Here is a 67,662-nt window from a genome sequence, read left to right on the forward strand (position 1 = left end):
AACACAAGGTATAGACTTGCCTTAATATAGCTGAACTCCAAAATCACTGAGACACTTCTAAAAACATATTTTTACATGTACAGAGGATAACTAAGAACTGTTCTGGAAAATCCAAATGCCTCATGAAATGATAGACAGAAGATGCCATAACTGAAACAGTCCTGTACACCCAATTAGTGAAACTATTTGCTATGACAAGTTCATATTTAACACATTCAGATTAAACTGTGATGCATATTTCCTTGCATACAACTCAAAAAGGAAATCATGACCACCTAATTTTATTGTAATTCAAAAGCAGAATTTCTATAAGAGAACATTACCCCAACACCCTCTCAAAAAAAAAAGAAATAAATACTCTGCTGCATTTATAGTCTGTAAAAGCTCTGAAGAACAAGGAACATTACTCCCTGTGTGTTCTGTAAATACTCTGATATTCAAAAAGCAAGAAGAAAGCAGACACCTCACAATGAAGGGGGTGTCACCTGCACTTTTACATTTCTTTGGAAAGAAGTCTTTGTATCTGCTTTGTCCTGGAGGAAGTTGTTTGTTTTAACTTGTTGTACAGAAGTATTTAAATACACATCAGTGCAACTCTGTAGCAGGGATCATGTTTGATATTTAAAAATGGAAGCCTAAAAATAAACTGAGATGATATAACTTCAGGTTCTGGAACAAGTACATGATTAAATAACTTCTCATCTGAGAGTTTTCTTCCTGATAGGAAAGAATGAGACTGCATACATTCTTATTTCAGTTAATTCCTTAGATCCTGCTCACTTTTTCTTATATAAGATATAAATGGTGTAGCTACCCTACTTGCTAATTTCAGGTTTGCTCACTAATGCTCAGTGGAAAGATCTTCTGTGGAGAACACTTAATGCTTCTATATCTGCATGTGGCGGGACCTGAACCCCCATAGGAATCGAGATTCTCTTTGGAAAGCCAGAATATCCATTGCCTCAAGCCAGCTGGAAAATGCTCGAGGAAAAATGGAGAATACTACTATCAGCAGTAGAAATTTTATTATAAGAAAGGATATTTTGAAATTAACAAGTTGCAAGGTTTGATTTTTAGTGTTTGAAAATTAAGCAGGCTGCAGTTCTGCTCAGCTTTCTTTTTATTTAAAAGAAAGACTTCAGGTTGGAAGAATTCAGTAATTTTCTTCAATGTGCAGGCCTGAGAAGTCACACATGACTTCTCAGGAAAAAATTAAGAGGTGCTAGAGATGTTGTGAGAAAATGCCAAAACAAAAAAAAACCTTTAGCTTCTTTTGGAAATAATGTCCAGTAAACAAGTGTAGAGAAATCTCCAATACTGGTTGCAAAGGTAGGGATGCCATTTTGCAGCTATTAGGAGATGGAGTAGGCACACAGTTCTGTAAGACCATTTAATTATGTAGAGACATACTACTTTAATACTTGATACAGGGAAAAAAGTGAAGCTTTGAGGCTATACCATAAGGCTCATTAAACAGCACATTAGAGAAGATATGGTCAAAACACAGAAATAAAGTGCTTTCTGAACATTTGCTGCAAATGTGTATCAGATTTAAAACCAGCAATCCATTCCTGCTCCTTCATGGTGTATAGCTTTGCTGTGGACTGCTGAGTAGCTGTCATGCTATGCAGCCTGGCTGCTTTCCAGTCCTGGGTGAAGCAATCCCCGCAGTATTTGCATAAAAGAAATGATGGGTTCCTTTGATGTGAATGATCTTGAGTGAATAAAAGGTGGGTTTGGGTTTTTCTGGCCTTTATAAGCATTTTTTGTCAATGCCTCTTGCTCATAAGTAAAAACCTGTGCCAGGTGTCCTAGAAAGTCATGTCAAAGGATTCTCTCTGAAGCCCCATGTAGAAAATATCCATTCCTCACATCTTATGTTATAACTAGCCTTCACAGAAGAGACTGCCCTCAGCTTTTTCAATAGCTGGGGTTTTTTTATATTCAGGAATTGTCATCTGCAGGTATGCTGTGAAAAAGACAATTCCTTTGATAGAACACAAGTGGTTTTTATCTAAATGCATTTGTTGGTTTAACTTTACAGCTTTATATAGTTTCTGCAAATAATTTCAGATAATTACTTAAATGTTATTTCATATGAAAGTCATTACTACTAAAATCTACAGTATCCCACCAGCAAGAAAAACAAAAAAAAAAAGAAATGGGCAAAGTTGCAAGCACAGCTCTTCTATTGTTTCTGACTCAAGCAGGGTTGCAAATGCTGGAGACTGTTGGCATTTTGAACTGTCTGGAGACTCCTGCAGATTTCTAGAATTACATGTTATGGCTCTTGGTGTTCCACAGATACCACAGTTGATTTACTGAAGAAAAATTAAAAATGCATTTCTCAATAATATGCATATACTCCATGCCTTACCAAAACCAGGAAATCCATACACCCATGGCTGCATAGTCAAGCATGCAGAACCACACAGTCACAGTGAGTTTAGATCAGGTATTAATTTTACACCCTAAACAACATATCAGAGAAGGTATGATGCATGATAAGATGCAAGTGTTCTCTGGCCTACTCAAGTCCATCTCTACTCTGAAGTTTATTTGTTTGTAACAAAGGTCCAATAGCATTAGCAGGTTTTAGGAGGAGAGGAATACTATGTCTACCAGGAAAATCAAGTCTATGTAAAAACAGAATTCAAACCAATAATCTAGGAAATCATTAACCTGACTGGGAAGAATTCCCACCTGTCAGTATATGTCCCCCACTAATTTACTCCTGCCTGTAAGTGATGCTGGCAAACCCATACAGAAGTTTTCGAAAACAGAGGACCTTGAATTAATTACGCGTAGAAATGGTTTGGTAGTAAATCAGAAAAACGGTAAAGATTCTTATATCTGCACAAGGCCCTTGGCCTTCACCACTGAGGTGGGAGGTAACAACAGCCTCATCCCTCTTTCAAGCTGCCCGATGATTATACCAACCTGTATCCTGAACACCATTAGAATCACTTTGGGACTTCAAGACTTGCTCAATAACAAGTTTAGTGTGCTTTTGGCCTCCTCACTCCTGGTCTTCTTTTCCATAGCTTGTTTTCTGCCCTCCCACTTTTTTGTCCCACCTCTATCTGCATCCAAGCTGTGTCAAGATGTGCACCACACCATCTGCCCAAGTGGAAGGGATACCAACAGCTAAAGCTTGTTGAAAGCTTGTTCTGCTTCTGTGCAGAGACCAGGTTGCAAAGTAATGCAACCTTCAGGGAAGGTCTGGATTGCCATCATTATATTCAAGGTACTTTTCTAATTTCTTTTGCAGTGAGGCTGAAAAATAACCAGTGTAACTATGATGTTATTCTGGCAATGCCTAGAAAGCAAGCACAAACCCAAAGTATTAGAAAAATCCAGAAAAGGTGTTTCTCCCAGTTTTGGATCATGTGATTATTTTATAAGATGAGAAAAATACATTAGTTCCTAAGGCTTTCCCAGAAGTTTAGATCCAAACCCAGCAAAATATTTTGTCTAAGAAGCAAGGATTATATCAGTAAAATTAATCTCCTGGTAGATACAGTAATTTCTTAAGACACAAAAATAAAACATTTGAACACAGATCTAATATTTGATACCTTGCAGTGATTGGAAAAATACAGGATGCAAAGCAGATTGAATACTTTTTTTATAGTCTATAACTTTAAAAGTTACGAATACTAAAGCTTTATATAAGCTTGAAAATTCCCATCAAAGATAACAAACCCTTCTTCAGAGCAACCACCAAAACCTAGGAAACTTCAGTTTTCCAGCTCTGTGACCAACACAAATATCCATCTCTTCAACAGGATGTACAGAGAAAATAGCACTAGTTACTCAGACACTGTAACAATTTTGGACTCTTCTGTCTTTAACAAGCTCATTTTAGTACCGTTTAAATCAACTGAGTTACTTTTAACTGCTACAAAATTATGAATGGGATGCCCAAGCAGAGCTTGCCTTGACTAATCTTCTCAAACAATTTCAAATTTAACCAGGATACACTTTGGTTTAAACAAGACATACACACATTTCTGGGATAGCTTAATCATTCTCCATTATTTAACCTTTATGTTTTCAAATGCTGTAGTATAAAAAGTCTTCTTAAAATCCACTGGGGCTGTTAAGTTCCTGTAAAGTGTTCACAGTATCTTTGCTCTTCTTTACTCCAAATAGAAAAGGCAGAAAGTCATTAGGAAGTTTTTTGGGGGATTGTCTTTTTAGTTTTTTTCCACCATCTAAAATATATATTTACATAGCCTTATGCTAGTACCCTGAGTCAGTTTTCAACAATATTGTTGCTAATACTCAGCCACAAATGAATTTCCAGTGTAGAAAAAATTACTACATACAAGTGCATTTTTGAAGCAAGCAAATATGGAGGAAAAAATGGTTTTCCACACTTATTCCTTCACATTGTTTACCTACATTACTCTTCTGAAATGCTACTGGGGACACAGAAGTGTTCTGTTGTATGAAACTTACATTCAAGCATTCTCAAAGCTTCAACAATTTTCCCCTCCAAATCCATTTCTAAAGCTCTCCTATACCAAAACTTTAGCAAAAAAAAAAAAAAAAAAAACCACCCCATATTTGAGGCCACTGGAAATATAAATTTTACATTGGTGTCCACGGTGGTCATTCACTCTATTTTCCTCGCAACCCCTAAGACCTTTTTTTGAAACATATCCGCAAAGCATCTTGTGTAATAGAATCCATGGCTTCATAAAGTGCCATGACTGTGATGAAAAATATATTTAACCAATGATACTGTAACTAGTAGGAAAGAATCCAAAAATGGGAAAATAAGGGGGACTGGGGGTAGAAATCAGCCAGATACTTCCACAAGAGGGTGCATAAAGTCCTTCAACCAAGACTGCATTGTAAGTACCATTTCAGTGGTGAAGTCATCAAAAGGTTTTTCCTAATAAGCTCAGTTTTTAACGGCACCAAGCTATATCCTGGTCTTTAAATTATAAATTCAGTCCATTTTAATACTTTGTACAATGTATTCAATTAAATTGCTGGATAAAGAATGTGGTATTTAATTATGTACAGAGACAGCCTGGGTTTAACAAAACAAAGTGTAATCCAGAAACTGGGAATGGTAGGTGACCAGTAGCATTTACATTTTCAATAATCATGGTCAATTTTTCTTGCTGTAGAGCTCTAGGATAAACTCAAGAGATGATTACTGTAATTAAGGAATTTACAGATCTCTTTCTTCAGAGACAATCTATTTGGCAGAGATTTGCAGTCTCTTGAATGAATTCCCTCCAATCCTCTGATGTCACTATCTTGCACTCATTGAGTTCCCAACTAGCAAGCTCATGCAGCTGATGCTGGTGTCAGCCAAAGCCCTATCTCAGTCAAACGGTTCTTGCAAATAGAGATATTTTCTGGCATCTGACTTCTCGAGGTACATGAGGGCATTTCCAGTCCCAGGGGAGGAGGCATACTCCAGCAAAAACCAACCCACCAGATGCTCTAACATTACACAGCCAACTGCTCCAGTTACAGTCCCAACTACATCCAGAATCGTACTAAGTAGTATCTTTGAGAACAGAGGAGAAGAATCCAGACTTAGACAGATATAACTGAAATTATATAACTGACTATTGCTTGTCACCAAAGAGGTTCCATCACTCCAGTTAGAGTCTGTGATTTATATGACACAACCAGATATATCACAGACTTGCAAAAGTGGGTCATCCACTCATAGGAAAGATGGTTAGAGACAGCACACAAACTTGCTTTATAAAATACCTTCCTTACTGACAACTAAATCTAGGATTTCACTTGGGAATAGGAGCATCTAATCACATGCCATAGACTTTGAAGCAATCTAAAAATATAGCCGACTTTTCAATTCATAACTGTTCCAAACAAGTATTAAAAATACATGTTTTAGCTGTAATACAGTATTCAAGTCTAAAATAAAGTTATATCCTGATTAAACCAATGCTCACTAGAGAAGTCACAGAATCAACGGAAATTTACAAATCAGTGGTTTGGGGCACCCAATTTGAAATACTCAAGAAGCAGGATCTTGAGAAGATGGGTGTGGAGAAGATGCTGAGCCTCTCAGACTGTATGTACAGTCAGTAATTAGGTATCACCATACTTTGACTATTCGCAGTGAGAAAATATGGAGATAGTAGCTGCCTTCTACATTGCTATTTACTTTGCAAACCACAATATGCTGTGCACTACATTTGAGAAGACTGGTTCAAGAGGAAAGGGGACATTCTATTACATTAGAAGAATTTCTCTGATTTTATCACCGTTCATGAGGTTTATTGCCACAAGTTTAAAAAAAAAACACATAAACCCAAACACTAGTAGTCGAAAGGCAAATCAGATCTGGACACAAATAAGAATATTTAGAGGAGTTAGAGTCACCAACCGAAAAAGACTGCTGGAAAGGATAAAAGCTCCTGCTTCAATTTTAGCTCAATTTCTCATTAGAAGGGATTAGAATGAAATTTTCATAGAAGCCTCTAATTCCTATGGGGGCTACCATCCTCATCTCAAGCATCTGGTATGGTCATCAGAGAAATGGTAGTACATTAGACAGACCACAAGCACAATCCAATATGGCAATTACTACATGTTTTCTTCTGCTTGATAAAAAGTTAAACAGTCCATCTGATGCCGCTGTCAAAATGCAATCTTGGAACAAAGCACCAAGTAAACACTTCTTTATGGACAAAAAAAAGACTAAATATGCCCACTAGCAATTTAAATTCAATTCCAGAGATGCAAGATTACCTGCCTAGACCACAGGCTATCCCACCAATCCCTTTGAGTGTTCTTTTGAAAAGCTTCTATGTGAAATATTTCCTTAGATTGCAGAGAAAACGGGTATCATCACTGGGCTGTATAGTTGGGTTGGGAAAAGCCAGAGTTCACTGTTTTATTTTTTTAGATCAATGTGGGCATCTCAGTAGGATTTGGTTTCTCAGTGAGAAAGGGCAAAAGAACAGATTGTCTTCTACGCAGCTTTTCTGCTCCTTTTGGGGTATGTGGTACAGCAACCATCTCTCAGAATCAAAAAAGAGGACAAATAATATTTAAATCTTTAAGTTACTTGGGATACGTTACACTTAAACTCTTCATTAACCAAATACAGAAAAAGAGAAGGGAAGAAACTCTTATTTCTCACTGCTTTATCCAAAATCACTTTTAGTGATATCCTAATAAAGCAAAAATACTATTCACATGGCCTGCACAACTGTGTAGGGATTACATATTTTATTACCTCTTCTACCATTTTTATATAATTTAGCAAAAATACAAGAGAGGTCAAATTGTTCTTAGAATTTAAGCTTAAATTCATGCTCAGACCCTGAGAAATACAGCCCAGCATCCTGTATCAACCCTCAGCAAATTCTCTTTAATGCAGATACTGAAGTCTGCCAATCACTGCAGACACCAGATGCCAATGATGGATCTTCTCTATGACTTTGTCAGGTAAAAAGAATATCACACATTAACTGATGTTAACACATGATACTACATTATTAAAATAGTAATAACAAACCAATTTTACAGAAGAAAATTAAAGAGAAAGCCTCTACACATACTGATTGTATATCATTCCTGACTGTACTTAGAGATTGAAATGAAATCACACCGAAAAAAGAAAGAATGGGGTAAAATCCTAATCAGTTGTCTTGGACAAGAAAACATGAGAGCTTTTCTAGCTCCTTTTCCCCTAAGAACATGCTGAACCATGAAAAATGTAATGGCAGGAGGAAAATGTGAAGACACTATTTGCCAAGCAGATGAACTAACATTAATGGCTTAAGCAGTACAAGCCAGTACCTATTAATGTGAAAAAGTCTCTCTGGCTTTTACACATATGAAACAGGGACCATCGTGCAAGAAAACCCATTTGTAAAAATTCTTTAATATTTCAAATCAGTAAGAAGCAAAAGCAAAAACAACAAAAGTGAAATACAGTCTTTCATAGCATCTTCTCTAATCAGAGCTTAGAGATTGGGAAGAGCTCTAAAGTAATCACTTCAGTTTTATGCCTTCACTCCCCAGTCTAGCCATGAAAATTGCATTTGGCCATCCTTAGGAAATTATTTGAAATCTACAGTTAACAGGCAACTTTGAAATGTTGGTCTACAAGAATTACCTTATTAGGTATAATACCTACAGAATTAATAAAAGATGTTATTTTTCCCTCACTTGGTTAATGATTGTTTTTCCCTGATTTCTTTCTACCTATTCAGTGACTGATAATATTTCCCATGATTTCACCTGTGTGTCTTATCTTCTGTTACTTGATACAAAAAAAAATTCTTGTTCTCCTGGCTTTCACCTCTGATCCTTTCCAGATATGCGGAGTTCAGTGCTTAGTAGGAGACCTCAGCAGCAGGATGTCAGCATCCTACTAAAGCAGAACTAAAAGCAGAAACAGAAGCAGAAAGTCTTCCCCGACCCTGAACACACTCAAAAAGCACATTCTGTGCTGTTAATATCCTGCATTTTGGAAGCTGAAAATTCTGGTGGTAATGAAGGTACTTTAGAAAGAATTCAGTCACATTAACAGTTTTACTCTAAACAACATCAGCAGGTAAGCTTGAAGACAATCTTGGGCTATGAAAAACTGAGGAAGGCCTGAAGCATATTTAGGATAATATAAAGCTAAAAGCACACTGGATATTTGCTTAGTCTTCCCTACAACAGATTCATTTCTACATCTGACTGAAGTACTCTTGGAGGAAAAAGACAAAACAAAATGAAAAAAAGTGTCTGGACAAGTTAGAAAGACATTCCTACACTCCAGAAAGCATTCAGCTCTGAGAAGAACTGGGAAAAATTAAATATGGATAGCCTTTAGGAAAATACAGTGGAGCTGGAAGGAATATGATTAGCTCCATTTCTTGAAGAAAGGATTCAGCTTTCTAACATATGGGGAGAAATGGCTTGTGTCAGGGGAGGAAAAAGAGCAGAAATCAGAGCTTCAGTCAATAGTCTGGTTCTTGATCTAAGGCTACCTTTTATGAGCATATTCTGTGGTAATCACCTAAAACTTTAATGTAACATAGACTTTACAAACCTAAAATGTAATTTATGTTTTTTATCTAGGATGATCCACAGGAATGAAATTGATGGCTAACACCATTATTTTTGATATCCATGAAATACTTAAACTGAAAGAAGTGAAAAGGGAGATTTTGTACCCACTAAGCTGATGGAGCTCTCCCTGAGAAATGTGAAATTATGTAAATGTGGACTTTAAGAGCAACAGAGGAACTTTCATCTATGCACACACAATTATGAACAAGAGGTCACTCAGTGGTTAGCTAAGCTTCACAGAAAACAGCTTATTTAAGAACCATGCACGGGTATAATAAAAATTTGACATAAGTTATCAAAAGCTACAGTAGTGATATAAATTTGTGACTTGTAGAGCTATGAGTAATTTTAGCTGATTTTAACAGAAATAAGCTGCTGTATTGCCTGGATTCAGATGAGATAGGAAAAAGCAGTACAAGCTGGACAAACCATGTTAGCTCTAAAAAGACTATTTGTTTTTCAGGTCCAACACAGGCATAAACATAGCACACATTTAATTAAGGTATCTAACTTTCCCCATATTTAGTCAGTTATAACGAGAGCTTTAATTAATGTCTATATTTTTTCTTTGTTAATCACATTTTCCTGACGAGAAACACATACAGCTTTAGGCCCATGCATGTTGAAATTGTTTTTTATTAACCATATGCTCACAAAATAAGTTAGAGGACAATGAAATTCCACTAATTCTAGTTACAAAATCTGGGAATCTAGAACAAGCAAAAAGTAAAAAAAAAAAAAAAAAAAACAAACACAAAAAAAAAGTAGTTCCAAGTTCATGAAAAAAATTTATGTTCTCCACATACTTCTAGATTTCTGAAGCATAGTTTTGCATTTTATTAATATTTATTATGAAAATAAACCAAATAATCATTCACTGCCCATGTCCACCATTATGCACTCTAAAAGACCACTGGGTATTAATTTCCAGGGGAATTCCTCAAGAAATTTAAAATTTATGTTAACATCACATGCCAATTTCATCCACATGCATTTGAGATCACTGAGCCTAGTTCCCCTTCTGCAAAGAAACTTCTTTTGTGCTGCACTATATCACACTTTTGGCTCAGATGCTTTACCCCCAACAGGGGAGATGTCTAGAATGACCACTTTTTTTTTTTAAGGATTCACAGATTGTATTCTTATAATTGTAGATTTTGTATGCATTTAAGATGAAAACACAATATCTTTTTAAGTGTTCTGAAATCACTAGTTCTCATTACTTTTGAACACAGTCCAGTGTTGGTAGCATATTGACCTTTACAAGTGCCTTGAAATCACAGAATTTTACTGCATTTAAATTGCTACTAAAGATGCATTACATTTGCAAGAAATCCTAGACTTCATGCTGAATAGTAAAAATAACAAGGTCTCTAATAGAGAGATGGTGCCCTTAAGAGTGCACTGTACATCACAATACTGGAGCATAGTATGGGATTTATTCATCCAGGTAATTAAGCACGAGTGTGAGTGTTTGAGCCAAACGTACAATATATCAAAAAAAAATGACAATTCAATATTTTTCAAAATCCCCAAGCTGTAGCTTCACTAAAAAAGGTAAATTAATCTCTGCTAAACAGATTACTCTGGTAACTATCCAAAGAGGATAGTTATGCTTACGTTCTTAATCTAACCATCACATTTTAAAATATTTTTAGTAAACATATACTAGATAAATTTTCCAAATCACATCATACAGTGTCTTTCTAGACTTTGACAAAATATAGTTGGTTTTTTTTCCTCAAAGTCATGATCTTTTTGCCACAGCAATAACAATCAGACATGCAGTATTAGGACAATGGGAATACAAAAGCTAAGTTCACTTGCACCACTGGTCATCATGTCTTACAAGTCAGTCTGCAGCATGATATGTGTACTAGTAACACCTTTACCCAATGATAGTTAAATGTGATGGAGCATTGAGATAAATGCCCCAATTCATAAAGTAGATTAAGCATTTGAGATACCTAATGTTCCGTCAATATATACAACAAACTACCCCAATAAAATAAATTAACCAGAGTATTTCTCAGCCCAGTAACTGCATTCATTTGAAGAATTCCATTGCCACTTAAACATTTCCAAAAAGCTTCCCAAGAAGAGAAAGTTTAAACACTACAATAACAGATTTATTGCTCTTATCAAAGCCCCAGCAGGTAGACAGGATGCAGAAACAGGAATTAGATCAGAAGTCTTTAAGTCTTATTGCTACCATAGTAGCCTGTCAAAGAGTAGAGTGTCTTTCTTGCTTGGTTTTCTCTGAACAGTCTCCTGCCTTTCACCAGCACTTTGCAGCATCACACATATCCTATGAGCTCTGCCTCCCAACCTGAAGTAATCTGCAGTTAGCTGACAGACCACAATCAGTCCTATCCTTCTAGAATAGCTGGACTTTTACCAATACTGTGCCTTCCAGTATGTAAAATGAGTCAAGCTAGTTTCCTGCTAGGCAATACATTATCTCCAAACATATAAAGTGATTTAACACAGGAAATACCAGCATGCAGAGGCAGCTCCCCTGTGCTATCCACATGCACAACTGTCAGTTTGCTGCGGAAATGACACTTCAGTGCATTGAGCTGGTTACATTTGCTTCGATTTTGCCAAACTGCAATCACATCTTCAATTCAGTGGAACTTTAAACAATGCATATAAATCTGGATTTCCCCTTGGGATTGGATTGACATCTAAGCTTTAATTAACACTTTTACTAAGCCTAAACTAATTTTTGGTTAGGTGACATGCTTAAAAGTTACAAGACCAAATTCCTGTAAATTCACCCCAGCAGTCTGTCTTTAATTCCAGTAGCTGAAGGACTGACTCTCAGTGATCATACAAATGATCCAGAAAAGTTTGCCAATTGGTTTCATTGGCACCAATTTACCAATATCTAAGTTCAAACCATACTTCTGGTAATACACATTTACAGCGTTTTATCAGAGAATTGACCACAGGTTTTTTTATAATGTCATAAGGGACATTAAGAGGTCATTTCCAGGCCTTGCTTCAGGCATACTATAAACCATGCTTCAATCATTCTCAATAGGTACTTACTTATTTTCAGTGCTCTCCAAGAACAGACCAGGGTCTCCCAACAAGATATTTAAACATTTCAATTTTTTTTCTCAAGAGAATGTCACCAAAAACTACTGCTAATCCATCTTCCTGAAGTTCAAGTTCATTACTACTTCTCCTACTCACCATAGAGATAACAATGTTATACTACTGGTTCCACAGCAGTTCCACTGGTTTCTTGCAGACCGCTACGTCACCACCTCTGATACTGCCTTCATCAGGTTAAAGATCAAAGTCAATTCAGCCTGTCTCGTCCTCCTAGCATCAAAGATGCTTAGTGCTTTTCCTTCATTTCTCTGCAATCAGTTCAGACCCAATTACCTTTATGATGGGACAACTACCTGGATCAATGAGAGGAGAGCAGTAAATGTTGTCTTTGTGAAGTTCCACAAAGGCTTTTCATATTATTTCTCATGATATTCTCATAGGCAAACCCAAAGTCTGCAGGCTGGAAAAGTAGACAGTGAGGTGGATTGAGAACTGGCTGAATAGCAGGGCTCAGGGTTTTTATCAGAATCACAGCCTAGTTGAAGGCCTGTAACTAGTGATGTCTCCAAAGGGTTGACACTGGATCCAGTATTGCTTAGCTTATACACCAACTTGGATGGTGGGATAAGTGTGCCTCCTCTGTAAATCTGCTGAGGATACAAAGCTAAGAGGAGTTTCCAATACCCCAGAGTGCTGCACAGACTTTCAGAAGGATCTCATGCGCTGGAGGGATGGGCAGAGCAGAACCCTTTGAAACTCAGCAAAGGCAGGTTCAAGGTCCTACAACTGGGAAGGAAGAACCTGGTGCACCACTAAAGGATGGGAGCCAACCTGCTGGAAAGCAGCTCTGCTGAGAAGGACCTGGAGGACAACAAGCTGTGTTGTCCTCCAGGACAACAGTGTCCTTCTGGCCACAAAGGCTGGTGGGTATCCTGATGTCCATTAGGAAGAGCATTGCCAGCAGATTAAGAGAGGTGATCCTGTCCCTCTATTCAGCCCTGGTGAAGCCACATCTGGAGTGCTGTGTCCAGGTCTGGGCTCCTCAGTATAGAAATGTCTGGAGCTCCTGGGGCAAGACCCACAGAGAGCTACAAAAAGGGAAAAGGGACTGAAGTACCTCACTTATGGGGAAAGACTGAGGGAGCTTGCCCTGTTCAGCCTCACAAAAAGACAATTGAGAGGGAGCCTCATTAATTCCTATAAGTATCTGGAAAGAGGGTGCAAAAGGCAGAAAATGCCTTTTCAAGAGGCATTGGGCAGAAACCAATGCAAAGTAAGTTAACTGGAGTATAAGGAAGAACTTTGCTGTGAGGGTGACTGAACATTTAACAAATGCCCAGGGAGATTTTGGAGGCTCCTTCCCTGAAGGTATTGAAAAGCTATCTAGATGCAATCCTAAGCAACTTGCTCTAGGAAACCCTGCTTGAGTAGGGAGGTTGGACTGAACCATCTCCAGTGGTTCTTTCCAGTCTCCCTGTTCTGTGAAATCTTTCTCAAAGTAAGCTCAAAATGGGACATAGCATACCAGCTGAAAGCTCACAATGGCAAGAAATAAATGTCCTTCCTGTTACAGTTCTGTTTAAGTCTATCAATAAACCAACACAGCTAAGTCATGTTTCTCTTGTGACTTGCCATTGGATCTTACTCCACAAACCTCTGCTTACTCCATTGCCCCTCGCTATTTTAAAAGATAAGCAAGCACTGTCCTTTTCCTCAATTTTTTTAGTACCTTGTCCACTCCCCACAACTTCTAGAGGTACTTCTTGAACAACTGAATAAATCACTATGGTCAAGGACAGACTCATATGACATGAGAAAAATCCAAGGGTTATTTTCCTATCCATTCAGCAACATCACACCTTTTTGAGGGGTATTAACTGCACTAGATAGCAGCATGCAACTCTCCCATTGAGTAACAATGGATATGAAAGAGTTAAAAGTTCAGCCTTCTCAGCATCCATCCTTAGAGGCACAAGAGCAACTTTGTGTACTACATCCCAGAATTTTGCTCTCTTGAACTGAAGGCAGAACAATTCCTTTTAACCAGCAAAATGGAGGAAGAAATCCTTCAAGCTTTCAGACCAGATTGATCACTCAAGAGACACAACTAACTTGGGTAAATGTCCAAACTCGAGGTTGCTTTCTGAATTGATGCTTTTGAGGTTTGCTCATACCAATCATTAGTCACTACCATTTATTAGCTTGCAGATAAACTGAAATACATCCTGGGAAAGAGAGAAAAATATTCTCCCAGGACCTTGGTTATTGATTTTATTTATTAACTAAACTTTAGCTAAGGCAAAATGAATAACATTGTACATGTGTAGCAGAAACTTGGAGGAGAGACTGTGCGAAAGCAGGCCTCTCCCATTTGTATACCTCTGAAGAGGTCAGCTTCTATCCTAGGCCTCACAAATTCAGGACCATAAAGATGAGTGAGCATTAAACACCAGCAGACAGAAGTGAGGCACGGACCAGGTTGTTTGGAGGCATACCAAAGGACTCCACCAGCACAACCCTCAGAAATGACCCCTGTCACACTGATTCTTAGACCCTAAGCAAACAGGCATGCACGAAAAGACATTGAATTTCTCATGTCTGACAGATGGGAAATTTGGAGCTGACTAAACACATGCCCAACCCCATACCCTTAGCCCAGATAACACTTCATTGACCCCCGGCTGATGGAAATGCCAGAAGAGTATCATCTGAATGTGACCCCTTAATGTAGTCCATGTGTGAAAACCTTAAAAAACAGTTCTCTTTCCAGTGGAGGCCAGGAAACAAATGAAAAACGTTCACTGAAGTCAAGGGATTTACATTGGCATAAATCTGACACACAGAAAAATTAGGGATCCAAACTCCATCCTCCAAACTGAGGCCAAAAGGATCCCAGAGAAAGATCTTCTACAGCAGTTTCCATATCCATAGCCACACTATTCTGCTCAAAAACATAAAAGAGCTAGTGTCATATTCGGTAACACTAAAGACTACAAAATATTACCCTGAAATAAGAAAGATCCCTTTGAAGAACTTCTTTTTTATGTAAACCCAAAGGCCTTTCCAAGTTAATTAAGTTTACTGGAAGGGCCTAGGGGTATAAAGTACTGAAATTGTATTGAAATTCAATAGGAAACTGGCCACTAAATCTTATTTTAAAAATCCTAGTGTCAACTAATTATTTGGAAAGAGTGGCTCTTCAGAAACATTTACTTCTCTAAATAGATATTCCGAATATGTGTGATCCTTGCCTAAACAAATTTGTATTTCCTTCAGCACAAACATATTTTTACACCAATATTTATAGATTGCACTACTGTGATTCATTAACAAATAAAGCCCATTTTCTGTGCACACAAATGACTTAACATTAAAATAAATTCTACCTTCCTTGTTGGTTATGGAAGGGCATATTATTATTGACATCTTTATTTTGCAAAAATGCTCTGAGAGATGTATTTGGCAAATAACATTGCTCTTTCAGATCTCACTGCTTCAGAAACATGACTTCTCTGAGGAAACACTAGATCTTGTAACAGAAATATCTTTAAATCTTTTAGATAGCCAGTCCACAGGGAAAGGTTTAAGAAAGGATCAAAGCTTGTCCTTTCAGCTTGAATTATTCCATTACAGCTGAATGTGACATAATTACAAAAGATGTTGGATGTGGAATCTCATCAGGATTATCTGACACTCATCTTTGTTGAAAAAGTCCCCCCAGCTGTTGCTCTGATAGCACAAATGTGACAGGAGTGCAGAACACAAAAGTAGTTGCAAGTGACTGCTGCTTTGGGGCTGGTTTAGGCGCCACACAGCACACTGTGACTTTTCAGCCACCTCAAACATTGAGGCTGTTTAGGACTGCCTTGCAGGTGAGAGGGAATACCAGGCATGCAATTGAATTTCTATATGAGAAAATTTGTTTGAGGCAGCCCATAGACCAATATGGTCTCTATGCTCTGTAGCTGTCAGACACAAGGAATTAATCTTCTTTCTTATGTAAGGTCAACATAATTTAGTGAGTAGCTGCTCATTCCTTCCCCCCCCCCTTTTAAAAAGCTTGCTATATTGTCTGAGCTTGTTTTCACTGAGATCAAAAGAGTGCTGGTTACAACATGTAAGATAAAGCACATCCTTTTTTAAATCTACACTTTTCTCTGCATTTGATGCATTCTAAACCAGTACATACAACCTCAAATAGGAAGAAGCATATTTCCTATAGTGGTACTATATTTGTATGTATGCATATTTTTTTTATTCTGTGGAAGAAGCTCAGTTGTAAACTATAACATCCAATCTTGAATAATTACCCATTCCAGAGGATTTGGTAGCTGTAAAAATACTTTTCTTTCCTTCCTTGTCATGGATTACATTTCCTTCATACATTATTAATGAAGTTAAACTACTAGTAACATGCCAAATGTGCTGCATAGGAGATTTGTGCCTAATCCAGCACAAAACAGGCCCAGTCACATAATGATAGAAAAAAAAGAACAAATGTCAACAGTTTCACACTGGGACTAGATTAAGCAGACCATACTTACTGATTCCTTACACAGGGATTATCTCACTTTTAGTGCTATGAGAAGACAAGCCACACTTCTCCTATATTATTAACACAGGACTGCACCTCAAAAAGAAACACCAGAGTCCCCAAACTGGCTTACAGACACACACAGAGAAATTGTCACTTATTAAACATCAGTCCAAACTCTTTTGAATAACAGATGTCAAACCAAGATATTAATAGCAATATATATCAAAAATGTCTTCCTCCTGCTTTAGATCTCAGTCCAACTTTCAATGGAATTTGTGCATAACCCTTAAGAGAATATTGCTTACAATTAGACTCCAACTGAATCCCAATTAAATTAAAATAGCTAGGGTCTGTGGTCTTTACCTTCTTATCATGGAAAACTTTCTTTGCTTAGGATCCAGATGCCAAGAGCTCATGTATTAGTCTGGTAAGAGAAGTGCTCACTGAAGGCAACAAAACTGTACTAAACTCTTAAGCATTTACAGGAACAGGCTTTGGCACAAAACTGTCTGACAACTAAGCAATAATAAAGTCCAAAAAAAAACCCTAGAATTTGTAGACCTTAATCCCCTATCTAAAAGGTATATTCAAACTCCTTAGGGCACAGGCAGATGTTTACTGAGATAACATAAGTATGATTTTGCAAGATGAAGAATATTGCTTTAAGATGCTTACTGCTGTATCAGAATCACTGAAGCCATGACACAGACTGTAGAGCCAGTGAAAAATTGCTTGGTCATTTCAATTTGTTAAAAATGTTCAAGGAGTAGCTGTCCCAGCAGACTGGGTGAGATCAGGTGTCATCTGTCTACACCACTCTTCACTTTATGCTGGATCAGGTATCGTCTGTGCTACTGCAGCTGGCATTGGGCTGGTAGCAAGAGCACAGCTTGTGCTGCGCCTGGCTCAACACAGCACAACTGAGCGCACACACTGATCCAGCCCTAATTAGTGTTAGCAGAGATCTGGCAGGAGGGATTGTTAAATCACAAACTGAATCTGCAGCTCCAAGTTGCTCTTTTACAGGTAAACAGGCATTAAAGAGTTCTGTGTTCCAACTTCAACCCAGCCCAGTCAGAGCTACGTAGTCTCCAGAAATTACCTTTGATAAAGTCAAAATATTACATATATGTTGTGTGTGTTTTACAATTCCAGGCACTTCAGAAACATAGACAGGAACCTACAAATGGCTCAGTGACAGCACAAGGGCAAGTTATTCCCAACAAAGCCATGATTTAAGCCAGTTTCAACAGCACTTGTGGATAGACATCCTGTAATTGACCTGCCATCCAGTCTGTTCAGGGTCCCACAGAATGCACTGGAATATACATAGCAAATAATTAAAATCAAATGAGAATTTATTCCACACATTGTAAATTCATTCTGAGCACTCTTTCCCACAGGCAGGGGGAAATAAGTGAACAAAAAGAAACTAGAATTTTACCTTGTGTAAGCTCCAAAATATTAGTAAGTCCAAATAATTATATAGTCAGTAGCACATAAAAACTAATTTGCTTATTAAAAGCCTGTGCTTATACTCCCTTACTGAGACCATGAATCATTGCAGTCATGAGAACCCATGCCCTTAGCTTTCCACTGAAACCCATGAAGAAAACAGACTATCGTGTCTACCATACAACCTTTCTGCATTTCTTCTGCATACACACAACTCCCATGGCAGGAGCAGAGTGGGAAATACTAAAGTCAGAACAGGAAGAAAATAACCAAAGTGTATGTTAAGAGAGATGACTGGGATGTACCAATCTCTTTTTTTATAAAGAAGTAATCCACTGACTGCTAGAAAGTGCAGCAGGCACTATCTCCATGGAGCCCCTCCACTCCATACCAGGCTTAACATTTGTTCCTCTCATAGCTCTCCAGACCGTGTAACTCTGTGGAGTTTTTCTGATGGAGCGTTCCGCAAATACCCCGTGAAATGCAGTTTCTCACTGCAGAAGGGGGCCCATGAGGAAAATGCTAGTCAGCATCAAATTCTTTCCACAGCCTATGGACATTTATTAATTCAGCCCTTTCCCTCCTGAGTCCAAGGCCTCAGATTTCCCTAAGCTCTCTTTGGACCCCACAGACAGCAAGAAATTATGTTTCTGAAGAGACTGAATATGAAGGTTAGGGAATATCCTAGCATAAAGGTTTCTGGCTTTGCAAATCTCATTGCACTATGTGTGTTGTCTAAATAGGACATTAAGAAATAAAATTCAGGTTCATGTGACTTTTTTGGCACACTTCCAGTTACTAAAATATTCATTTTTGACCCCATGAAATGTGTCAAGTATGAACTGTCGGGGTTCAAAGCAATATAACACCATGAATTGCATGCTCAGCTTCAGTAAATACTAATTCATAATTGCAGCCCACAGTTTATCCAGTTTCAAAGTAGTTACCAAGTCAGAAGATAGTCATTACCTCTCATTCTGTGAGAAGAGCACAGCCTAAATGAGGTGTCTTTAGAGACAAGAAACAGGGCAACTTGCACTGACAACATTTATCCTTTGTACTATGCCAAGCTCTCCTGATTCATCACCTACTCATCTGCCACAGTCACGTTACTGCCCTACATCTGTTTGCGTCTTAAATCACAGCCCTACTGCAAACTCTCACCAGTTATGTGCCCTTGGTAAAGTACAAGTACCATTCCAAAAAGATCTACTGGAAGGAGATCTAGGAACTACTGAAGAATTAGAGTATAAAAAAACTCTTCCTTTTTTCTGTCTTAATTGCTATTTCCTTAACTCTGGTTATTTCTTTTAATCTGTTACATTTAATATTTTCTTTGCTTAAAGAACTTCAGATCAGACAGGCCTGAGAGCAATACATTTTTTAATGCAGAGAGACAGTTTCTAGTATTACTCCATTCTGGAGGGGAACAGCTGAAGTTCAGAACACTAGCCTTATTCACACCTTTTTTTGAACCCTAGCTTTCTCCCCCATATACTTAGGCCTGCCCCAGGCATCATGCAAAAATCTTGTAAGCACACACTTGTCAGTCATCAGGAGCATGTCAATCACAAGCTTAAGTAAAGGTAGAAATTTATGAGTAAAGCAATTTTTATCTGCTAATAAGGAAAAAACCTAGATGGCTCCTTACTGGAACAGGCCAACAGACATACTGAACAACATCTAAGCTTTGGAGGCTGGTAGAATTTCATTATCATTCAGTTTTTAGGCCTTTAATCATTAATTTTTGTGCATTCAACAAGGTTTTTGACAACTCAAATGCTAAAAAATACACATACATATGTACCTAGTGATATGCAAATATATTCCCCCAGGAAGAACAATAGGGAACCCACAATCCTAAACCAGAGTACTTAATATTACCAGACCATAAGAGGTTTCTGAAGATACAGCCTGTACTTTTTTGTCACTGAGTTACAATGCCTTGACCAAAGAACTTTCCTGACAAATTATCTCACTGTGCCATGTACTTGAACCATTCTCTTAAGTTACTCCAGAAGAGAGAGAGAACTGTCTCATTTTAGCCAGTTCAGCCCATACCCCTGAGACTGAGAAGCAATCTCCACATTTCCCCCAGACACTACAAGCAGGCCCACATGTGAAATTAGACCAGAACAGGGAAATTTTTTTCTTTGAAGGACTGCTAACAGCTCCATGATAGACAAGAAAAGCTCCACAAGTCTCTCTCTCTCTCTTTCATTTGTGTTCCAGGTAAGATTTCCATATCAAAAAAGCCAGAAGGCTTGCAAAATTGGAGACCTGCAATAAAAGAACATCTACTTGTTGATGCACGGTTAATGCTATCCACAGCAAAATACATGAAGCCAATGAATGTTTTACAAGTGTCATGTTAGTATTCTGTAAAGGATATTTCTCCATTATAAAACCCTAATACTTAAAATGGATTCAGTGGGAATAATAAATTGGTCCAGTAGGTGTTAATCAATAATATAAATGAATAACCAATGAAAAACTGCCACTAGTATGCCAAAGGGGAAATCATCCAAGAATGAAATCGGTGCAATAATACAAGTGTATTGTATCCTTCAACAAATACATGTAAAGCATACTGGTTACAGACCAATTCCTAGTACAAAACTATGTGCTCCTTTAGACAGCCTCAAAATACTTGATTTTATAAGGAAGTTTTTATAGGATAGATTTTTTTTCTAATTGTAAGCATTGATGTGTTGAATTCAAAGATGTACATATGCTGTGCTTGCACACTGGATATTTTGCTTAAATTTTGTAAGGTTCTGCCCCCTCCCCCCCCCATTTAATTATTCTTGCAGACAGCTTTTTGCCAGAGCTCTGAACCCTAGAGGAAAATCCCTGGAGATTTACATGAAAAAAGCTGGCGTTCCCTCTTATTTGCCTATTGAACACACGCACAGTGACAGATTGTTTGGATGGGCAAAGCCTATCCTGTTTTAACATCTGAAACATCTGTCCAAGATCCGCAGACAGTCTGCATGCATTCACAAAACTCTGACTTTGCTCAGGTTTATAATACTCATTTTAAAGTGCTTACAGCACTGCCCACAGCTCCTGCAAGAGCTGAACTTGACAATTTTTGCCACTCAAAATTCCCTCTCAGGCACAAACCACCAATCTCCCAAGTTCATTTGGCTTTCATTTGTTTGGGACTTCTGGCAAAAACCCACAGAATACCTGGCACAAATTTTTATATTTAAAATTAAACCAGACACAAAATCTAGATATGAAATGCTTGAAATTATTGGAATTACTTCCTTTGATGACAGAGGAAGATGAGCTACAGCTTTCATTTGCCAACAGAGACAAATGGACAAACGCCTCCTGGGATTATTTTTGTCCTTTGTATAAAAACTTTCCCCCACAGCCACAAAACAACCACTGGCTCTTCCGGCCGACCCCATTCCACAACCTCTCATCAGTAGTACTAAAAGAATGGCTGCCATAAAGCTGGCAGCAGGAATTTTGACTCAAGATTGGCAATACTGATGCAGAATATTGACATTATTATAAAAAAACAGGTCAAAAAATGCCTAAGACATCCAGAAAAATTTTACATCTTGCAAGGGAGGTGTACATCAATATTTGAAAGTTTTATCTTCCATGAAGCCTCAATGGCTACTTTTTGCTGACACTAGGGCAATAAAATCCACATTCAGTTAACTTGATCTTCCACAGCACCACAAAAACCATATCACTGCTCAGCTCACCCTATGTTCAAACCTCAGATGATTTTTTCAGAGTTGTGCCTTTACTGTTCATTCAGCAACTGGCATCACCTCTCTGCATGGTGATCTGAAGGCTTCTCTGCCTTATATTAACACATTGCTTTTTAAATCCTATATTCCTTTGGATCAGATAGGTGCAATAGATTATCTAAAAATCAGGAAGCAAATAATAAATGACAAAACAATAGAAACCAATTAATCCCTTACACATCAGAACTAAGTATACCAAGGAGTTGATATAAAGGCTCCCCCCTCTTTTATATTATTTCCCACTCATCCCCAACACATAAAATTATGTGGCAAAATCCTCACTAGAGAGAGTTTGGCCTCAACTCTTATGTGTCTTTTTATGGTGCCTCCTCAGAGAAGAAAACTTGAAGCAGCAGCAGTTTTATATCACCTCCACATCACATTTTCACCCCTTTATCCCTGGGCTAGTCCCATGCACAATAGTTCACACCTAGCTTCATATGGACCCAGAGTCCACTTCTGGCAGCCAGGAGTTCCCAGCACATGGAAATGTTACAGCCTACTCACTTTTGCTCAGGAAGGGGTGCTTACACTGAACAGGAAATCAGAAGCCTTCTCAGGCAGCAGGAGTGCCATCCTGGTGACCTTCTGTCAACAGAGGAGTCTTTCAGCCATGAGTTAAGCCAACATTACAGCTACTTCACACTACCTGGTAGCTGAGCTGAAGATCTGTCTGCTCATCTTGTCTGCAGGGTAGGGAAAAAAGGAAAAAGGAAAAAAAAGGAACAATAACAATAAATGGGAGGCCTTTCACAGGCAGCACAAACAGAGTATGTTTTGTCAGTAACGCCATGTAAATCTTGCAATAGATATGATATGTTGACAGATGCAATAATGTGCAGCAGGAGCACAAGTGTGTTTAGCCCTCCCACAGGTATCCAGCAAGCTTTTCCTGCTCAGATCTGCAGTAACTGGACACATGTGGCAGGTGCAGGAGGTTTTAAGACTGCTCCCACATCCCTGCTGCTCACAGTGTTTTGCTGGCTTCATTTCAGGCATTTAGCAGACTTTGTGAGTCCTTCTAGGCTTGGAATTGATAGCTGCCAGACTGCACAGAAGAAGATGCTCACTAGGGTTGATACTAAGAGAACATCAGCACTCCATGTTTTTTAAATTCTGTTTTTTCCCTATCTCTGGATTTCGGAATAAAATTTTAAGCTCTTTTTTTGGAAACATTGGCTATTATGGCTTCTAAACAAAGCATACTATAACACACTAACAGGATGCTTGAAACGTTGGATAAAATTTTCCAAGTCACTAAGAGACATTAAAGTAATACACAGGCTGAAGAAAGTTATTATATTTAATACTCCCCTCCAATTCCACTCAAGGTTTGGGAATTTTTTTAGTCAGCACTACAGAAACTGCCCCCATTCTCATCAAAGGTGATCATTAGAGCTCCTATGTCAACACCTATTTTAATAAAAATTGACTTGTGACAAAATACGCAATAAAGAATCTCAGTAGATTAAACAACAAAACAAGTTAGAATGTTCTAATCTGTATACACCTGCCAGACTAATACCTATCAATTTACTACTAAATTTGCAGAAGATATGCAAATATGCACACTATTTCTAGCCAGCTTTTGTAATTTTAAATAAAATCCCTCTACATTCAAGAAATTTCAACCTGTTCTTACACAAATAGGCATTGATTACTCAGATTTTATGTACATTTTGGAGGTAAATCAAAATTTCAGTTGAACTGACATTCTTAGCTACTCATATGGCATTAAAAATCAGAGCCTAGTAGTGGTGGCTTTTTAAATATCCACTATACCAATGTTCACTGTTCCTTCCAGGAAAAACATGCATTGTCTTGCTCCAGCTTCTATTTAGCAAATCTTTTACTCCAATTCAAGTTATTTTGCTCAAACACATACTGTGTCTCAAAAAACTGCAGTAGCAAATTTGACTAGTGTCAATTCCAGCCTTCCATAAAACTTGGAAGACTTCAGTGGCTTAGGCCTATTCAAACATTTTCAAATGTTGTTAAAAAATATAACATTACGGTTTGCAGAACAATTTCCCTACTTATTTTGAAATGCCTAAATAAATTGTAAGAAATCATCAATTTGAATCCTTCAGGAAATTAAAAATTCATAGTTAGAATAAAACAGTCTCCCCACCACATCTAGGACAACTGGTCTATAGTATCCCTATTATTCATCATTTGAGCCTGCAACAGATAAATAATAGACCATGAACTCAAACATCTGGACAATCCAACACATACCTTTCTCGGGATCCCCTTATTAATACCCAGATTCACATTCTGGGTTTTTAGCAGAGTAAGTTAGACATAATGTTACCACCACTACCTTGCTTCCATTTTTACTAATTAACATGACTTCATAAAGTTGATAAATGAAGCCCATCCATTATTTGATATATGCTCTATGCTTTCTATATGTGAATCTGTGTGCCTCTCTGGATATACATTTTTCTGAAGCAACCAACCGCACATATTCTTCAAAAAGCACTCACATGTCCAACTGCAATCTTGATTGCGCTCTTGCCACCTTGGCAAGCCTTTCCCATCAGTTTTATTTGACACTTGCTGTTCAGGTTTCAACTTCACCTGATACGCAGTTTTCCCCTGATAATTCCACTCAAAAAAAAAAAAAAAAAAAAAAAAAAAAAAAAAAAACTACGCAGGGGAAAGCAGGTGTGAAACAATTAATCAGCCAAATAGTCAACACAGATTATTTACATCTGAAACCTATTAAACTGGTAAAGTCGTAAAGGATAAGAAACTCCAAGATTTGAGCAGACACAAACTCCTACAACATACATGTAGGAAATAACTAAATTCACAAATTTCAGCCTTTAAATAAATGGATATTTTTGAATGAACTTGATAAAGTATCAACTATTACAAGGTCAATAACATTTTATCCTTCAAAACTGAGGAAAAAAATTAACAACAGCATTTTTAGGCATAGGGGGTTTTATATTCAGTGTATACACTGAATATACACCACCTATTAAAAGTCACTAATTTCCGCCTCCTTTCCACTCACATACTTACCTCCCACAGACAGCTAGGTAACTCCTTCAGCCACTGCTTATTTGCTTTGCTGGGAGAAGTAGCAATATAACCAACTCTCCCTAAAATTTCCCCCAATTTGGTAAGTGATTAATCACCAACAAGAATGATAGCAATGCTCATCTCTTCAGTGGATTATGTTATCACTACAATAATTTACACTGCTAAATTTATGTGTGGTTCAACTCACACTTCACTTAAATATTCAGCTAATGAGAGTTTTCCCCTTGGTATTCCTTGCTGTAACAACAGCCTTTCCAGATCACAGGAAATCTCTGCAACCACTATTTAACTTGACAGTAGCCTTAATGATTGAGGTTTTTAAACCCCCTATATCATCCCAACTTCCCAACTAAAGACAACTGAAAATAAAGTGACATTTGGACACACATTGATCCCTTTATCTTTCCTCTTTCCATGTTTCCCACAGCACACACACATCGAACTGAACTTCGCACTGAAAAGTAAGGTTCAGGCAATGACACTTGTTAGTTAAGTCTGTACTAAGAGCATCTGTCTGAAAATAGATACAGAACATCCCACCACAACCAGAAACATTTGGGCCTACTTTTAGTGTACAGTCTGTGCCACACTCAGTGGTGGTACAACCACAGCCACCCTGCCTCAGCCACACTGTGATTCTCTGAGCTACTTAAGACACCAATTCCTGACACTCCTTGAGGATGCAGTCCAATGAGATCATTTAGCTGATTCAGTTACATTACTGAATTCATGCTCAGAGATCTGTGGCAGGTAACATGCTCTCCATTCTATATCATTTACAGCAATCAAAGGGAATAATTTCAATATCTTTTCTGCTAAAGACATTGTCCACCTTACGGAGGAAACAGATTACCCCTCAGAAATAGCACATCTAGCACTGCTTGAAGTCAAATTTGAAAAGTAAAAAACCTTTTACTGCTCTACATGACAGAACTACGGTCACTACAAGACATCCAAGCAACACAGAATTGACCCCTAAAAGCCAGCGTGACATTCTGACAGTGATGCATTGCTGTTCCTTATGTCAAGGGAGTGCACATCAGCAGCTGGCTGATGCAGGAATTGGACACACATCCTTTTGCTGGAATACAACCTCCTTGCAGGCCTTGCCTTCATTCCAGCCTGTCAGGAGAATTTCTTCCACTGCACCCGAACATATTGCAAGTGTTTTGCCTGTTTGATGAAACAGCAACTCTTCATCTGTTTCCTCCCAGAGTGCCAGAGGCAAGCCCCAGGGAATCTTCCTCACACATCAAGCATTCATATATGAAAATGTAATTTAAGGCAACTATTTAAATAATAAGCAAAGCTGCAAGATTCCATGTTAATAGATGTGGTTTGTAAAAAGCTGACCTAACCTTATGGGACACTTTCCACTTCAAATATGAGAATCAAGATTCCATGTAGAGTTTCTTCATAAATTTATTTTGATATATTTAAAATACATAGTTTATGACAGCTCTATTATGAAAATGAAAAAAGCACTTAAAAGTGTTGTTGAATATTGGAATGTAAATCTCAGAGCTCCTTATCTTATGAAGTAAGTCTTTTTGTGTGCATAAAACACAGTTCAAGTATTTCCTAGAAAACAGACAAATCCAGGTGTAATCTTCAGACAAAGTTATTTCAGATGCCTAATGCCTGTAAAATTATAACTGTGCCTGATCCTAAATTTGATGGCCTTTCAACATATCCATTATAAAAACAGTTTTCAGGTTCTTATAATTCAATAATAAAAATTTGATTCAAGATGCATCTTGGCATAAAAGTGTTTGGACCAGAATATACAAGCAAGTGCCTACAGGTAGAGGAGAATGCACTTTCCTCTGGGCATAGGGTCCAGGCTCTCTCCCTAAAAAGGTGATATCTGCACTTACAAAGTTCATAGTCATGTCATTCACATACATGGGATCGGTTTCAAGAGAATAGCAAACAACCTGCATTTTTACCTACCTGCCCTGTAAGTCTGCACTGGGCAACTGAGGAACAAAAGCCCTTGCTTCCTACAGTAAAGTGAAAGGAATGTAAGAACTCAAACAGTATTTTAACATGTTTAAAAGAGTAAAAATAAAAATGAGCTCTTAAAAAGAACCTACGAAAAACCCCTAAAGCCTAAGAGACATTTTCCTGATATGTAATACTACTTTAAAGTTAAAATAAGAACCACTTAGCTACTGTACTAAATTCCCCAAATTTCTATTTTTTAAACTTGATCTAGAAAAGAATAAGAGGACAGGCCACCCTGATGAGGCCTTCCTGCTGGGCTTGGGCAAAGGAATAACGTAAATTGAGAAGCCGGATCTGATCCTAAAAACTCTTTTCAACAACATGAGACTCTGGCAAGAGCAAAGGGAGAGGCTGGTTGGTTATTTTAGCCAATGCACATGTGCTACTGCCTGCAGCTCACAGCTGCTGAATTAGGCAGTGGGAGCAAAAAGACACATGGGCAGACATCTTTAAGCAGAAAAAGATACAAGCAGCAACGTTTGGACTCATATTTCAAATGCACCAATGTCCAGCAGCTCTCCAATCACAGCAACAGGCACCACTTTGCTTTCATTGTGCCCAGCCACAAATTAAACAGAGAAGTGCTTGCCCACTCCACAGTATGGCACTCTAAGAGACTGCCAGCTAGATTAGGATTAGAGCTTCACTGGCTCTGAAAATCTAGGAGGAAGAGAAGCAGCTGTGGTTGAGAAGAACATGGGTAGACAAAAACAGTCATCCTCATTCCTGCTCTATCGTATGTTTTAAACACAGTGAAAAGCCACCTTCCAGAGGCGGTGAGAGATTGGACTCACAGCATAGCAGAGAGAATGCTAATCTTTCCCACATCCCACCATTCGGGGCTTACAAAATAACTGAAGAGATAAAATGCACACAAGTGTGACCAAAAAAATCCACAAAGAGAAGAAATAGCAGGGATAATTATAAATACCCACATGTAATCTGCCTATAGGAACAACTCAAGTAACAACCAAATCATATTAAAATCAGCAGGAGACCAGGAGGAGAAGGGAAGGCTCAGCTCAGCTATTTGGCGGTGTTTAATTTTTGCCAGTTTCAAGAACCCTTTACAGACATGCATCTTTCCTTTTACAACAGCCCATTTCTATTATTTTTGTGGTTCTGAAAAGGAGCATGGGGTCTGCCAAGAAGATTCCTGCCTGTTGCTATGTGCCAAACACAAGACATAAACCAAATTATCTTTCTCCACTGTTTCTGGAGCTGTGCTGTAAACAGCAACACTCCCCCCAACTATAATGCACACATACCTCAACCCTCACCTCAACAACAATCACATATGACATGAGTTCTCTCTGTCTCTGCCAGGAGACTTCCATGACCTGAGATGTACTTGGAACATTGCCAGGTGGCTCGTCTCCTACCCTTTTATTTGTAGCTAGCAGAGGTATTCTAATAGAATGTACAGACTCTTTACAATTCACAGTTGGCATTTATATCTCTGCCTTGATGAGCTGTGTATCAACAACCAGGCACTGACTCAACAAGAGTCCTAGCCTTTTTCAGAAACCAGCATGTTGTCACAAAAGGAAAAAAAAATAAGAAACTGTTTGAAATCACAACTCTAAATTTTGCTATTCAGAACTAGATGAAAATCCAAGTCAAAACAGCGACTGAATTGCCTACAGTCAAGTCAAGCAATGACACAGGCCCAGGTTTTCCTATAGCAGGTTGTTTGGGGTTCTTTTGGGGGTGGGGTGTGTGCTAATTTTTAGTAATATAATCAAAATGCCTGTTTTACGATTGAGAACCACTTAAAACCTAGTGGGCAGTCAAGATTCCTTTCATTTCTGTAGATAGCTGTCCAAGTTCTGCTTTCCCTCTTCTTCTCCCAGGTCCTTTTCATCATCACATTATTATGCTGTATCAGTTAACATAAATAATGCCACAGTAGCTAAGTCTCCAGTAATTTATCATATATCTCACTAATGAGAAAATTAAGATAAGCTGACATATTTTACTAAGAACAAATTTAAGATACCATCTCAGTTGGTTTATATCCTTAAATGCATGTTTTACATGAAAAAGCCTATCCCGGTGCTGTACAAGTGACTGCACCAGACCTGTGTGCTTACAGGACCGGTAGTAATTGAGTACTGCATCTAATCAAGCATGAAGAAAGGCTTTTGTGCCTGAAAGTTTGTCTTTTTTATTCTCTCCATCCTAACTCAGACACCTGACTGGCAGGAAAGGCACATTTATTTGGGAGAAACAACATACCACCACTGAATATAATCAAGTCTAATGAGCGGCTCCTTGCTTCTTTATTCTTTTCTTTAACAGCTGCATTTTTTAATATGTGAGGTTCCTTCTTTAATTGAAAAATGTCTCTCTGCTGCAAAAGCAGAAGACTGTAGATCTCTACATTTCTTAAAAGTAGCCTCTACACTTCCCCCTTTAACTGACCACAATTAATCAATAATCAATTTACTTTTTTTTTCAGACAAGCATGGATACTTCAATTCTACACTGTAGCAGCTGAATAAAACATAGGAACATACTGAATCCAAAGAGTCTTATATTCCATGAATCTTCATAAATGCAAGTAAAGTGATAACTGGCCATGCTCAAAGACCACTCAAACTGAATATGGATTTATCCTTTGTATGATTAAAAACACTAGTGCTTATAAAAGCAGCATCCTGCAAATACAAGGAAGTGAGATCAAAGAAAACATAGAAGTACAGAAGAGTATTAGTAAGTCACAAAGAGCATGGGGTTCAAGTAGAATAAACACCAGCAACAAACTAACCACAGAAATATGGTATCCTTAGAGGAATCATTGCATCACCTTCATGTTAAAAGCCAAGCCGACCACAAACACTCACACCACCACCAAAGACAGCCTAGGAAAGGCTCTGTAATGACAATCTATTCAGGTTCACTTCACTTTGAGCAGCAAAATTACTGCTGTTACTCTGAAACTGTTCATGCTGAACAGTTACTCTGAAACTGTTCAATTATCAAAATCTGAAGAAACAAATAGCCTTAAAAATCCCTACCGACAAAGATGCTCAGGACAGAACAAGTGATGGCCTCACTGATCAAGAAGAGCCTAAAGATGTTCTGTGACAGGAAGCACAAAAGTCCAAATATCAAGATTCCAAAGCTCTTAATTACATGCTTTGAAAACTACAAACAATAAGGGCTTTATTATAAATACAGTATTCTTTCAGTATATTGTCACTTGAGAATCTGCTGCTTTCACAACCAGTTCCACCATTACAGTTTGTGTGGGGCTTTTTTCAAAAGATGTCAGTAATTTTCTGGTTAAATCTGCTCTATCCACAGCATTTCAAACATTCACCAATCACTTGCTTTGGGCTGTACACATAACATGCGCATATATATATATTTCCATGTTTTTACATTGTATCTGGTGTCTCATAGGAATACTGGACTTAGAAAAACACATTTACATCACAGTGCCTACTAAACTAAAACTTGATAACTCACTTTTACATAGCATTTAAATAGCTTATAATAAAGTCAAGCACTCAGTTTTACATGCAAGTTCACAGAAAAATTTAGGAACTCAAATTTAAGCTATCTGTTTAAGTTCTAAAGAAACTTGAGGGGGTTAAGTAAACCATTACAATCAGCAAAATCAGAGTATTCCTGGAAAATTTTATCTTTATCCAAAAGCACCAGTTTAGTAGAAGGTGGTTTTAAGATATCAAAGTCAGTACATATTCTACTAACATGTTAAGATACATATACACAGATATAGAACACCAAGGATGAAACTATTTAGGACTGAACGCAGAGGTAACAAGAGCTTAAACTCTGCAGTTAGGCTAAATTCCATTTTCATTTTTAGTATTTTCCAGGAGAAAAAAAAAATCTAAATTCAAACCCAAAAACATTTTTCAAGTAAAACCACAATAATTATATTTTTTAAATACTCCCAGTATTCTTGGCTGCAGAACCTCTCCTGGCCAGAAGACAGACTAAAAGCAAAGCAGAAAAGTCAATTATAAATATGCCTGCTATGATACCAAATTAAAGGGACTGCACTCTTTTGCTGGGAATTACCTAGAGTAGCATGCATCCTCATTTTACTTTTGGCTTGAGTACCTCCACTAGCCTGCACTGCAAACCCCTTTTTTTCATTCAACGATCTTAACACATTTTAAGCAGATGTATTGTCAAATGCATTACATGCCAATCTGTTTATCATTAAAATGAAAAATCAATGTCCAATTCAAGCATAAACAGGAGTTGAATGTTCAAGCTGTCATTGAAGATGACATATAATTATTGAATATGAATTGTACTTGGCAAATTATTATTTCCTGAAAAGAACAACAGACAGTAGCAAGGAGCTTTTCACAGCAAGTCAGTATAGTGCCACTTATGTCCAGGGAACTAATTTTATAAATGCAGAAAGATACCTATGCAGCCAAAAGAAGCAATGAGAAAACAATCACTGTTAAATTAATCATTATGTATGTTTAGATGATGAGAGAACATGTAGCTTTATATTTCTGGGCTGAGTCCAGACTTTTATTCAAAACAGGAGTACTGAAAATAAGAACTTTAAAAAATACTATGAGGTTTCAGTTCCGGACCATTAATTTTTCAGTCAAATCAAACCATCATTTAATTGAATCCTGATGCTAAAACTTGGATTCTACATGAAAAATTTGAAACTAAAGCACATAGAATAATTTGTTATGTTGGGCTATTCAGCCCAATATGTCTAGAAAAAAAAAGTAAGACAAACTCAAAATAACATTAGTCTACTTTCTGTGATGACACAGAACTAATAGCAAAAGTAAACTAAGCTTTGTCCTGGCCAAGAAACTAAGTCCTTAACTACCATTACTTTACAGCAGATGCTCAATTTTAAAACAAACTTCTAAAATGACAGAAAATATTCAGCAGGAATACAATATCCATCAGTATGTTACTTGTGACACCCCCCTCAAAAAAAAAGAAAAAAGAGGACATTTCACAGGCAGCTAACAATTTTAGGAATCCTCTTAGAGCCTGTACAAAAAAGTTTGCCTTTCAGGAGAGTAGAACAATTTCTAAGCAAAGAAAACTCTCTCTAAAACAGTGTCCAATCAAATATTTAAACACTATGGAGATGGAGAAAAGGGCCACTTCAGTGGCATACTTTTAATTCTATATCAAAAGAGAATTTCAATTCAGAAAAGGAAACAGGAGTTCTTCCTCTGGTTTTGAATAGCAATTTACAGAAACATTCATATATGGCCTTTTAGGGGAGCTTAAATTAACATTTTGTCCCTTCTTGAATCTCATAATTCTTGATCTCTTCCACTACTGAGTCCCTAGTTAGCACCAGCTGCATAACGAAAGAAAAAAGCCCTCCACGTCATTCAGCTAGCCAGCTGTGAACTTTTTCAGACAGACAAGGACATGCTGAAAGTATATGGCAGCCTTCAGCTGGGGAGCTGAAAGTATCCTGGTTCTGCTGAACAGTTGACAGCTTCTATTTGCACGTGAACCAAAGCATCTCAGTCTTAAAATAGCCTTGGTACACGAGAAACCATCTAAGATTTCAAACAACAACGATAGAGAAGTCAGTATGCTGCCAGGTCATAAACATTAACAGGAGCCCAAAATCCCATTTATTCTTCCTAATAGCAATCCTATGGATAAGGACAAAAGGTAGAGTGCGTGTTGGGGAGGGGAGGGTGAAGAAGAAGTCAGGAAAAAAAAATAGCATTCTGATTACAGTTAAATCATTTGAGTTCTTCACCAGTTACAGGGCTCACAGCTGCAGACTACCAAAACCATGGCATTTCTATTTTGCAGATAGGAGAAAACATTAGTCTCTTACTTCAACACTTCCTCATGTAACAATCAGCTAGAATAAACTAAAAGCAGCACTTTTAAAGTAATTAGATGATCAGGAAGAGTAATTTTTACAACCCTTTCACTCCACAGTATCTTTATTTCATTAATACTAATAAGAATGCCAAACATTTAGCACATCTACAGATTGGACCAGATGTATCAGAAGTTAAGCACCTGAACACTAATTTTTACACTTCTAAACCTCCTCTCATTACATTTCCCTCCCCCCACTCAGGTCAGACTTCTTACAAGACTGAAGGGTATGTTCTAACATCTACATTACAAGTACATTTCACAAACCCTCAAAGATGCAGCAGCCTCCTGATACTCAATTGGTATTCCAGCCTACACAACAAAAAAATTATTTTCAAACAGTGTGTGTTGAATTAGTACAACCAGTTTCTTCCATTCAGCAAAAACACACAGACATGCTTTAACCTCAAAAAACATCTTTACATAATTGAAACAAAAGCTTTTGTATAATATGACAGTTCAATGATGTAGAAATCAAAAGTTCGCTAATAATATTTTAAATACTAACCTGCTAATACAAAGTTCACTAATACATCAAAATTCAGTTTTACTTGGTGAAAAAACAGCATCTCTCATGTTACTGCTAAAAATGGGACTGTCTAACCTTTAATAAGGGAACAGTGAAGAGTTTGATGTATTTAAGATAGTAATAAAATAAGAACGATAACTAATTTTTTCTGTTACTTGCTTATAAAGCAAGGCACAATTCTCTTGTGTACACACTTACACATATTCAATATATTAACACTATTAAGTCAGAAATGTAGCAAGCTGAAGACACTCAGTACAGTTTCAAAGAAACCAGTAAAAAAACCAGAAAGGAGATTAATATGTCTTCCTTTTGTAGGAGGAAAAAAAACCACAAGACCAACGAGTCGTACCAATGAGCAGAAACAGTTATCCAAATACTCTTAGTCCCCATCTTCCCTTGAAAACCTTATGCTCAGTAAAGACTAGGGGAAGGATAGCTCAAACCAGGAAACACAATATCTCAGATATACAGAGAAATTACCAAATCTAGGACCAAAGGAAAGGGTGAGAATATAGAAAAGCAGAAGTTTCTATGCTTGGTCAAAGTATTTTCTTGCTAGTTTTACTAGTAAGACCAGTCCACAGGCTTTAATCAACCACATCAGGCATAGTTAAAATCCTCTTGACTGTAGGTCAGCCTAGTCCACTCCTAAAGCATGGGTGCACTTCCTAACTCCCATTCTGTTATATTAGCCAGTCAGAAAACAGTTAGCATTCTACCAGCAAGGAAGGGCTGGTTTCCTCCAGTTTGTATAATGCAGTTTCTAGAAGACATAAACAAACTTGACCACTCGCACAATGAAGCCACCCAAGAAACAGAGAATTTAGGTAAAACACCAGCTCTGTGGAATTAGGTATTCACAACATACCTTCTTGACCTGACCTACTTAGCTTTAAAGGCTTTTTCTGGATATGAACCCAAACCCCAATTCTGCTCATTATCAGGATTTAGAAGTCTAAGTAACTAAACATTACCTCAGTAGAAGAGAAAAACATCTCCAGCAAAAATCAAATCCGTCAAAAGATCCAGGAGTATCAGATTTTTCTGGTAAATATATATGCACACTTACAGTAACCTTCAGGATAAGACAGGGAGAGGCAGGTGGTATAGAAAGAAAGTGGATGGAATTGCTGAAATCAACTCTTCCTCCACAACGAATTCTTGGGATGGAGCAAAAATTCTGTAAATCTTTAGCTTCCCAAGACAAAGAGGCCTTCAACCCCAGCAAAAATAGTCCTGCCAGAGCTGGTATTTAAAGTGCCAACACCTGACTGGAGTTAACAGGTGTTAGCAGTTATGAAAATGGTGCTGTTGATTGCTACTCTCTGTTTTCCTTGCACTGCTTGTCGTAAGACCAATATTTTTGGTTGCCGGTAACAATGCTAAATTTTAACTGGAAAGGCAGCATTTTCTGTGTGGGAGCATCATTCTAGGAAAAAAGTTGCCCTTTGATAAGCCTGTAACCTATTAAAACAATTTTCTTGTTTTTCTTAAAAATTTAGATGTTAAAAAAAGTCTCTTTTTCGGTAATGTGTAGCATATGGGGCAAGGTACAGTTCTGCACTAGAGTGAGTTTTCTGTATCACTAGGAAAATGCACAAGGCTGAATTCTAATCCTTGTATAAATTGTATGTAAACATTTCCAGAATGAAAACCTGGAGTAAATGTGCAAGACCAAGAATCTGGAAAGGTGATGTAGGAGAGAGAGACCAGAGAAACAAGGAAAAAGTCTCAAAAAAGTGGGTGCTCTGGCAGAGTGATGGAATGGGAAGATCACAATCAGCTCTGTAGTTCATCCTTCCAAAGACAGAAAAAGCACCCTTCAGGAATGCCTCAGCGATGTGAAGACGCCTTCCTTTCATGTTATCAAATCACCTGCAAATATACAATTACTTATTGCTTGTACCACAGTTCGGCAGGCGTGACAAACAGCCCAAAAGTGAAGCGTGTTGTGTTTCATTGTGCTTCAGCAGATTAGGAAAACCCACGGACAGGTTTTCTAAAGAAACTGACTGTCATTTGACACCGCCTGGGTAGCCACAGCCTCCACTCCGTGTGAACTGACACTGACTAGCCTTTCCAGGTACCAGGCAGGACAGAGTTTGGCAGGCATTGGCACTGCTGCCCATCATGCCATTTCTGTGCCCATTGTGAAACTTCAGCCTGCCCAGGCACTACAGACAGAAATCCTTACCTGCTTGTTCACAGGAACACTTCTGCCATAGCAGCAGCTGCAACTCCTGCTTAAGTATCTGGAAATCTTTTTCTCTCACCCCCCTGTCTGTGAAGTGCCAAGAAGGACCCCAGCTGTTCAGCACTGCATTGCTGATTTCTTTGGAAAAGCTTAGAGAAGCAACAAGTGGGTTGCTTTCTTTTTCTGCGGGAGAAGAGGAGCCTTTATAACTGGGGGGGTTGGGGGGAAGGGAAAAAAAAGAAAATGAGCTCAGGACTTTTCACTGGTCTTTGCCCTGTGTGAACTCAAGAATCTTAAAATCTTCACGCTTACCATATTTTGAGCCTTTTTCTGCCATCTTGCAGCTCTCAGAGCTGCAGAGGGAGTGTCTCTGCCTATCACTCACAGGGCTACATATTAGGCAAAGCCCATATTTCAGGCTTCTCATCTTTTTGCAGAGTGCAGTCTGCTACTGAGTACACTCAAAAGAGATCTTATCATGCCTTTTAAAAAGATTTTTCTCCCAAACCAAGCAAAGGGGGAGTGGCCAATGTCATCTATATTCTTGCCATGTTTTATAGCTCAAACATCAGATTGCTCATGCTGTAACGCAGTTTATAAAGTGTGTTTGGAGAGAATGAAAACAAAGCAAAAAATTTGGTGGGTTTTTTTGTTTTTTTTTTTTTACTGCTTGCAGATCAAAAGGCTTACATGCCATACTTTCACCACAAAGCAAATGTTTGTGCTAAGTAAACTCCCAACAATTGAGATTATAATGAAAGCACTAACAGCAATTTTTGTTGACCTACAGCTCACTTATAATCACAGGTATATTCAGTAGCTTTTAAAATCTGAGAAGACAGAAATAACTTCCAGGCTTTTCTTATAATGCAGTGTTTTCTGAGCCTCCCTGCTTTATTTAGGCTTTCCTTTCACGGGAAGGTAATTGCCACAAAGTTTTCATGTCCCCTTGTGTTTGCAGTGCTCTAAGGCAAAAAGAAAAATCAGTTAAAGACAAATAGGCTGTGTGAAAATGTTTGGTCTCAGAAACCAGGAGAGAAAACAATAACCAAAATGTGCTATAGCTACTCAGTAGCAGGCAGAGACAGATAAATCAGCTGCAGAAAGATCAGATCTCTTTCAGTCTCCACCAGCCTGCCAAATTTAAAAGGTCTCTTTATTTTCTCCCTGAAGTTTACATGGGGAATACATTCTTTTAAATAGTATGATGCTAAACAGAGAAAGGCAGCACAACTCTTGTCCCCAGAACCCCTGCCCAAGATGGTCAAAGCTTGCAAATTAAGTCTGGTAGAGAGTAGACAGAGAAAAAGGTGAGATAAGCAGGTGTGTAAAGAGTTCAGTCATGAGATCAATGGCTGTAGATACCACAAGCAACTCCACAAACATGTGTACCATGAGGGTTCATGGAGCATCCCCAGTCAGAGTCAAAGATGAAGGGATGACCCAGCTGAATGGAGAACTGGTTTACGTGGCATCACCTCTTCAGGAGATTCTGTCAGCACCACCCACCAGTAAAAGCAGCTGGGAAGAAGATTGCCTCCTGCTGCACCAAGCTGCCCCTGTGTTCAGCAGGGTGGTACAACCCTGGCAGAACTGGCAGACATTCTGCTCTCCTGGTAAGCAAGATTCCTGAAAGCAGAGAAAAGTGGGGGAGAAACCTGCCAGCAAGCTCTCCTCTTCTGCTTTCTTATCTGTTGGAGTGACTTGAATACACTCATTCTCAAAATCAAAAATTTCCCAAAATCAAAATTAATACCAAGAGCACTTTCCCTTTTCTTGTCAAGTTTGACCTCAAAGTGAGTGTTTCTTCTGCCTGGGGAATACTAAGAGACTCCTACAGTGTACCTATAAACTTATTCTCTAACTTAGGTGTTGGACTTTGTGGGGTTCTTTTAACCTGATCATATTTCCAACTGTATTCTTTATTTGACTATACCCACATTCTGCTTCCAAACACTTTTCAGGAAGCTGTGCAAACATGCCTAAGAATATGGTTTTTCATGATTGCCACAATGTCATGAGGAGCCTTTTTACTTAATCTGCCACATCAAGCTAACCATTAATTTGAATTACAGATCACATCATAAATTCCATCAGAACAAATATTTTTCTGAAAGCATTCAACATCTTCTCTGATGGAGGCGTGCAGAATAGCTCCATATAAAATTAGGGAAAAGGAAAATAAAAATAAAATAGGGAAGCAGCCGTCAGCTGGTGAGGAAAATTTAGCAAGTGAAATAGTTTTTAAATGCAGTGTCTAATATGGAGCCAGCACTTGGACACAGTGTATTACAGTGAGTAAGAGAGCTTGGCCACGCTCCCAGACGGAGAACGACCCACCGGGTGCTGCCACCTTTGCCCTTCCTCAAGCGATTTTCCCAAATGCCACTTAATACTTTAACCTTCCTAAAGCATGGAGACTTTCCAAAGGCTGGGGCACAGCCTGACCAGCCATTCTGACCACCGAGCAGCCACCCTGGGTTGGTGGGGAGCTGGCACAGGGGCACAAATCCTGCCCGGTGGGTCAAGGGTGTCAGGGCTGGAGCCTCCCCTCACAGGGACAGGGCTTCCCAGGCTGTCCCAGTCAAACAGCTGGGCTGCTGTTCAGCTCTGTTTCCCTTGCTTTCAGCCAGCTCCTCAGGCACTGAAGCCTGTCTTGACTCTGGCCACATCCCATCACCTCACGCCATAGAGGAAGGCAGTGACAGGTCCCTTCCAACACAAGAGCGAGGTCTCCCTATGCTGGGAGGGATTTTGCCCTCCTTCTCCTCACCCCACTGCCAGCAGGGCTGAGGGTTTGTGATCCCCTGCACTCCTGAGTGGGTTTGTACATGTGCCAGCCATGGTGAGGAGGCACAGCAGTGGCTGCAGTGAGGCTGCTGTGGCCCTCAGTGGCCCCTCAGGCAGCCATGAGCCACCCAGGGCCTGTCCCAGCCAGCCCAAGCCGTCTCCAAAGGCCAGGGAGTGCAACAGTCCTGCCACCTACCAAAACCTGACTGTACATCCCAAAAAACTCATATGGGAACTTCTGAGCACGCACAACACCCCTTCCCAAATATTCTTACCAAAAAAACACCATCAGCCAGGACAGAAGATGCACTCCGCGGCCTTCCATGGTGAGGGCGGCAATTGCGGTGAGGGACTGAGGGTGTGGGGGACCCGCACCAGGGCAGGGACAGCCCAGAGAAGGCAGAAAGGAGACAGAAAGGTTTGCTGTGAGGAACGATGTGAGATCAAACACAGTATTTTCAGTGTGCATGTACCTTTTCAGCCACAAGTAGCTCAGTAAAGATAGCAAGACCCAGGAACGGATCGATTGCACATCATCACACTGAATGATCATGAAATCGTGTGTGAGAGGAGAGCAAAGTCCAAGTAATGCACATTTACTTCATCTGCTTCAATAAGCTAATCACAACTGTGTTGTGCCTGAAGGAGGAAAGAGTATTGTTTTGTAACAAAACCACAATATAAAGATAATTTAGGGTTATTCTGGCATCATTTCTCCCCCTTCTCCTTCAGAAACACACAAAGGCTACAGCCAGAGATCACACATTTTAGGTGGAGCATTTTGCAGCTTGAGACATGGACTGGCAGCAACAAAGGCAAGTGAGACACAGGAGAAGCAGTCACTTGATGAACGTGACAGAGGCTCCCTGAGGAGGGTAAGCACAAACACTGCCAGCACTCGTGGCATGAGGGATGGGTCCCTCCGTGCTGTGACAGACAGAAGGTGTGACACCTTGCCTGCTTTCCAGATGAAAGTGGCAGGGAGACCGTGACACTCCAACACTGGCAGCACTGTTGTAGTGTAGTACCTGTTTTTTGAAAAATGTGACATCCTCTTCAGCCCACACCTGCAGCACTTACCAGAAGGTCTAATTTTACCAAGTATGGATGAAAATAAATTAAGCAACTACACAGAGATCCTGGGTTTCCATAAGCTTTGGAAAAGATTTTCAAAGCAACATAGAGAGTCGTGTCAAAAAAATATCCAAGTGGCACCTCTTCTAGGGTTTGTCTACTAAACTCCCAAATCTTTCGAATTTGAATCCAGCTCCTGTAAAATAACAAGAAGTGGTTTCATTCATTCCCTTTGCTACAACATGACGCTGCTGAGAGGAAGTTCAATGGTAGTATTGCAAAGTGTCAGGCATGCAGGGAGAAGACAGATATGTTAAGCACACTGCACTGGATGCAGGATGTGAGCAAGCTATGAGCTGAAAATTTCTGTCACAAATGACCAAAGCCATACAAAGAGGCTTGAAAACGAATGCTAGGCTGTGTAATTTCTACTGATGAGTGATGCCATCCTATGAACCAGAATTTTGAGGAGCTGAGGCTCAACAGAGAGTATAAAGACTCCGTTATTATTATACAGTCCTGCTTGCCATACCCAAGCAGGTGACCCACTGGAAACGGGAAAGGAGGGCAGACACAGAAAACAGGGATGTCATCAGCCTTACTTGATGGGCAGATGTGATCTGGTGGGACTGGCATTTGCTTGGAAAGGACAATGCCCCTTCAAAGCTAACAAGAGTACAAAATGCTAAGCAACAGCCTGCTGGGCTTTCACAGCCTAGGTCCGGCCACTGCTGTGAGGTGGACAGAATCAGATGCCAAAATAGCTGCTAATCCCAGCCCTCAGCTTTCTGATACTAAAATAAAGAACAACCACACATGGGAGGGGTGGTGGGGGGGAAACTGAACGAGAAAAGGAGATGGGGGGAAATTATGCATATAAAGGATGGGTTTTGCTTTGCCCTGGAGAAACAGCAGCCAGAGCAGGAAGAAGGAATGTGCATGTGTGTGTACACCATGTGGGACAAAGGCAGTGTATTTCTCTCCAGCCAAGAGCATGCTGTCATCTGTCAGCATTGTATGCCTGTGTACAAGCAACACCAAACACTATTTGCCTCACAGTGCCTTCGACAATATGTTTTTTGTGTTGATTTCCTCATCTGAATTTTCCTTTTTGCTCCCCTGCTCAGAGTGTATACATCTAGTTTTGATGACACTCTTAACAGCTGGCTGCAGACAAGTCACAGGCTTGCATGTCTGGCTGAGGGTAACACACATATATGCACACACACACACACACACACACTCACACACACACACACACACACACGTTGTCTTGACCTCTCTCCCCATCTCCTCTGAGGTCTGCTGCATTTGAAGTGTTTTCTTTAGCAACTCTCTTCCCAGGCTTGCCTCCCTGGCCCACGGAGGGCTGCTTCCCAGACCTGCTTTAGGTCTGGGCGAAAGGAAGGGGGCTTCGGGAGGTGGCGCATTGGCGGCCGGCAGGAAGAGCGGTTTCACTGCGACGGCCCCTCCGCAGCGCCCCGCGGCTGCTCCGCGCCCGCGGCGCTGGATCGCTGGATCGCTGCGCCGATGGGCCGAGAGCTCGGGCCTGCGGGGAGCAGGGGCTGGGGCGGGAGGGGATGGGGTCATCTGGATGCAGGACTGCGGCTACAGCCGTGGGAGCAGGAGACACTGAGAGTTTCTGAGTGGTTAAAAAAGTTCGAATAAGCAAACTCCGGCGCTGTCAAATATCCCCCGCCGCTCTTCTCCCCCTCCCCTCCTTTTTCCCCCTTTTTTTTTTCTTTTCTTTTTTTTTTTTCTTTTTTACATTTTTAAGGCAGTTGATGTGGTAATTAAGAATTTGGTGAGAGCCTGGTCAGGTCACCTCGTTTCTCAGATCAGAGCCCCATCAGAAATTCTTTCAAGTGTCCTTCTGCGTCGCCAAAAATGACAACAGCAAATCAATAAGTGCTTGAAATGAAAGGGGTTGCTGGCTAGCCCCCGAGGCTACAGATTTTCGCACCGCCGGTCTTTTTTTTTTTTTTTTTCTTCTTTTCTTTTTTTTTTTTTTTTTCCTGAACTTCTCGCATTCCTTTGCGCTGCCTCTCCTAGGAAGAGCTACCTTTTTATGCCTAGTTTCATGACGAAGGTAAGCGCCGTGTTAGCATCTCTTTAGCGGGACGGGCCTCGCCAGCTGTGATTGCTCTTGCCTGCTTCCAGCAGGCGGTCGCTGCCGGCGAGATGCGAGCCGAGAGCGGCTCCGGCCGAGGGCATCCGCTCCCGCCCGGGAAGCGGCGACCGCAGGCTCGGAGCACAGAGGCAGATATTTGCGCTTCTTCTTCTTTTTACTCCATTATTTAAAAAAATAAATAAAAAATAAAAAAGAGAGGAGAGAAAGGGAGAAAGCGTAAATAAATTATTTTTTAAAAGAAATAATAGAAGAGGGGTAAGGGATCAAAGCAAAGGAAAATAAATATGGGAATCACTGGTTATATTACTCTGTGTTAACAGAGGTTGCTTCGCTCCGGTTCGTCTAATGTGACCCGATTTAACAGCCTTGCTAACGAACGACGTCCTCGGGACGTTTTAATTAGGCAATTCATTAGTAAGTCAATACAGACATTTATATTTTCTTTCAGATCAAGTGGTTAAGCGCTAATTTCGAAATGATTATAAAACACTAGAATTCGCGAGGCGTAATAATTTTAATTTATATGCAAATCAATGGGTCCATTTGAAATGCTTAATTTTTTAACAATTACTGTATTGTAGCATCGGAACGAACAGCCTGAATGAGCAATTTGAAACCAGATCTAGACAGGAAGAAAATATTCGAGCAGCCCTACAAATCAATAATGTTTGAGTGTGTTAAACATAGCCAGCTATAGGTATTTACATACTCGTTTGCTGACAGATAAGGAGCTCAGAGAGGTGGGAGGAGAGGCTGGGGGGAGACGGGAGGGTTTGCTTGCGAGGGCTGAGATCATAATCCGGGAATGAAGAAAGTAAATGATCGTGAATTGCCCCATCGCGCACTTCGGAGGATAACTCCCTTTTCCGCCGGTTCCCCAGCGCTGGCGGCCTGCGCCAGACGCTGAGGGCTGCCCGAAACACGGCTGGGCTCTGCGCTCAGTCACCGCTACATACGCTTTGAGGTTTTCTATGTTGGTTAGTTGGTTTTTTGGGGGTTGGGTTTTTTTTGTTTCGGGGAGGTTTTTTTGCCTTTTTTTTCCCCTCGTCCCGGGGCAGCGGGAAGCTGATCGGACTCTCCTTTGCCTCACCCACTCTGTGACCCGGGATCACCCAAGGAAAAGCCCCACGGCAGTCGGGAGCACGGCTGGTGCGCCAGGTGCCTGCAAACGGATAGTCGCGATAGGTTTTAAGAAAACAACTTTTCCGTCTAGTGGGGCGATAAATAACTCCGACCTTCTCCCCAAGCGGTTCGGAAAGCCGGCTTGCCTGCCAGGAGCCGGCACGGAGGGCTCTCTGCGCGGCTCTTCGCGTCCCAGCCGGGCCGGGGCAGCTGCAAGCCCCCGCCACTGCCGCCTCACCCCGCGAGGAATGGCTCCGGAGCCTCCTCGGGGGTTTTAAAGCTGTTGCCACTGCGCTGGGGAAAGGGAGGAGATAGACTATAAATACAGCCGTCGCGCCCTTTGCTCGCCCTGAAATCTATTATTACATTTATTGCTTTGACAGAAGGGGAAAAAAAAATGAAATCCTCGTATTAAGTCGGCTCCATAGTTTCCAGACACCCTGGAACCCCCTCTTCCACGGCAGCATGTCTAATGTATTCCCTGATGATTCTAGGCATTAATTAGTTGTTTAATAGGAGTATGACTAAAAATGTAAAAGAAGGATTAGGAGCGTGAAACGTATGTCCAGCTCCTTCCACACACTCGAGGAGGGAATGAAAATCATCCAGTATCTTATGTTTCTCCAGGAGCCATTTGCATTTCCCACCAGCTGCTCACTTTAGCCTCTCCGGGGCGGACGGGGACTGCTGCTGCCCGGCGCGGAAGCGGTCGATGAACGGCGGGCGGTCCCGCTCCGCGGCCGCGCTGCCAAGGCGGGGTGTCCCAGCCTTCCCTGCCCGACACACAACGGGGCGGGGGGTGTGGGGAAGATGCGCACCGGCGCAAGCAGTTTGCTTCTCCCAGGTAAACAAAAGTGAGACGTGGGAGCTGGGAGTCACTCTCACTCCCGCTCTTTCTTCGGATGCGCGGAGAAACTGGATTTCACCTGGCAGAGCGCTCCCAGGGATAGAAACGCAGGTAGCCAAGGACGCAGTAAACTAATTTATTTCTCCCTAGATTTTCCCACAGGATTTCTCTTCTTGCGAGAGAAAGTCACCCCCTCCGCTTGACGCGGCCACCGCTGCGGCGTCGCAATCAAAGGGCTTTTCTGAGCACACCGTGGAGCGCGGTGCTGCCGGCTGCGGCTGGGCTGACTTAACGACCCGCGGAAAACTTGGCCTCTTCCAAGGATTCGCTTTCCCCTCCAGCAATAACTGCCTAGCCCCCTGCCCACGGCTATAAATAACTAAAATTCACTCCAGGCTGAAATAATTTTAAAATAGCCACAAAGAGATCAGGTGTAGCCTCCGAGTTAGTAAAGCGCCTATTTTATTTTCTCATGGTTCCTCTATAAACAAAGCCACGGAAATGCTGTGAGAAAAAGCGATCTCTTTAGTTTGATCTGAAAAGAGAAATCCGGCTTCGATATTTTCTTAAACACGGAAAACGCCGCAAAATCGAAAATAAATTTCCCCCTGGAGGCAGCTCGGTGTCCTTTAGGGAAAAGGGAGAGAAAGTAGCGTTTTCTCGCTATCGCGCGTAAATGATGCAGGGCGAGTAACAGAGAGGAGCGGCAGGATTTCTGCTATCCCGGCACCGCGCTACCGATACAGGCACGAACAAGAACACCCCGCATAAAAAAAAAAAAAAAAAAAAAAAAAAAAAAAAAAACAAAAAAAAACCCCAAATATATATATGTAAGAAGTAGGAAAAAAATTGGAAAAAAAATGAAAAAAAGTGAGTTAAAACAGGAAACCGAGACCTCTCCCAATAGGTTGCCGATCCCTCTTCACACCTGGTGCAAGGACAGCCACCGGCCTGGCCCGGGAAACTTGGGCCACAGTTACTTGTGCCCCCCTCCCCAGCCGGGCGGAGCAGGGCGCGCCCTGCGCGGGCGCGGAGAGGCCACGGCCGTCCTCGCTCACCTCGGTTTTCCTCTGGCTACCTAGCCCGCCGCCGCGCCGCCTCCGCCGACTTTTGTCCTTCCTCCTGCCCCCTGCCCCCTCCGCGGACGGGGGCTGCCACCGCCGCCGCTGCGCCCGTGCCCGCGGAGAGCCGCGGAGCCGCCCGCCCCGGCCCGGCCCGGCCCCGCGGCGGCGGGGAGCGCTCGCCGGAGCCTGCGTGACGTCAGGGCCCGGGGAGGCGGGCGGGGCGGGGCGGGGGCGCGGGAGGGCCGGGTAGGAGGGAGCCAGCGGCGGCTCCGCGGCCCCGCAGCAAGCGCAGGAGCCCGGCGCGGCCCCGCCGCCCCCGCCAGCCACAGGCACCAGCAGCGAGAGAGCGGGGCGGGCAGCGCAACCGGCCCGGTGAGTGCGGGAGGCTCGGGGGGTACCGGCGGGACGGGCGCGGGGCTACGAACCCGGCAGGTCCAGGCTCTGCGCCCCGCGGGACGAGCAGCGGGACGGCGGGCCGGCTGGGCAGGGTCCTGCGGGCTCGGGTTGCTGATGTCCTCCCGGGCGGCTGCGGCCCGTCCCGCAGCGCTGTCGGCGGGGGAAGCGGCGCTGCCCCCGCGCCGTTTGCCCGCCGTGCTGGCCCCGCTTCCCCGGCGGGGCGGGCGCCCAGGAACCGGCCGCGCAGGCAGCGCCTTCCTGGCGCGGAGACGCGGACCCGGGCGGGGGGCGGCAGCGGCGGCGGCACGGGCTCGGGCTGCCCGAAAGCGATGGGGGCGGCTCTGCCGAGCCGGCTGCGGGGTCTCCCACCGGCACCGCCAGCGAGAGAACGGCGGGGCACGGCTGCCCCGCGGGCACCGCGGAGGGGTAGGCCCCGCACGGAACCCCCCTTTCGTTTGAGAGCCAGCGGCCGCGGGCCTCTGGCGGAAAGCCTCCCGCCAAAATCACAGACCGCAGCATTTCGGGCGGTGAGATCCTTCCCAGGCGACTCCAGTTTTTTGGGATTGTGGATTTTTTTTTTTTTTTTTTCTGGAAAGAACAGTGATAGATGCCTATAAAGAAAAAAAATAATCGCGCTTTCCTGTCCGCGCCCTGCAGTTGCTCCGAGCAGGTTGCTGCTGAAAGGGCCCGGCCGCGGAGAAAGGCAAGGTCGCACGGCTGGTGCGTTTGCTGGGGCTGTGGGCGCGCAGAGGTGCGGAGGTATTTAAATCTGAGTACTCGGAGAAAGGGAAGTGGAAAAGCAAGTGGAGTTGCTTTCGTTTGTGTCGCCGGGCTGGAGACAATAGGAAAATGCTCCACTTGGCCCGGTGCTGCGATGTGTCTTGCAACGAAAATTAAGAGGATAAGGAGAGGAGAAAGGGAAGGAGCAATACGGGTGGGGAAGGAATAATAATAATCCGTTCGAGAAAGGCACTTTTCTCCGAGGAGACTGGCATTTCAGTAGAGAGAAAAAAACTTCCCCTCGGTGTCGGGGCGTGTGCGTGGGGGGAGCCGTGTGTCTCCACTCGTGAGATAAATCAGCCATAGAGGCAGGCCGCGGGGGAGGGCATTTGTCACGCAGGACTAATCTTGACGGAGACCGATCCCGAAATAAGGACCATCGGCGAAGAATTAAGGTTCCCTTAATCACCTTCCCGATTAATTTAGGCACTGCTCGTGTGCTAGGCCCGGCTGCTGGAGGGAGCAGAGTTCCTCCCTGGCGTCGTTCATCTGGGAATATAAATCGCCGTGTCACGACACGACCACGAGGAATCCCAATAACAGCACCTTCCCGTTTCCTTTACCCCCTTTTCCTTTTTTTTTTTTTTTTCTTTTTATTATTTCCCCCCTTTCCTCCCCTTTTTCCACGGCCTTATCCTGCTTGCCCGGCGGAGGGTGGAAGGGCCGGAGCCTCGGGGCCCTTCTCGGTGGGTGCTGTGTCTGGCGCTGCTCATCCCAAACATGCCTCGGCTCCAGGCTGCCGGATTTCTAAGCACCAGCTAATAATGCGCCCGGTCCAGACATTAAAAAAGAAGCGAAGAAGAAGAAGAAAGATTACCGAAATGATGGTGACATGCAAATTTCCCTCGAAATTATCATAAGTAAACATTTGAAGCCTGGACTAATAAAATCCCATCTGTGTTACTTCATATCGAGTTAGTAGAGAGCTGTGATAATGAATTTTGTAATATCTCACGAACAGACATCTCAATCAGGCACTAATCCTGTGATTTTACTGCCCGACCTCTCAGATAGACGGAGGCGGCGGTGGCGGCCGGGGAGCGCGGAGGCGCAGCCGCTGCCGCGCAACTTCCGCCGCGGTGGGGGAGCGGCTGCTGGTACCTACGGCACCCCTGCCACCGGGGTCGGCCTGTCCCGCGGCTGAGCACGGCCACGAGGTTAGGGGACTCTCCTATGCGTGCCCAAATAACTAGAGGTGTAGGGAGGCCGGAGGGTTCGACGGGCTGGGAAGCAGCCACGGGTGTTTGCGCCTGTCCTGTGGTGTGACTTTGGTGGGACCTGAGGCTAAGGCAAGGAGAGGGGACACTGCGCGTATCACTGGGGAAATGTGCGCGATCCAACCCGCGTCGTTGCGACGTAGCTCCCGGGGCGGCTGTGTTTCGGGTTTTTGCACGTATTTTTCAATCCCAAAGTAATTGTTTTAAAACCATTCTTCTTTTGCAGATAACGGGTAATGGAGTCCAACTGCCGCAAACTTGTCTCCGCCTGTGTTCAGCTAGGTAAGAGACACCGCGGCCCGCCGGCCCGGAGGCGCAGCGGCCCCGCTGCAGTGCGGAGCGCTGCGCGGGTGTGCAGCCGGGCGGGCCGGCCCCGGGGAAGCGGCGCGGCCTCCGCGAAGGGCTGCGCAGCGTCGGGCGCTGACACGCACCCACCCACCCAGTTACCTCTCCCCTGCGCCACCCCGCCGCGTCCCCGTCCCCAGGCGTGCAGCCCGCCGCCGTCGAGTGTCTCTATTCCGAAGGCGGACATCTAAAGGGGGAGATGAGCTGGAGGGCCGGACGAAGCCCTCAGGCAGCACAGTGTCCGGGCGGCCGCCCCCAGCGCCAGTGACCCGCGGCGGCCCCTCCGCGCCGCTCCGCGGGCGCGCTGCGGGGCGGCGGCGGCAGCGGCGGGTCGGGCCCGCCTGCGCGGCGCCAGGGCGCCCTCTGCTGTCCGCCCGCGGCGCGCCGGGCGCCGCTTGCGCCGGGAGGTGCGCGGCCGCGGGAGAGGGAAGCGAAAGGGAAAAGGGGGTGCGCGCACCCCTGCGGCTGCGGCGCGCAGCGGCTCGCGCCGCCAGCGCGTGTCCCCCAAAAAAGCATCGCTGTCAGCGCGCCGTTTAGACACCCGCAGCGTCGCTCTCGTATTTATTTTTATTTTCTATTTTTTGACACCACCCCCGCGCCCGTAAACAAGCCGCCAGCCCTCTCCTGCCCCCAGAGGTAGGCACCCCCACAGTGCTCCGTCTGCAGCAGAGTGAGCTCCTGTCTCTCTTCCTTTGCCCTTTTCAGGGGGTCTGACAGGCGAGCCCGAGGGGTGGTAAAGAAAAACAGCAATGCAAACATATTACAAAGAAGAAAACAAGCGCTCTGTATTTCGAGAGACTGTTTAATCCAAGATAAACGTAATTTTGTTTAAATAAAATACATTAACCTGAATTAATAATACAGGAAACTAGAGTGAATTAATAATGCACGTATTCCTGGTCTCGTGGTTAAACACTTCCTTGTAAGAATACTGTATTAACCCTGTTTGGCCAAACAGCTCGCTATTTCTCAAATAACATCCAATGATTTCAGGAGAAGCCACGTCCCCTTCTCGAGTCCACCCGCCCCCGGGGACTTTAGGCAGGATTTGCTAGCTGGACATCAAAACCCCTAGAAGAAGAAACGCTTAAGCTAAAGGAAGGTTAGCGAGCAAAATCCGGGGTAATTCCAAACGCCAAAGTATTACGAACCGATAATTTTTAATCCCGGAAACATACACGATATTAAATTGTGCACAAATAGGCTTTACCAGGGTCTGGCACTTTTTCCCTCGGCCAGTAATAAGTGTTAAATAATGTGGAAAGGAAGGGTGACATTGCTTTATATATGGTTTGCAAATAAGAAAGGCCTTTTTACCCTCCTCTGCCTTTTCTTCCCGATGAACAGGTGGTCTTAATCAAAGCCCTTAGCACGATCTAATGGGAAAGTGGGGACCTTTCTGATATAATAAATTTATGAGCCCTTCCAAGTCAGCTTTATTCGACTAAGTATTTATAAAAGTAATATCCACATATGCTCCCTGACACGGTAACTTTAACTTCCTCTGCCGAGAAACAAATGGTTATTTTCTTAAACATCAATTATGAACCTGGATTATTGTAGTACACGCAAAATTTCCTGCCTTGTTACCGTACCAGCCGGTCTGTTTTTTACTCGCCGGGCTTCAGGGGAAATTGCTATCTAAACACCTTTAATGCCATTAATTAAAACATACGTCCGAGTCCGAGAAGCAACGGCGGTTGTTGCCTGACCATTAAAACGCTCCCATTTACGGGGAAGGGAAGCGCGACGACCTCGGATACGGATATATCCCTGCCGATATGGGAATATATTCCTGCAGATATGGGGATGAACCCTGTGTGCTGCCTCAGTCCCTGTCTCTGTGCGGCGGATAATGGCAAGTGCCGAGACACCCTGAGCTGCTCGGGCGACTTGCTGTAAATCGTAGAAATCACGGGTGTTTTCTCGTGATACCGGAGGGATTTGCTGGGTCTTGGCTTTGATTTGCTTAAACCCGCGCGGTACTCGTTGGTTTTTTGTCTTAGCTGACCATAAGGACGTCATGCTTTGGGGATTTAGTTTGCAAAAAGTCTGATCCTTGAGGCGGGGAAGGAAGCAGGGGTGATTGGGGACCCCTCTCTGTCACATTTCAACTTGGGAAATTACGAGGGCGGTGAGGTAATTTCACCAGATAGGCACCGTCGGTGGCCATGAGGAGAATGATCGCTAACTAGAACCACTGGCATTAACAACAAAACATGCGACTGTTTTGTCAAATCGATGGTTCTGCGAAAGGAGGAAACGAAATTCAGTAGGAGACTCTCCAAAACTACACGGCATGCCGGCTTCCCGCGGGGAATGGGGCGCAGAGGGGGAGGGCTGTTCCAGAAGAAACGAGTCTGTGGCCATGCCGAGGAAAGGAAAATGGGAAAGTATCAAAATATTATTGCAGCCTAGGGTGTCAAACGCAGTCCGGCGGGTGTCAGATTTCTTCAGAGAGACAGGAAAATTGCTGCCGGGTGACCAGACCCACAAAATTATGAAAACTTCAGCACATGCTTCGGCAGACCCACGGCACTTGTAAACGGTTGTCGGTGGTGGGTTTGTTTGAGTAATTTTTATGCAGGGTGAAAGGATGCTTGAGGTATTTGTGTGTACGTGTATATATATATATAATCTATACGATTTGTTAGGTCTGTGAATTCTACTTAAGGAATCCTTCCCTGTAATCAATAATCTGGGTATTGCTGAAACAGCAGCTTCCAGCATAAAATGTTGAAATTACATTCCGTCTTGTATCACCATTCAGCATTCCAAATTGATTGTTTCAACACTACTGAAAAAAAAAAAGGGGGGGAATAAAGGAAAAAATAAGAAAAAAATTGGTCTGACTATTCCGTAACTGAACATTCTTTTCAAAAACAAAAACTTAGAAACCTAACGCTGATTCAGCTTTCCATTCAGACCGGCTGAAGACACTGCAGTGTGCAAAGCAAAGGTCGCCGGTGCCTTTTTTGAGCCCCGGGCCGAGGTGGGCGCGCAGACTCTGCCCCCGCGGGAGGGAGCGAGGGCCGGGGGCTGAGGCGGAGCGGGAGCATCGCTGCCGCCGCTGGGCCGCCAGGCAGAGCCGAGCGGCACCCTCCCCTCCTCATAGCGTGGCCAAATTTGTCCCCGGAATTGTGACCCGAGCCGTGGAGCCGGGATGTGTGTGCCCTGCCCAGGGCTCAAGCCCTTCGCTGCTGCGCTGCCCCTGCGCGGCGCCTCGGAAGGTGCGCGCCCCGTCCCGCACCCCCCGCCAAGCGCAAATTAGAAGTTATTTATTGCGCTTCGCTTATAGAATTTTCCCCCTCCGCGGTTGGCGTCTGAGAATAATATATGCAGCAGTTGTTAGCCTCACTCCAGGGAAAACTAAATGTATAACGAAAGCTTTTTCGTGAGTAGGAATATACTAACGGAACAATCTGATGTCTTCTTAATCCTATGTAAAAAGCTCTGTAGTCTTCCTAATATTGACTGAATGGGTAATTAATGGCTCTTCATCGAGGAGAATACCCGGTAATCCGAGATAGGCGAAAGACAACAAGCCAAAGGTAAAAGACAACAGGACTAGTTGGAGGCTCTGCATAAGAACCAATTTATCCATTTAGGGGAGTATTACGCCTAGAAACAAAGATCTCGTGAGGCGATAAAGGAAAAGTGGGAAAATAAATACCCGCAGTAGGTCTGGCCACCCTCTGGCATCCCCAGCAGAGCCGCTCAGCTCCCGGCCCTGCTCTCGGCCCTCCCGCTTGCCGCACCGGGGCGGGCACCGGGCGTTCCAAATGAAAAACAGCGTGGAGAAACTAAAAAAAAAAAAAAAAAAAAAAAAAAAAAAAAACACACACAAAAAGCCCCAACCAAACAAACAAAGGGGAAAAAACCACACCAAAACTCCCATGAAATTAAAAAGGTGATGCGGAGCGGGGAGCATCCTCGATTCCCCATTTTTCGTAGGCGGCGAACTTCTCCCAGTCCATCTGGGCGCGTCCCCGATGGGCCCTACAGCTCAGGGGGAAAAGGAAAGAGAGCAGTTCCCAAACTAGTTTCGGGATGGTGATGGCAGTGACACGCAGAAGGCGCGGATAGTCGGTACGCGAGTGAGCTGGTGGGGACGGCTTCGTGGCCAGGACCCGAACCCGAGAGGCGATGGGAACTTCCACCAGAAAAAAAAAAAAAAAAAAAAAAGGAAAAAAAAAGAAAAAAATTTAAAACACTTGACATTTTAATTGAAACCTTTACCGCTAATATATTACCTGGGTGACTACAATTAGGTTGTTTTTCGGTTGGCTGACAGCTTTTAAAATATTATTTCACTTGGGAAATAAAAGCTTCATCTCAGATTATAGGTGGGTATTTTTGGATTTACGTGATTTATGGTCACCATGACAACTAATGCTGTGTGGTAGCTCCCCTCCTGCCCGGGATGGGGGAGTTTTAATCAAAGGCACGTAAGGAAATGCCGACAGCCTCTCCCTCTGGGCTGCCGGGGCCCGGGCCACTGTTGTGCCCTCCTTTTCGGGGCGCGGGGACTGCTGGAGGATCTGTCACGCCTGTGCCTGTGGGACGCAGGACTGGAGCTGGAGAAGATGCGATAGGGCGGTGCGGTGGCCGGGCCCTCCTCCTCCTCCTCTCGCCGTTCTCTGGGGGAACGCGCCGGGAGCGGCCTGCCCCGTCAAATGTCCCGAGAGAGCGAGGCTGCGGCAGGCGGGCACCGGCGGGCACCGGCGCTCGCCCTGCCGGGGCATAAAGCGCGTAACAAGCGCTCCGCGCTCCGCACGCTTTTCGCTTCGAGTCGCGGCGGCAGAAGACAGCAGTGCCCTAAAATGACTGAAATTAAATTAATGCCAAAAAAAAAAAAAACAGATGGGTGTCGTCCAAGACAGGGATGCATTGATTGCATTAATGCATTGCCCTGTCTGAAAAGAAAAAAGTGGGGGAGGAAGGCGGAGATACCTCCGTATCACCTCTCCCTCTGGCTCCCCCACCCCAGGGCTTTGCCCATTTGTTTTCACCCCGACGTGGGGCTGGAGAGGGGCAGCGCTCCCTCCCAGGTGCCCCTCGCTGAGAGGCCGAGGCCGCGCCCGCTTGGCCAGGGCTGGGGCAGCGCCCTGCCCGCGATTTTGGCACGGCCCCTCATGGGGAAAGGCCGGGGGGGCGGTTCTAGGTGCGGGACCACAGAGGTAGAGAGAGGTTAGGAAGAAACTGGGATATGATTGGTAAACAAATTGTGCAGAATGGAGCTGGATTCATATTGACTTAGTTATAGGTCATCTGCTGCCGGTGCAAAGGGAGGAAATATTTACTTTACACATATACTTTATGATCTTGGGGGAATTAGAGGAAATTCAATAAGAAAACGGCTAGAATCATTTTAAACCCCCTATTTAAAAGACTTAAGCAAATTAGAGTCTTATCAGATTAAAATCCACTACAAATGTAAGAGCATTGTCTCCATCGAAACGCTGTGGGGTCTGAGGAAAGAGATTCTTTGCCAAATCTCAGGGATAAAACCACGCCATTTAAACACCAGATAATGAGCAGAATGCAAATTAATTTAACCTTCTTTACTAACAGGCTGCGAAAGTAATATGTATAATTTAGAGATAACTAAGATTGCGATGGATGATACGTTCCTCGAACGAGAATCAGCGGCTGAGGAAGACCCTTGAGGGACGTGGGAGTGGGGTGGGGTGTGGCGGACGGGATGGGCATGGGACACAGAAAAGTTTGGGCGCTGGGATGTGGATGTGTAGGGCCAGATCAAGGGGAAGCTTTCGGTAACTTTTCAATACCAGTGACCAGCCAGATAAATTGAAGATAGAGACGCAAACTTGCGTTTCCCGCTCCTGGGCTACTTCGGAATCCCCATCCCTAAGACGGCCACAGCTCCGCTCTGTCGGCTCTGCGGGCTAGGGCTCGGGGACGGATTTCTCTGCCCCAGGAGGACCTGGCCAGCATGTTGGGCAACCTGTCCCCGCCTTAGATGCGCGTGAAAAAGCCCCGCACCTCCTTCCTGCGAGATACGGGTCCACAGCAGCCTCATTCCGGCGCCACAAGCGGTCCCACGAGTGGGGATTGCGGGACAGGGTAGCCCGTCCCTCTACTGTCGCTGCCCGGGCGAGGGGTCCAATCCTGTCCCCAAACCTCGGAGAGGGGTTTGAGAAGTTTGTGTGCGGGCGTGCGGACCGGTGTGGGACTTGGCCAAATTCTGTGAACCCATCTTGCGTGGGCTCGGGTTCGTGGGCTGCTCTGAGCGCCCCAGGGGGGCGGGATGGTCCCTCCGGGTCCACGCCGAGAGGGAGAAATGGTCCCGCGGATTACTGTGCAAGTAAGTGGTGACACCGGGGTTGGAAAGCCTCCTTGGGGGCTAGCTTTTGGGAACCCGATCGCAGGGAAGGGGCGGGAATGGCGGAACCAAGGAAAGGATTTTTTCCCCGTGTACCCCGCCTTTAGTGCGGGCAGAGGAAGAGCAGAAAGCCGGCGAGCGCGGGGACTAGAAGAGGTCGGGGGCCTCCGAGCGCGGTGTGAAGCTTTCCGTAGCTGTGTCGCAGAGGGGAGGTTGTTGTCGTTTGTGTTTAATTGTCGCTGTTACCGGCACAAGGTCTGCCGTCTAACCGGCCGCGCCCCCGTCCCGCTTATTTTCCACCCCCTCCATGAGGAGGGAATCGGGCTTTCCTCCACCCTCCTGCAGCGGCTCTGGCAGTGCCGAGCTCCCCGCTCCCCAGCCCCGCCGGTCCGGGAGCGCGGCGAGGCGCGGAGCGGACGCGCTCGGAGCCTCTCGGACGGGGTGCCCCGCGAGCCGGCGGCGGCGGCCGGGCTCTGCAGGCGCGGGCAGCCCCGGCGGGGCACACCGGGCGGAGGTTTTCTGGGGGGGCCGGCTGTGCCCATCCCCGGGAGAGCGCGGGGGGCGGCGCGGGGCGCGCAGGGCCGCGCGGGCGGGGCGGGGCGGGGCGCGGGCGGGGCGGGGCTGGCGGCGAAGGGGCGGGGCGGGGGCGGGGCGGGGCGTGGCGGGTGACGTGCGGCGCGGGGAAGGCCGCCGCCGGTTTAAGATGTCAGGCCAAGAGGGAAGCGGCTGAGCTGATGCTGTGCGGGGCCGGCCGCGGCGCGGGTCCATGCGCGGGCAGCGGAGAGGAGCGCCCCGCGGAGCGCCGCCGCGCCTCGCCGCCCCCGCCCCGCGGAGCCCCGCGGCGGGCCGGGGGCCGCCGGCCGGGGAGCTGCCGTGTCGCCGTGACGGCTCTTACAGGACCGGACTTGCCCGCTCTCCTGTCGCCGCCGCCTCGCCCCCCCGGGCGGCGGGGGCTTCGAGGTTCGCCGTGCCTCCCGGGCTCTAGTCGAACGTCGCTCGCCCCGAAGCGGCTCCCCGGCCGGCAGCCCTGACCCCCGGAGTCGCGGGGCTGCTCCGCGTCCGCGGAGGGGGCGCTGCGCGGACCCTCCTACACGTACCGACACCTACAGACACACGCACACCTTCTCCTATCGACCCCCCAGGCGCGCACGTAGACTTTGGCGTCCTTTTGCCGATGAACTGCATGAAGGACCCGTTAAGCCTGGAGCGCCTGGGAGCCGGGAATAAGCTGTGCTCCTCCTCACCTTCCTCCTCCTCCTCCTCTTCATCATCCTGCCATCACCACCAGCCCGCGCTGGCCATGGCGACGGCGCTGGCGCCGGGGCAGGCGCGTTCCTCCCTGGAGTCTGCCAAGCACCGGCTGGAGGTGCACACCATCTCCGACACCTCCAGCCCCGAGGCCGCAGGTAAGAGGGGGTGAGAGGCAGGGACCCCGGCCCGACGGGCGCCCCGCAGCCCTGTCCTGCTCCGGCCCGGCTGGCAGTCCCGCGGACCGCGATGCGCCGCCACCCCTCTGCCCGGGAGCGTCCCGCACCCGAGCCGAGATGCGTTTCGTGGTTTTTCGCGTGCGGTGTCTGTGTGTCGGCGTAGAGGAGAATAATGACATGTGTAAGGATAGGCGAGTAGCATGTGTACTGATAGGCGAGTTACATGGATACAGATCGGCAAATAACGTGGGATTTCATGGGCGAGTAATCCCGATATAGACGGACAAATAGGGGTATATACGGACAAAGAATATCGTTACAGGCGGACGAATAACACGGGTGTAGGTAAGCAAATAAAACCAATTACGTGTATGCAGACGGGAGAATATTACGGATGCACATAGGCAGAAAGCTTGCATACGGAGAGGCGGCTCCGTCCCGCTGCCCCGGCGGTGGCTGCTCCACCGGGAGGAGCCGCCCGTGGGTGCCCGCGGGGCGCGGAGGAGCCACAGCGGCGGGAGGCCGGCGCGGGTTAATCATTACAGCAGCGAGTCGCGTTCGGGGCAGTCTGCGGGATTCAGCAGCGCTGGGGACACGCTTTTCCCCAGCCGCTGGAGAGGAGGCTGAGGAGGCTGAGGCGCCCTCGTTTTCCGCCTTGTTTTTTTTTGTTTCCCCCACTTACAGAAAAGGATAAGAGCCAACAGAGTAAGAATGAGGATGCGGGGTCCGAGGACCCCTCCAAGAAGAAGAGGCAGCGGCGGCAGCGGACTCACTTCACCAGCCAGCAGTTGCAGGAGCTGGAGGCCACCTTCCAGCGGAATCGCTACCCGGATATGTCCACCCGGGAGGAGATCGCCGTCTGGACCAACCTCACCGAGGCCAGGGTTAGGGTAAGTCCTGACACGGCACCCCGGCTCGGAGCAGCGGGGGTCAGGGTGGGCTGGGAATGGGAAGGAGGGCTCAAATATTTGCAGCTGCTTTCGATTTCGGCTTGTACGTAAACTCCAGAGCCTTTGCACAAAAGCAGGGCAGAGCAGGACATTTCTGTCAAAGCGAGACAGATTGGGATCTCTCTCTGTGTCTCTGAAATATGGTTTGCTGCACGTTTCACCCTCACCGTGCAATGTGTCTCTCTCCTTTTGATCGAAACGCTAATAAAAACATTAGCCAAGAAAGCAACTTGGAACAGGCTGCAACCTGCGCTGTCTCTAATAAGAAAAAGATGTAAAATACACAAGAGCTTTTGCTTCACTCAGAGGCACTCCCAACGTGCCCTTCCTTGCATTTTCTATTTCTTTGGGTTTCACAATTCGACGAGCGTCTCTCTCCACCCTCTACCCCCCTCTGAGATTTATGGGACCATCGCGGCGCTGCAGAGATACCGCGGCCGGATCCTGCTCGCCTGCAAACACCGCGCTGGGGGAAAAAAAGAAAAACGACAAATCCCAACACACACAGACACACACAAAAAGAAGCCTATAAGCAGGCGAACCTTCAGATTTTCGGAAATCCCACACAAATCCTCTCCCCGAGGTGGCTTGAGGAAAGCGAAACAGTGAGAACCGGGGGCGGCAGCGAGCGGGGCCGGCTCTCAGCCCCGGGCCGGCGGTGTTGGCGCCGGGGCAGCCACGCGGCGGGAGCCGAGCCCGGTGCCTCCCGGGGCACGGAGCGCTGCCGGACGCGGTGCGGCTTCCGCGGAAGTTTTTGTATCGGTCCGCGCGGTGCCTCCAGACGGGCCCGTCCCCGCGGGGCACCCGGGCGGCCGCCGCCCAGCTCGACCAGGGTGGGGGTTACCGCAAACACCCCCGGGTGGTTTCAATACACACGGTAAGGCGGCTGCTGGCGGCTGCCCGACGGGTCAGACACCCAGATGTGGATTGGGAAAGGGCACGCTTTTCCCATTGTCTGCGCGGGGAGGGTCCCTTAGATCTCATTTAGCACTTTGTTAAATGGTGATTTTTTTTTTTTTCCCCCTTCTTTTTCCCTTTTTTTCTTTTTCCCCTTTTTTCTTTTTCCAAAGAGCAGTGAAACGTGTTTGTTTAGAAAGTGGTTTTCGGTTCTGGAAGCTTTCACGCTAGAGGAACTTGTAGTTTTAACAAACTGAAGCCAGGATTTATTAGTTGCTGGCTTCCCCCTCCTTTCTCGTACCATTGCCTTAAATATTCCGCGGGTTTCCAGGCGTTTTACTCTCACTTCTGCACTTTTGTATTTTTCCTGGGTGGTTTCAATACAGAAAAAGCCAAGAGAGAAGGGAAGGGGGGGAAAAAACCCATAAGAGAAATGAAGGGGTGGGAGGCAGGAGAAAAGGGAGAGAATAAGAAGGAAGCGTTGGCCTCTGTGGAGAGAATTAGAGCATCACAAATTATGTGGAGGGCTGCGGGGGGGGGGGGGGGGGGAGGGGGGTGCTGGGTGGGGAGTGGGGGACCGTGGTGAGGGTGGAATTATGCGGCCACGAATCTGCCTTGCTAAACCCAAGCTGCCCCGAGGATGCTCGGCTGTCCCGGCAGCACATCCCGGCCCAGAGCAAAGGAGAAGGTGAACCTATACATGGAGATATATATTTATATATATATATATATATATATACACATTCGTACAAATTTTTATATATAACTTCTATACGGACAGGCTCGGCTGTTGCCCCGAGAACCTGCAAAGGGCTGCAGTGGTGGTGGTGGTGGTTCCTGACTAACTCGCATCTCCCTCCCTCCCTCCCTCCCTCTCCCCCCATTTCCAAAGGTTTGGTTCAAGAACCGCAGAGCCAAATGGAGAAAGAGAGAAAGGAACCAGCAAGCCGAGCTTTGCAAAAACGGCTTCGGCCCGCAGTTTAACGGCCTCATGCAGCCCTACGATGACATGTACCCCGGCTACTCGTACAACAACTGGGCAGCCAAGGGCCTCACCTCCGCTTCCCTCTCCACCAAAAGCTTTCCTTTTTTCAACTCCATGAATGTCAACCCTCTGTCTTCTCAGAGCATGTTCTCCCCTCCAAACTCCATATCCTCCATGAGTATGTCTTCAAGCATGGTACCTTCTGCAGTCACCGGGGTGCCCGGCTCCAGCCTCAACAGCCTGAATAACTTGAACAACTTGAGCAATCCCTCCCTGAATTCTGCAGTGCCAACGCCAGCCTGTCCTTATGCTCCTCCAACACCTCCGTATGTTTATAGGGACACATGTAACTCGAGCTTGGCGAGTCTGAGACTTAAAGCCAAGCAGCACTCCAGTTTTGGCTATGCCAGTGTGCAGAACCCCGCTTCCAACCTGAGCGCTTGCCAGTACGCGGTGGACAGACCCGTGTGAAGCATCCAAGTAGGAAACTGCGTGGGAATTCCTCCCCATTTCCCGCAGAGACTGAGAATTTCACTAGAAAGTAATGGGCACTAGAGAGAAAGAGAAAGGAGGAAAAATCAGAGGCAGAGAGGAAGAGAAAGAGAAAGAGAGAGAGAGAGAGGAGAAAAAAAAAAGAGGAAACCACTGAAATAAGATAGTTCCTTTGTTTTCAAAGGACCTCCTACAGATTCGGAGATCTTTCTTTCATTAAGAGTATTTCAACAGTTACAAGGACATATATATATATATATATGGACAAATGTTTGACTGGATATGATATGACATTTTAATGTTACTATAAGCTTGTTATTTTTTAAGTTTAGCATTGTTAACATAAAAATGACTGAAAGGATGTATATATATCGAAATGTCAAATTAATTTTATAAAAGCGGTTGTTAGTAATATCACAACAGTGTTTTTAAAAGGTTGGGCTTTAAAATAAAGCATGCTACACAGAAGCGATTAGGATTCTTTCGCTTGCGAGCAAGGGAATGTATATACTAAATGCGACACTGTATGTTTCTAACATATAATTATTAAAAAAAATTGTGTGAATATCAGTTTTAGAATAGTACCTCTGGTGGATGCAATGATGTTTCTGATATTGCAATGTAAAACATGCCCTGTGTATAACATTTCGTACAATATTATTGTTTTACTTTTCAGCAAACATGAAAAAAATGTGTTTTATTTCATGGGAGTAAAATATACAGCATACAGTACTGTCTGGAATTTTTTATTTACTGAGCCAAGCTGCGCAGTAGCAACTAGTCTGCAATGATTGACTGATAGTTGACACTGGATCTCGTTCTCTGGCAACGCGGGGTAGTACTTTGGCAATGCAAATAAATGCTGGCGCTTTTTTTTCCGCGTTAAAAAAAAAAAAAATATCTCGCTTTAACGTTGCATACTAGAGAAACATGGGACGTGTACCCCTTGGGTCCTTTTATTTCCCCGCACAGCCCTGAGAAAATGGATTATTTGACATCGCTGGACTCGAGAATTACCTGACACAAAGCTGCTGTATCTCGAGCCTAAATTTGTCCTGCTGTGAAAGAAGCTTTTATTACATTAAAGAAAAGGGAGTGGGAAAAAAAAATTAAAAAGCCAGCTTGCAAACAAACTGCTCCCGTTCAAAATAATCTGTCCCCTTTGCCGCCCCCTGCGCTCACCTTCTCTCCCTTCAGCGGGCAGATCCTTCATGTAATATTACATTTCTATTTCCAAATCCCCCTTTCAGACATGAAGAGAAACAAAGAGCAGCCCAAAATAACCGCAGCCCCGTGGAGCGGGGGGTGAGAGGTTAGCCCGAGTTTCCTGCGACTTCGTGCTGCAACACGTCGTTGAAGGGAAAGGTCGTGCTCTCGTGTGTTTTGTTTTAAATAATATTGACCCATTCATTCTCAACCTGCTTGTTCGTGAAATTATACAGGATTATAACTTTGCCATCGCCAGACAATTGAAACAAATCAAGATGAATTGCTGCTCGGCCCTCCCATCGGCTCACACCCCGGGCGGGCGAGGAGGGGCTGCCGAGAGGGTGGGCAGCCGCAGGATCCGGAGGGAATATCGAGACACGAAGAAATTCCGCAGGCGCGTAAACTGGCGAGGGGCGCAGGGGACGGCAGGGAGGAAACTCCACGCGGTGAGAGCGAGCGTAATCCTTGAGCGGCCTTTGCGCGCTCGTTGCGCGCCTTTGTGAGGTCGGGAGGAGCGGCCGAGGTAGCCCGGGGGCGGGCGGACACGGCGGAGGGGCTCCTTCCCCCCCAGCGCTTAGACGGGAAGAGGAGCAGAGAAGAGAGGGAGAGGGGAGAGGTCAGCGCCCTGCTCTTTCCCACGAGGAAAATGCTTCCCCCACACGAAATCAGGGTACCGTCCCGTGGGTCCATTTGCAGCGTGGGCAAACCCCAGCCTCCACTTTTTTCCCCCTCATGTTTAAATTTTCTTTTAACGCCCCTTATTTTTATTTTCTTTATCCCCTTTTTTTCTTCCTCGTCACATTTTTATTAGATTCTTTTTTCTCTGTCTTATTTTGTTGTAAGGTTGGGGGTTTTAAAATTATTTTAATATTTCACGCGACTTTCTATTTTCTTTTCCTCTGTGTGTTCTTGCCAGGGGGTCGGTGGAGAGAAAGAACCTCGGTGCTTGGGACGGGGGGAGGCGGGAGGCCCCCCCTGCTTGTCCGGCCTCGCCGCCTTCCCGACCCAACGCCGCTCCCCTCGGTTTTTCCGCACCGTGTCAACACCTCACCCGGGTGAGTGCCAGGGGCTGCCAAAAATGTCCCCTTCCTCCTCCTTCTCTTCCTCTTCCTCACCGGGCTGCGGGCGAAAGGTCTGAGGGCCACGGCGGCGAAGGGCTGGCAGGCCGGGAGCCCCCTCGGGGATCAGGGGAGCCGGAGAAACGAGAGAGCTTTTCTGCCCAAACCCTCTCGGCGGGACGGGCTTGGAAATCAGCGAGCGGATCGCTGCGGGTATCGGCACGGTATTTTACACGCTTTTCTCGGCTCTCGTTTCTTCTCGGCGGCTTTGGTTATTTATAGTCCTCTTTTATAAATATAAATATAAATATATGTACATATAAAATATCAGTTATCGGTATATACATGTGTAGAATCTGTGTGTGAGTGGAGAAATAGTAGATATATAGCACATAGTATACGCATGTACATTTAGAAGAATAATATATACCGATTCCGGACCAAAAAAAAAAAAAAAATTGGATCGGAGTTTTTCGCTCTACTGTGTAATGGCTCAAACGATGAAAAATCAACGTGACCGCTCAGAGAGGACATAAATCACTCCGAGAGTAGTCTGAATTTCTTTCTCCCCCTAGCTGAAGCCTTGAGGGTCATCATTTTTCTGCGCCACTTGACCAAAGATATAGTGTTTTGATTAGGTCGTAAATCAAAATCTTGGGTCGTGGTGGGGTTTCTTTTCTTTCATTTTTTTTTCCGGGGGCTTTCCTTCTCCTTATCGGCGGTGGCAGTGTGAACCTGGAACAATGGAGGCAGCCAAGAGGGGGAGAAAAAGCCACAACGAAATGGGGAATTTGCAAAACACCTATTTGCAGAAGCAGGGGGAAGAGTGGTTAGACAAGGGGCTCACACCCCCTCGCAGCCCCCTCGCCCCTCGGAAAGGCCGATTCAGGCCGCCTGCTGCGCAACCCCCCGCGCCGGGCGTGCGAGCGGGCAGCGCCGTCTGCCTCCCAATCCACACGCCAATCCACATCCCAATCCACAGTCCCGCTGGCCCCCGCAGCCCCGACCACCCCCCGACCGGAGCTGCGGCCGCGGAGCCGGGAGCGCGCCCCTTCCAGCCGGGACCGGGGCTCCCCGGGCTCCCTCTCCCCGCGCTGGCGCCCCGGGGCCGTGTCCCGGCCCGGCTCCGTTCTTTTGTTTTCGGACGGTGTCTTCCCGCACTTTGAACCCCGGCGGCGTGCCCGAGTCCCCGGCCGTCACAGGGGAGTGCCTCGCCCCGCAAAGGTCAAAACGACGCGCAGATATGGATGTATCTCCTTTTGGGTATTGTCTGTGCTTCCCGTTCTCCTCTCCTTGCTTTGTTTTTCGTACGTGCGCGCTCATCCGCGTGTACTTTCCCAAACCAGAGAGATACCGATCTTTACATACCTGTACAGTTGTTTCTACCTATAAAATAAAAGATTTTATTTTCCCCTTAGACACTCATTAGCATTTTTGGAGGGAAATAACTTCCTTTGAAAAATAGCTGACATCTGAGCCCGGAGAAGAGTTTGTTGTTTGGGTTTTTTTTACTTCAATAAAGCCGCGTTTAGCGGGGCAATTTTTTTATTTCAATAATGCTCCGTTTTGGAGCGGAGGCGAAGGTATTTGCAGGTTTTCAGCCCGCCTTCCCCCGCCGCCGCGGACGGGGTTGCGGGGGGTGTGCGAGTGGCGTGGCGGGGGGGTCTCACATGCCGGCTTAAGACAAGGAGGGAGGACAGGGGACCGGCTCACTGCGCTGGCGCTAAAACGCTTTTTCGGGACGTATAATTTACCTTACTAAATGTCTGCTTTGGTATTACATGTGTAGGTCTGGATATTAGGCACCCGATAGAGCGTAACAGTCAATAATCCAGAAACTTGGAAGGATTTACACCTTCAGAGCTCCATACAATGCCGGACTAATTGATTGCTAAATCTGAAGTTTTTTAAATGCAAACCCCTTTTGGAATTAATTTCTCCGGCTTCCTGCAACTACTTCTAAGAGAGGAAGAGAGGAGAAATAAAATAAACTCTAACGTGCAAATTTCAAGTTATAAGGGATTTTTTTTTTGTTGCTGTTTGGGGTGTTGCTGTTGTTTTTCGTGTGTGTATTTTGTTTTGTTGGGAGTTTTTAATGAAAAAAAAGAAAGGCATTTGAAGCCGCTTTTCGGGACTTTGGCCCCACTTGTGCCAGGCAGATCCGTGGGACGGGAGCGGGCAGAACGGAGCCGGTGTCCCGCGCCCCTGCGCAAGGAGGCAGCTCTCTGGCGGTGCTCGACGAACGTCCCTCTGGTGGATCCGTGATTTCGGGGATGGGGGTGGCTTGTTTGGTCGCTTTCTCCCTTGCGGCTGTGACCACCCCGCGCCCGCCCCGAAGCGCAGGGGGCAGTGGGGGTCGCTCCCCCCGCCGCGGAGCCAGGCGGGGCAGGGCAAACGCTGCCGCAGCCACGGAGGGATCCGAGCCGAGCCTGCCTTCTCGAGGCGGGCTGTGACGGCGCGGGGGGGCCACCGGCCCGACCCCGGCCCCGCCGCCTCGCAGGGTCGCCACCAGCCCGTGCCCGGCAGCTCTGGCGGCGCAGCCCGGCGGTGGCAGCGTGCGAGCGGGGCCTCAGGGTCTGCAGCCCCACGGGAGGGAGGCAGCGTCACCCAGGTGGGGACAGGTCCCGCGGCACCGCTTCGGCGAGAGCCGGGGCCGGACCCATGCGGGGAGGGGGCGGCTCGGCAGGCCCTGCGCGGCCGCGATTCTACAATGGCATATCCCTGGGAGTTTTGGGCGAGAGGCGCAATTCGCGGGGCTGGGTTCCCATCGGGAGCGGGGTGTGGACGCGGCTGATGGACAACCCAATACCAGGAGAAAAAGAAAAAAAAATTATTAAAAAAAAAAAAAAAGCCACAAACTGGCCAGTAGCCCACCGGCAGTGACGAAGACCTGAGCACCCTTTGGAGTCAGCCGCCTGCCCGGGCGGCGCGGCACGGCGCTGAGGAAGGAGCTCTGTGAGCCCTGTGTGTGTCCCTGTGTGTGCGCAAGTGTGCAAAGAGTATGCGAGTGTGGGAGAGACCCTGCCCCGGCCCAGCGTGGCTCCCCACCAAGCCGGGGTGCAGCGGGGAAGCGTCTCGGGTTCACTCCCGCGCTCACACGCACACATACACGTGTAACACACACAGGAGTATCTCTTGCGCACACGTGGGTATTTTACACACCGAGACACAGACACATGTGCGCACACACACACACAGAGCGCTGTGCGGGCTGTGCTCTGTAGCCGCTGCCCGCAAACGAGAGGGATGCTCCAGAGGCTTTGGCAGAGACTGGCCATGCACAGACCCCGACGGTGAAACCCACGCCTGATCGGAATGGCGGGATGCAATTGCCTTTCAGTCTCTCCTGATGTTTGACCTTTTTTTGAGGTTTTCCCCCTCAAATCCAGCGGCTGAGGGGCCGTGGCGAGGCCGATGGCCGCAGCCCCTTCCCCGGCCGCGGGCTGGCGCCCACCGCTCAGCCCGGCCCGCGTTGAACATTAACCGGCTGGAGCGGCCCCGCAGTGTAACAGGCTACGTATAAAAATGAATCATCTCCCAGGTTGTAGTAAAACGTCCTGTAAAGTTCACCTATAAATCCTGGTATGCACTTAGTGCTCTCGGCTTCACGTCTTACCGTTGCTACGCAGTATTTGCCATTCCCTCCTCTCCCCCCTTTTCTCTGCCCCTAAATCCCGCCGGCTGGCTGCGGTCCTAACTCTGGGTCCGCATGCCCTGGGATGCAGTCTCACCTCCCCGTGAGGAGAGTGAAGCCCCACAGGGAACCACCGAGGGTCGCCACCGTCGGGGCGCTGGGGCCGCCTCTCTCCCTCCAAACTATGGCGAGGAGAAAAAGAAGCTGGACAGGCCCGGCCCTCAACCCTCCAGGGCGGCAGGAGCCCCCATCCCCTGGGGCCAGCCTAGGTGGGGCGGCTCGCAGCTGTCCCTGCTGCTCCCGCCCTTCCAGGGGTCTGTGCCTCTGTGCCTGTGATAAGAAGAGCTACTCATACATTGCAACAAGGCTCTATAAAACTCAACAAAGCTCCCCCTTCAAATTTGTTACGTATTTTTCTCGGATTAAAGGGAAAAGAGAAAGACTATCTAATCTGATTGGAGCACAGGACTGCATAGCCTCGGTGGGCAGACACGGGCAAGGATCAATGGGAGTGTAGCCATCAATGCAGCCCACAGCTCAAATCCGCAACTGGGATTTATGCAACTGGAAAGGAACCCGAGGAACAAGCCCCCTGGCCTGCTGAGTGTGTATGCAGAGAAGTGGCAGCGCTCGGGAAAACACGAGGGTGGAGCCGAGCTCATCACTTGATGGGTATATTTAGTGTGGTGGTAGTCCCGCTGCCTCACGGGGGACTACTTCCATGCTGAAAGTTATTCACATGCCTGAGTGATTTGCTGGATTGCGGCCATATGTAAAGCAATAAATATAAGTGGCTACTTCTGTGCAAGTAAGAGATCCAGAGGTCTCACAAGTAATTTTCCAGCAGATCCAGACCTCATAGTTTTAAGATAAAAGTGAACAGAACTCCTTTGTTTCATTCAATTAAAAAAAACAACCCCACCAACAATTAAGGTCACTGGGACAATAAAAGCATAAAGGAGTATAAAGCCTTTCCTTTATGTAAAAGCATAAAGGAGTATAAAGCCTTTCCTTTATGTAAAACCTTGATGGGCACTTTCAAGACTGCATTATCTGGAGAGGAGCAGGAATCTACAAGCCTGTGCCGATGCAGTTTTCAGCCTTCCGAGCCACAAACTCTTGCATCTGCTTTGGTGGATGCAGAACTAAGGGGTGAAGGAATTTCTTGCCCGGCTGGGGGACGACGTGTCAGTGTGAGTGGGTGCCAGCCTGTTTGGTGCTCCTTTGAAGTCAGCAGAGTCTGAGCTGGCAGTGCTCTGTGCAAGGGCAGTTCCCAGGCAAGCAGAAACTCTCCCTATGAGGTTTGGGGTGGTTGAATTCCCATGATTTCTCCAGGGAAGGTCATGCGTGCTTCCCACCCTTCAGCTGGGATGGGAAGAGCAGTGGAGACCTGAGGTGGCTTTTCTGCCCTCTTTCTTCTATATGCAGAGCCAAAGTCTCTGGCATTTCTCAATTTTTAAATTTTTTTTTTTTTCATGCAAAGCAAAAGAGAGTTTGAGCAAAATAATAGCATCCAGCTTTTGGCAATGGTTTCTATAAATTCATGGCTTTAGTCTGGACTCTCTCATGGCCAGACTGTAAATTTTCACGTTCTAACTCCCTGTGACAAATCTCTAGCCCCAGTCATTGTTATTTCCTTCAGCTTTCACATCCTTCTGGCAAAAACCTCCAACTCTCTGGCATTCTTTTCCCAAACCAGAAATTCCTACCACAGGACCCATCACCCTGAGAACATTTTTAATAAACATGTTTGGAAAATGAAAATAAGATACATAAAATATATGAATGCAAGAAACATCAAATGAAAACTTGGAAAGGGTTTCAAGTAGTATTACAAATAGGAAATAGCTTTCCAGAGATAAAAATACTCCATGTGTTTTGTTAACACCAACAGGCAGTTGAGCTTTATTCTCAGGGTTTATTTGGAAGTTAAGGGACACCTTTGTCCTACTTGATGTACTTGTAGCTGTTGGCTGAGCCAGGAGGTCAGAGACTTCAGCTTGTAATCAGTGGGTGACTGGCAACATCCTTGACAAATAATGTTGGCGTGACACGATCAGGGCGTCAGCCATTCTCACATGTCAACAGCTGTAGCTCAGTAAGTAAAGGACTTGGGGAGGGATGTTTCATAGCACAGGTCAGTTTTTTAGTCCTGGACCATGCACCTGAGATGCTGTTTAAAACTTCACCCTCTGATGCAGAGCAGAAACATTGGCTCCTACTGACAGGGTGGTTTTGTTTTATTTTGGTTTGAGGTTTTTTTTTCAAAACAGAAAGGGATACTAATTACATCAAAGAATGGTCTCATTGCTCATTAAGTGACAGTTGTAGGTTCTCAGGAACTTAAGGGGTTTTTCCTTTGAATTATCTAGGGCACAGGACATGTTGCATTTTTCTGTCTTCTGAACAGAAAGGCTTCTGAAACTGGAGCACAGCTCTAACAATTCTTTCCAGGACAATGGAGTACTTAATTCTTGTGATGGCCAGGCACTGCTATTTGAGACCACTCAAATTCCCTCTGGTAGAGCTGGCAGCTCTGGGGACATAAATAACACAGCTTGGGGGCCCAAGAAAGCATTGTTTGCATGAAAATATTATGGACCTACACTGGTCAGTGTAGTGTTCTCTTCCTTGTGCTGGAAGGAGCAGAAGCTGTGATGCACTTGTTGATCCAATACATGGGTCATGTATGCATGTACATAAATCCCACTGGCTTCCAATGGCATTTGAACAGGATGAGAACAACTTGACTCATACTGGAAGGCAGCAGGTATGGAGCATGTGCCCACAGAACATGCTGAATCAGGACCAGGCTCTAAGGCTGGAGAGGAAAGACTGGGAACAGGTTCCCTTTTTGTGGCCTTAGACAGGCTCATTTAATCTTGCATGGCTGGGTAAGGAGAATATAGCTGGAGGTTCTACAGCGCCTAGAATAAAAAAATTCCCAACCAGAAAATACTTAATCTCTGGCCAGAGAAATCAATCAGCTGTTTGGAACCAGGGTATGTCTCATGTTTAGGGAAATAAATGAATTAAAAATGGAGAAAACCCTCTAAAGGAACTCTGTGAAGGCTATCCATGGGGGAGGGAAGAGACCATGCTGCCCAGGCTATGAAGACCATGCTGACCCTGTATGGAAGTTGCAGGCATGAGCAGACACTATGCAGATGCATGTTAGAAACACGTTGCATTAGAAGTCGCAGAGTGGTTCCCTTACTTCTCTCTTCTGTCTGGAAAAATGAAGCCAAAGAATCAATAAGAAAAAAAGATGAAACAGCTTGAGTAGAAGAAAAGAGGTTTTCTGCTATTTCTGGTTCCTGTGAGATGTCCTATG

General features: G+C 44.8%; 1 protein-coding gene across 2 annotated transcripts; it reads left to right on the forward strand.

Moving 5' to 3' along the window:
* The first annotated feature begins 47,221 nt into the window (after positions 1 to 47,221).
* On the forward strand, positions 47,222 to 58,494 carry PITX2 (paired like homeodomain 2). Of its 2 annotated transcripts, XM_036382324.2 has the most exons (4): positions 47,222 to 47,267; positions 54,819 to 55,082; positions 55,788 to 55,993; positions 57,843 to 58,494. In XM_036382324.2, the coding sequence occupies exons 1-4, from the start codon at positions 47,222 to 47,224 to the stop codon at positions 58,404 to 58,406; spliced, it is 1,080 nt and encodes a 359-aa protein (XP_036238217.1). In that variant the 3' UTR covers positions 58,407 to 58,494. The 2 variants fall into 2 exon arrangements, with proteins under 2 accessions (XP_036238217.1, XP_054370647.1); XM_054514672.1 differs by lacking the exon at positions 54,819 to 55,082.
* Positions 58,495 to 67,662: the final 9,168 nt, after the last annotated feature.

Source organism: Molothrus ater, chromosome 4, assembly GCF_012460135.2.
Source record: "Molothrus ater isolate BHLD 08-10-18 breed brown headed cowbird chromosome 4, BPBGC_Mater_1.1, whole genome shotgun sequence".
NCBI classification, from domain to species: Eukaryota; Metazoa; Chordata; class Aves; order Passeriformes; family Icteridae; genus Molothrus; species Molothrus ater.

Excerpts from the sequence above, each read along its gene's own strand:
- PITX2 (XM_036382324.2), top strand. The coding sequence starts at position 47,222 with ATGGAGTCCAACTGCCGCAAACTTGTCTCCGCCTGTGTTCAGCTAG. Across the intron at positions 47,268-54,818 it reads CTCCGCCTGTGTTCAGCTAG|GCGCGCACGTAGACTTTGGC; the intron begins GTAAGAGACACC and ends TCGACCCCCCAG. Across the intron at positions 55,083-55,787 it reads CTCCAGCCCCGAGGCCGCAG|AAAAGGATAAGAGCCAACAG; the intron begins GTAAGAGGGGGT and ends CCCCACTTACAG.